The 72,089-nt window shown below is 33.9% G+C and overlaps 6 protein-coding genes and 1 long non-coding RNA gene across 13 annotated transcripts in view; 1 reads left to right on the top strand and 6 right to left on the bottom strand.

Moving 5' to 3' along the window:
• LOC124955128 (telomerase reverse transcriptase-like) overlaps positions 1–2,377 on the bottom strand; it is a 7,030-nt gene extending 4,653 nt beyond the window's left edge. For 2 of the 3 annotated variants that reach the window (XM_047509078.1, XM_047509076.1), the window contains exon 1: positions 2,109–2,376. Coding sequence is in view for 2 of the 3 variants with exons in the window: in XM_047509076.1 (XP_047365032.1) it covers positions 2,109–2,131 (23 nt within the window). In the remaining variant the exon portion in view is untranslated. Of the gene's footprint in view, positions 1–2,108 lie in introns of all 3 variants that reach the window. The other variant, XM_047509077.1, reaches the window with a different exon arrangement.
• A 933-nt stretch (positions 2,378–3,310) lies between these two features.
• Positions 3,311–6,424, bottom strand: LOC124955127. Of its 5 annotated transcripts, none has more exons than XR_007102769.1 (10): positions 6,347–6,424; positions 6,182–6,243; positions 5,991–6,075; positions 5,741–5,901; positions 5,446–5,655; positions 5,271–5,368; positions 5,058–5,153; positions 4,439–4,487; positions 4,218–4,362; positions 3,311–4,144 (listed from the first exon to the last, which is right to left on the bottom strand). It is a non-coding gene; the product is annotated as an uncharacterized LOC124955127 (long non-coding RNA). The 5 variants fall into 5 exon arrangements; XR_007102768.1 differs by having other exon boundaries at positions 6,330–6,421; XR_007102770.1 differs by having other exon boundaries at positions 4,218–4,289; positions 4,352–4,362; positions 6,182–6,364.
• Positions 6,425–16,262: 9,838 nt separating this feature from the next.
• On the top strand, positions 16,263–16,982 carry LOC124955256 (histone-lysine N-methyltransferase SETMAR-like). The gene is made up of 2 exons (XM_047509421.1): positions 16,263–16,759; positions 16,847–16,982. Exons 1-2 carry the CDS (start codon positions 16,263–16,265, stop codon positions 16,980–16,982), a joined length of 633 nt encoding a protein of 210 aa, XP_047365377.1.
• A 22,870-nt stretch (positions 16,983–39,852) lies between these two features.
• Positions 39,853–41,176, bottom strand: LOC124955255 (piggyBac transposable element-derived protein 4-like). The gene is made up of 2 exons (XM_047509420.1): positions 40,797–41,176; positions 39,853–40,666 (listed from the first exon to the last, which is right to left on the bottom strand). Exons 1-2 carry the CDS (start codon positions 41,174–41,176, stop codon positions 39,853–39,855), a joined length of 1,194 nt encoding a protein of 397 aa, XP_047365376.1.
• Positions 41,177–41,928: 752 nt separating this feature from the next.
• Positions 41,929–42,408, bottom strand: LOC124955254. Its single transcript, XM_047509418.1, has one exon. The coding sequence runs from the start codon at positions 42,406–42,408 to the stop codon at positions 41,929–41,931; it is 480 nt and encodes a 159-aa protein (XP_047365374.1).
• Positions 42,409–44,906: 2,498 nt separating this feature from the next.
• Positions 44,907–46,050, bottom strand: LOC124955253 (piggyBac transposable element-derived protein 4-like). The gene is made up of 2 exons (XM_047509417.1): positions 45,296–46,050; positions 44,907–45,105 (listed from the first exon to the last, which is right to left on the bottom strand). The coding sequence occupies exons 1-2, from the start codon at positions 46,048–46,050 to the stop codon at positions 44,907–44,909; spliced, it is 954 nt and encodes a 317-aa protein (XP_047365373.1).
• Positions 46,051–54,843: 8,793 nt separating this feature from the next.
• LOC124955252 lies at positions 54,844–55,314 on the bottom strand. Its single transcript, XM_047509416.1, has one exon. The coding sequence runs from the start codon at positions 55,312–55,314 to the stop codon at positions 54,844–54,846; it is 471 nt and encodes a 156-aa protein (XP_047365372.1).
• Positions 55,315–72,089: the final 16,775 nt, after the last annotated feature.

Here is a 72,089-nt window from a genome sequence, read left to right as displayed (position 1 = left end):
GTTAAAGATCGCAAAGCGAGATAATAATTATTGATGGAAAAACTTCGAAAATTTAGTTGAGAAAAAAAAAGAGTTAAGAAAAATTATAAAAATTTTTAACGATCGATTACATCGCAAAAATAATTTATATAAATATGAGTTTTTTAATCCTATTCGCGCTTTTTAAACTTTATCTACATTAAATTTGACAATTAAAAAAAAAAAAATTGATTTTGAATTTATATCAGCCATCGCTGATATGTCTTTGATAATATCAAATTTATTAAAGTAAAAACTCAATTATCAATTATTTCGAAGTTCAATGAAATTTCATATTCTGTTACGTTCTAAGAACATTCAACTTTTTAATGCCATATATATATTTTTCTTATTCAGATTAGTGATACAAGTGCTGTTTAAAATGTCAAACTAAATTTACTTAAATGTTTTTAAAATAGCACCTAATTAATTACAAGAATGTTTATATTAAAAATTAACGAAACATTTGAACTAATTTTATTAAAATTGAAACTTTTGCAGAATGTGAAAAATGTTTCTTTTTTTATAATTTCAAACTAATTATAAGTCACTTTCATAGTTGACATTCATTTTATTAAAAATATATAGTTAAAAATTAATCGAATAAACAAATCGATTCTATTAAAATTTTACAAAATAATTTTGTGAGAGGTGAAAATGTTTTTGATATTTTATTTCAAAGCTAACAGTAATATAAGACGATAATCATTATGTTGAAACTGAAAATATAATGTATAGGTTATCATAGGAAAATAAAGGTCATGAAACTTATTATAAAACATTATTTGATAATAGAACTTACATATTTATTATTTATTGTATTTAATTTTATTATCAAAAATTTTATTGTCTTATTATCTAAAACATAACAGAATGATTTAATATGAAAATTCTGTAAGATTAAAAATTGATTAATTGCTTTTTTATTATATTATATATATATTATATTATTATCATACATACTATGAAAAACGAGCCCATTTAGATAAATTTAAGAAATAAATAAGGTTTTGTTTAGAAGAGAAAAAAGTACTTGGTTATATTACAGAATGTATCTATACATAATTTTGTACATCTTTATATCTATAGCCATATTGATATCAGATATTGATTGAGATTAAGTTCATATTTAACCAATAGATTAAATATATATATCACATTTTTAAACAGTTAATTCTGATACATAGTATATAGTTATACTAACTGTCTGATGTACGTACTATTTCATTTTGAAAAAACTTATTTGACTACTAATTTATAAAAAATGCATTTTCATAATTTTTGAACTAAGTGTTTCTAATATGCCTATATGAATAGTATAATATAAATATAATCCATATAAAGTCCAATATAAATCCAATCCATAGAAATTATTTTGTTGCTTTCTGATTTATGTACTCATTCTATATTATTTACAATTGTTATGATTTCTAATATCATTAATAATTCAAGATTAACAATTTTATATGAAAAATTTTTGTATAGACTATATGTTTATACAAAAATTGTACTTTTACATAGACATTTTAATATAAAGTAAAAGTTATGAAACTTTCAGACATCGCATTGTATTTACTATTTCAAAATAAATTTGTTTGATATAATATAGCATATGAGATTATAATATAATTTTATTTTATCATAATTTAAATCTATTTTTGAATAACCTGCAATGACAAAATCAAGTTTCTAATTTACATGCTGCATTATATATATATATATATATATATATATATATATATATTCACATAATATAGGACTTAATCTAATTTCATCAAATATTTTTTTGTTATAGAAAATAATTTTAATATGCATACAAAATGATAGCTTTAATGTTAATTGAATTATGCTTAAAGATTTATCAATTTAAAAATAATAATGAAATGAACTATATATCATTTCTTACATAAACATAGAAAATACTAATCTTCTTATGCTAATGTTTACTTTTATAATATGAAAGTTCCAAAAATTATGTTTTTCGTAGATGATTTTTATGATCAGAGTTTTAATTTGATAGCTCATTATTATTATGTCCTATTAATTTTAAACGTTTATTTAATAGGAAAAAATTGTATAGAACTTCTTACCTTGTGTTTCTAATGATTGTCATTTGGCATTACTCAATAACTTCCACAGCAAATGAAAATAAATTTCGCGGAAAAAGCATGATCATGGAAATTAAAATTCCACAATCCGTCAAAAACGATAAGCACATCATCAACAAAAAACATGTGGCTAAATTATATGGAAGCATTTACCAATCGATTAGAAGAATAAACCACAATTACCAACTGTTATATGTTTAAGAAATCTCTTTACCGACAGGTGGTAAATATAGTAATAATGATAAATACCTGTTTTTACCACCGTAAATTTAATCAGAACCACACAAAATAATAAATTATAAAGAGAATTAACCAACGAAGATGTTATACGATAGAAATATATCAAATCGTTTACTAATATTTGTAATTAAATATATTGTAGAACTCCTATATTATCACTTTTAAATATAAGTTATTAAATATAAGGATTTTAGATATAAAGATTTTAAATATAAATTACAAAAAATTATTTTTTATTTATAAGATATAAACTGTATTTGCATTAAAAAAATATCAATGGATAATTTTTAATCTTTTTCATTTTATGAATTATGTAACTATACAATTGTATACGTACTAATACGTAACTATACAATAAGTAATACGTATATTACTTATTTTACATAATATAAAGTTTAAGGTCGATTTACTTTATTATATTTGAACCGTTCTGCTCTATTACCTTATTTCATTTCTCAGGAAATCTCATTATGCCCTCTTTCCAAAATTGTTGAGACTTACTTGCAAAATATTCATCGAGGTGCGTTTTTATTTCGTTCTCGGATTTGTGACATTTATTACAGAGAGAAGTTTTTAACGAGAGAAACAAGTAATAATCGGATGGAGCAAGATTTGAGGAGTACAGAGGATGAGATAGAACGTCCCTATCAAATTGTAAGAGTTTCTGTCTTACGGCCAATGCAACAAGCGGTCTTACGTTGAATATGCTACTTTATGTCATGATGAAAAACGACACCTCGTCGGTTCACCAATTCTGGCCGTTTTTCAACTATAGCGGCTTTCAATTTATCGAGTTGATTGCAATATTTTGAAAAATTGATCATTTCACTTTGTGGAAGGAGTTTGTAGTACACTGCACCTTTCTAGTCCTACCAAATACACAAAAGAACTTCGGATGAAGTCCTGGTTTCGTAACAATTGAAGATCGATTTTCTTTAGACCAAGTGCGTTTTCGATGCATATTTTGATATAAAATCCAAATCTCGTCTCCAGTGACAAGCCTCTTTAAAAAAGGTTTTTTTCATGTTGCTGAAGAAGCAAATTGCATGTAGAGACGCGATTCATAAGGTCGGTCTCCGTCAGTTGGCGTGGAATCCAGACTTCATACCGATTCACATATCCCATCTTGATTAAATGATTATGTACCGTTATTCTGGGAATGTTAATGGCATCCACTATCTCGCGCACACTATATCGCGAATTTTCAACAAGCATACTCTTGATGATACACTTTTAAATCAAAATTGCCAGCTCTATATTTCTTAAACCAATTGCGGACGGTTCTAATAATTGTAGTACCACTCCCATAAACGGTGCAAATCTCGTCTGCAGTATCCTTTGCAGGACCTTTTTTAAAGTAATGAAGCATAACATGCCGCAAATACTTTTGTTGGCTATTCATATTGAACGACGTAGAAAAAGATTTTAAAGGAGACTTTGTCACCAATGAAATGTACTTTGAAAAAGCTGTGAGATGACTAAAATTGATGTCATAAACGAACAATAGATAAACCTACATGTTTACTAACATAGCCGGCTCGAGGTCATACATAGTGTGGCGCAGAAAAAACTTATGGGACACCCTAATATTATAATAATATAAAAGATATAGCTTATTTTTAATTGTCCGATTCTAATTATTTATTTCCATTTTGAACAGTTTCACTAGAAATGATTTGTTTCATTCATACTTTCGCTAATGCCAAGAATTTAAGATTTGATCTTTGGGATTCGTTTTTCGGAAATACAAAGTCGAATATTTCTTCCCATCCATCATTCTGAAATGATAAAAAAGATTAATGTTGTTTTAATTTAAATTCCTCCAAAACTATTTAATATTAATCTACATACTCCATCTTTTCCAACAATTCATCTTCTTCATTTAACGTAATGCATCATACCCACGTTTAAAAATTCTACAAACTAAAGTAATATTATCAATATTATCTTCCGATGGAAAATTAGCTAATTCAAATTTAGCATACCCTATCCAAACCTGTAATATAATGTATTAAAATATTTATAAATCGTTAAGTTTAATATATATATTCATATCACAAAATCAAACTTACTTTGACATGAAGAGTTCGTTCTAATAATCTCTCAAATAGTAGCCTAGCACTAAATATATGAAATATATCAAAATTTATATAGGATTTTCATAAAAGTACAGGCACATCCAATTTAAATAATAATAAAAATAATAGAGATATTAAATATGTTTTTGATATAAAATAAAAATAAAAGAAAAACAATATACAATTTTAATTATATTTAATTGCAATTTTTAGAAATATAACTTATCTTGTATGAGATACAGCTAGTTCATAAATAGCTCTAGCATGGTTAATGTCTCTTAATAAAGTTTTTATTTTTTACACTGTATAGGCATTATAATAAGTAAATAAATATAAGTAAGATGAAAAATAAGATAAATGTAACTATAGGAAAAGTAGTTTACTTTTATCTATGTTATGCAGTTTTTAGATCTAAATTCAAGGAATTTATCATATGGAATCCTGCATCTATTAAATTTTCTAAGTTGTATCTCTAAATCAATGTAATCACAGTACAATTTATTTTTGGGAGAAACACCAGTGCCATACTCTAAATTAAATGAAATTAAATATTTAAAAATACAATAATGCAAAACTTATAAATAAGAAAAAAATTGTTATAATGATAGCATACCAATGTTTTTCTCGTTACAGTCAAATTTTTTTGTCGTATTTTGAAATATGTATAAAACAGCCATATCTTAGAAAATGTATTTATGTGGAATAAGTTCTAAACAGGTTTAAAAAAATAAAAAAATAGAAAGTTATATCTTTATATGTAACAATAAAATATTATAAATATTATATCTTATTATATAACAATAATTTTATATAAAATAAACTGTACCTGTAAATTTGACATCTATCTATACCTTCCGTGTCAAGTTTTTCGTATAAAGCATAATTTATCCACAGATAGATATATCGTCTCCAATATTGCTTCTCCTGTACAAAATTTATTTTATGAAAAAAACTTCAAAGTATAACTTTAAAATTGTTAAAATGTAAGTATTTTAACTTACTTAGGAGGAACATTTGTTATAGCTCGTTTATATATTTCTCTTACAGTATTAGGATTTCCTTTGGATTCTACTAATCTCACATAATCGAATCAAGCATTATGATTTATTTGTCTATTACGCATTTCCATTTTAATATACCTCAACCATAATAATATTATGTAATATATAATATTACTGTGATCAAGATTTAAGGCACATTCATATATAGATCTAAAATAAATTGGACATATAAAACCTTGAAATATTTTTAATATAACTAATACTATAAAATTTACTACTTTTGTATACAAAGTACCTTGCTCTCTGTATTTGTTTTTGACTTTCATCTTATTCGGCATATTTTATTTAATTCGTTATAACCATACGATTCTTATGTATATTATTTTTATACATCTTTTGTTTTCGATGTTGATAATCAACCAACTCATGGGGATCTGATATATTTTGCTTAGATGGCTAAAAGGAAGTACATATAAATGAATTATTTTCTATGTTAAATTATTGATAGGTTTAACATCATATAAAGATTTTATCATTATTTTTACAGGAGGTAATATTTTCAAATTTCTCTCCTTTGTTTAATAGCTGTTCTGTTGTGATTTGAATTTCCGCAAGTACTTTATTTTTCACCTAAAAATGATTTAAATTGCGAATAAGTATTACAATTATAAATGGAGCTTATGGTATAATTTATAATTATAAAATAAAATATACTAATGTATAAAAATTATTTTACCTTAGCTACTTTGGGCATTTTTTATGATTTATTTATGGTGATGGTTAATCGAATCTGTTTTTCTATGTAACAAATAAAATTACAACAATTATTTTACCCAAATAAATAAAACTTTCTAAAGTTATTCTTTGATCTTGACAATACACACCGGCTATGATCACTTACAATATATTTAATAGTTAGATGAACATAGAATAGATTTTAAGAACTTACACTTCTAAAACTCACAATTATTTCTTTTTCGAGCACTAGATGGCGAAATTAGATCAGTCAACGTACTTCTTTTTTCAATATTGCGATTACAGCGCCAAAGTGCACATAATTGGAGCATCATAGTAGTATTATAAAATAAAATAAATTACAAATTTACTACCTTTGTTATTACCAGTAATTGAACTATTTGTTGAATTTAATGTTTTATGGCTGCTCATTATCTTTCACTTGAAGCAAAGTCTTACTTCGACGATAGGTATGGACAAAAATGAACTACAAATACAAATGGGGAATGTTGTTTCATCATGCGTCTATTGTATCGATGTATAAGCTACTATTGGCTATTTCCCTTTCACACGTACATAACAATAAGTTAAATACGATATCGATACGCATTTACTTCACGATAAATGTATACAAAATAATAAATATAATAGATATATATAAGAATTAGTATATAAATCTGTGACAAAAAATAGTAATTCGTCGAATATTTTCTTACAAATAATTAGTGAATAGATATATATCATATTATTTTAACACTATGCCGTCCGGCGACACCACAGTGGTGTCGTGCGCGAAATAGCGGCCAACAGCTGACGACACCACAGTGGAGTGTGCATAATATCACTTAGTGGCCGGCGACAGCACTTTAGTATCTTTTGCATTCTGTTGGTGTTTTGTTTAGGTAACAATAAGTTACATACGCCAACAAGTTTTTTGTTTTTATAAATACTTGTGCCCTTTAATCATGGCAGACGAAAAAGACGATACGATTATTTACGATGAATGCGCGGACGTTTTGTCTGACGTTCCGGATGACTTGGTCGATTGGGAAGAAGACAATGGATATCAAAAAAATGAAAGTGAAGCAGAATCGTCGGAAGATAGTGAAATACCTATAAGAAGAATTCGGCGAACGCTACGGTTGCCAACCGAATTCGGATAAATCAAACGAAGAAGACAGTGCACAATGGTCAGACTTTGATATACCGAGGACCAATAATAAATTTGAAGGATCTCCGGATCCAAAAATATTTTCCAAAGATACACAGAGCGTCGAGGATATCGTAGAATTATATATTGGGAACAGTCTATTTGAATATATTAGCAATGAAACCAACAAGTACTACAGTCAAAATTGCAATAGAAGGAAACTGGATACAAAAAATGCCAAATTTGTGGATGTTACGGTACCTGAACTTAGAAAATGATTTGGGCTTGCTATACTTATGGGTATTGTAAAAAAAGCAAGGATCGATGATTATTGGTCAACGAATTCGTTGATAGAAACACCGATATTTCGCAAAACGATATCCCGCAATCGATTTAAACAAATATCATTTTTACATTTTTCCGACAACAATAATAAACCAAATAATACCGACCGGCTTTTCAAAGTGCAATTCGTAATTGATTATTTTTCCAAAAAGTTTAAAGAAAATTTTAATCTAAGTCAAAACATCTCAACTGATGAAGGAATGATACCGTGGCGTGGATGGTTAAATTTTAAAATTTACAATCCGTCGAAAATTACGAAATATGGCGTATTCATTCGGATGCTGTGTGATTCGATTACGGAATACATTTCCTCATTCAAGATATACTCCGGCGTTGGACAGCCTTTAGCTAAAACAGTGATGGAACTATTGGCACCTTTTTATGGAAAGTAGCATCACCCCTACATGGATAATTATTACAACAGTGTAGAACTTGCAGGGAATTTACTTGAAAAGAAAATTCGAGTATATGGAACAATACGACAAAATAGAGGATTTCCGAAAAAATTAAAGCGCGCAAATGTCAATGTATTTGAAGCTTGTCATCAACGGAAAGGTGAAGTACTTGCACAGGTATGGAGAGCTTCGAAAACTAAAACGATACGAATGATCTCTACAATACATAATGCCACTTTGACTAACACTCAAACAAAATGTAGAAAACCAATTACACAATAAAAAAACCTGAAAATGTTTTAGAATACAAAAAATACATGAAAGGAGTAGATTGGGGGGACCAATATTTGCGTTATTACTCTATATACAGAAAAACTATAAAATGGTAATTATATAACTATAAAAGGTTTGCATGTACCTCTTTAATTGCGCATTATTTAATGCATTCTGTACATGTCAATATTTCAATACAGAACACAAGAGTCTCCGATTTCACGACTTTTTATTGAAAGTGTCTGATTCGTGGATAAAATACCATGTACCTGCTTTTGAGCAAAACTTGAAGGTTGTCGCTACATCGTGTACGTCTCATCATAATCCGGTTGACAGACTTTCCGGCCACATAAAGCAACACCAACTAGTACTTATTTCCGAAACGAATTAACGAAAACGAAGAAACTGCCACGTATGTTCCAAAAACAAAAAAGAAGAATAACAAAATTAATGTGCAAGTCTTGTGGAGTTGCGTTACATCTTGGAGTATGTCCCCCTATGGGTAGTAGAATACTCCCACAGTACTCCCTGCTTGTCGTAAGAGGCTACTAAGAGGGACTGCGAGAATGGTGTGTGAATGTTCTTGTATGGCTATTCCTTTCTTTGTTCTTCTGTCATATCTTTTTCTATTCTTTCTCTCTCTATAGCTTCCTTCCGTTCCTTTTCTTTCCTTTGGGGAGCTTGCCTCCCTATAATATGGTACTTTTTATTATGGATAGTACAACTAAAGGAATAAGCATGCATGGAAGGGACACCCACGCCACGGCGGTGTCAGGTGGTGGTAGGGCAGGATACCCGCTGTCGTCAACCAGCAACTGCCAAGAGCTCGGGGTAGGCAATCTGGCCCCAGCTCTGAATACTACATCAGGAAGGGCTCCACAGGTAGGCGACCTGGCCTGCGGTGTATCTAATGCGCCAGGAAGGTTAGGAAGGGAAGAAAGCCACTTGGAGGAGTGGCAAAGGGCTGCCAGGGCCGTGGAGGGCATGCAGCGCTCCGGCATGAAGTCACCAATCTTGGAGAGAACGCTCAAACGTGCGAGGCCCTTGATCTATTCGTCGGAGGAAGAGGAGTCAAGGGTAGACTAGCACGTACTAAATAAGAAAGAACCGGCAAAGACCCCCTTATCTCTTGTGGAGACTGGTAGGCTGCTGGAAAACATCGGAGAGCTTACATTAGATGCCGAAGACTCTGGGAAGAGATCCAGCAATATTAAGAGGGATATTTCAGGGAAAATGAAACGTTCCCATAATAAAACGCTGGAAATAATTCAGGCCCTAACTGAGAGCCTCCAAATCGGAGCAGGTGATCCTCCCTCAGTCAAGGAGGCTATTGCGCAGCTAAAGGCAGAGCTTAGGTCCATGGAACTGCGGAATAGAGAGTTGACGGAAAAAATCGCCCGCCTCAAGAGGGAAAAGAAGAAGAAAAAACTCTCTTAAACCCCTTGGCTGAGAAAAGCCGAACAACGACTCCGGATACAACTAATGTAGCCGAGACGGTAAGAGTACTGGCGGAGGCTGTCTGCAGTATTCAGCAACAGCAGCAGCAGCAGCAGCAGCAGAAACAAACATGGAATAGAGCAGCGACTGGAGCTGGTGGGCCACACAAAGGCTCCACATTCCGTGCTGAGTCCACTCGATCCCCTGCGAAACAGATAAGTTTCGTACTAATCCCGCACTAGGATATAATAAGTAAGGCACTAATCCCGCAGGAGGATTTTGTAGAGGTACTTACCCGGAAAAGGAGACGGGTCCTGAGGAGGGAAACGGACGCACCCCTTTTGGGTACATCAAAGGAAGGAGTCAACGACCTTCAACCCTTGCGGGAGCAGGCGGCCCCCAGGAAAAGAGGGAAAAGGAGGAGTGGCGCGCAGGGAAGAAAGAAGAGGAGGCAAAGGGAAGGAAAAGTAGTTGCAATTTCCCTATCCTGTACCGAGGAGACGACGTACAGAGACGCACTCCTCCGGGCCAGGGAAAGCCTCAACCTCAAAGACCTGGGGATCGGCAGCATGTCATGCAGAAGAGGCCTCACGGATGCCTTTATATGGCAGATACGAGGCAAAGGGTCAAACGAGAAGACCGACCGGGTGGCGGAGGCCTTGAGGAATGCCGTCCCAGGAGCGAAAGTTACTCGCCCCCTGCGCACAAGCACCATAAGGTTAGTGGGACTGGATGCGGCCGCTAATGGGACCGTCATCAGGAATACACTGCTGGAGGTGCAATCCGGAACAGACCCCAACCTCATTAAGGTAGGAGAGATCAGGATTGGCAGGGGTAGACTAGGCGAGGCCACTGTCTCGGCTCCGGTGTCCGTCATTCGAGCGGCTCTGGAGAGGGGCAGGATAAACGTGGGGTGGACATCAGTGAGGGTGCATGGACTCAGGCAGTGGCCCCTCAGATGCAGCCGGTGCCTTGCGCGAAGACATGTTGCTGCAATGTGCCCGGCTACAAAGCCTAAGACAGATCTATGCTATGTCTATGGGAAGCCGGGCCATTTGACCAAGACATACACGGATAAAACAGCGTGTCCGGTTTATGCAGACGCTGGCAGGAAGCCGACCAATCATCGTGCCAGTTCTTGGGAGTGCCCGGTAGTGCTTCCTAGAAAATAGATAGACAAGGGGCACAGTATACACTGAAACAAGCGTGCGACATAGCTATGTCCCGGGTGAGGGAACAAAAGTACAAAAGTACGCGGTAATAAAAGTACTTACTGGTGGTCGGACGAACTAACGAACCTTAGGCCCGTTGCGACGGCCACAGTAAGGAAACTTTCCAGAGTCAGGAAAAGGAAGAACAGGGTGGAAATAGTGCGCTGTCTGGACGCCCGAAAGGACGCAAGGAGGGCACTGATTAGGGCTATTAAGGAAGCCAAGAAGAACTCTTGGAGGGACCTGCTGAACTCTATAGAGGATGATCCATGGGGTAGACCTTACAAATTTGTCTTGGGAAAACTCAGGCCTTATGCCCCACCAGTAACTGAAATCCTGGAGGATGAGGTACTGGAGAATATCCTCTCTGAACTATTCCCAGGAGGACCGGGAACTGATGAGCTGCAGGAACCTACACTCTCAGAGGTGACTATCTTTGCGGAGGAGGTTTTGGCTGCCGCTAGGAAAGGAAAAGGAAGGGAGGCTCCTAGACTGGATGGGATACCGGGTATCGTTGTGCGTGCTGCGTCGACACACTGTGTCGCAGTGCTTCTCCGCATGCTTGAGGACAGAGAGGTTCCCGACAACGTGGAAGATAGCGAGGCTCGTCCTGATCAAAAAGAAAAGGGACGCACCCCCGGACTCACCGGGATCATATAGACCCATATGTGTGATTGGCGAACTGGGGAAACTATTCGAGCGTATAGTTGTGGACCAGGTCAACGGCTTCCTAGAGGAAACGGACTTTGGCGCCATCGCAGTATGGATTTAGAACGGGCAGATCCACTGTGAATGTCGTCCTGGATATGAAAAAATTCGTCGACTGTAGATGCCATCCTCGATGTTAAAAAATTTGTGGAGGCATCGACGCGGGACAGGAAAGAGGTTATCCTGGTGAGTCTGGATATCTCTAACGCTTTCAACTCCTTGCCGTGGGCCGTCATCGTTAGGGCGTTGGAGCGAAAAAACTTTCTACGCTACTTGGTGAACATCATCAAGAGTTATCTTGACAATCGCGCCATAACATTTATAGAAAGCCATGGACGCACCGTGGAAAGACAGGTGTATTGTGAGATCCCACAGGGATCTGTTTAGGGCACAGACGAAAGAGGCTTGAAGTTAGAAGTCCTCATCCGGGCATCTGGGCTAAAAGTTATTAACGACGTATAGCAGCCACCCACATTCTGGACGACGAGAGTCCTTATATATCGACATAACCCTTTCGTCGCACTCCATGAGCCGACTTATTGGCCAATGGAAAGTAAGAACAGGGTGGACGTCCAGTGACCACAATTCAATAGACATCGTGATACATCACCCGAAGGCCGAGTCGGGTCGGTGGGACGATGCTCGGGGCGCGGGGAATAGGAGGTTCAATATCAGGAGAGCCAACTGGGACATGTTCGCTGAGCGTTTGCTCTCTCTTACCACGGTAAGGCTAGAGGGAAGCAGTTTAAGATCGGCTTCAGAAGTAGAGACACGAGCCAACATATTCACTAGTGTCCTACAAACTGCCTGCTCTGAATCTATGCCCCGGAAACAGGCTCACCGGAAGTCCAACCCATGGTGGACATCAGCGCTAACGAACAAGAAAAAAGCGGTAGCTAGGTTGAGACGCGTGCTCCAGCGAGAAAATGAATATTAGGCAGGCCTCGGGTTAATGCACGAGTTATCGTTCTACGCTGCGGGCATACAGCAAAGAAGTGCGACGTGCCAAATTAGTTAGTTGGAGGAAATTCGTCACGGAACAGGGCAACACGGAACCGTGGGAGTACGTTTATAAACAACAAACGCAGGCAAACTACGCGTCGAAAGATTAATTAATACTCTTAAACGAGACGGAGAGAAGACCACGAACGCCCAAGAAACGGCTAGAGTCCTCCTCAATATGCATGTCCTGGACGACAGCGTATCCGAAGACACACCAGAACAGCGAGCGGTACGGAATCTCTCAAGAAACGTTCCCGAAACGGCGGATGACCCTCTCTTCACGGAGGAAGAGGTCGCACGAGTCATAGGGTCCCTCAAAAACGGCAAAGACCCGGGGCCAGATTTTATCAAGGTGTGTGTGCTCAAAAGAGCATTCGCCGTCATCCCATCCCAATTCGTAGATCTTTTCAACGAATGCCATTCTGCCACTAGTTCTCAAGGCACTCCAAGATCGGGACTGCCCGAGGAACGTCTTTAAAGTGATGACAAGCTACTTCGCGGACCGTAAGGTCAAAATTGCCATAGGAGAACATGAGGTTTCAAAGCAGGCCTCGAGAGGATGTCCACAAGGATCGGTCCTCGGCCCCTCCTGCGGAACCTCATGTTCGACCAGCTCCTCAGAATCCTGGAGGAATCCTCAGAAGTCAACGCGATCGCGTACGCGGTCGACCTATTCATTATTGTAGATGGAGACTCCAGGAAAGAACTTGAAGAGAAAAGAAATCGCGTGGTTAACAGCATCATCGGATGGTGCACGTCGGCGAAATTGACAATCTCCGAGCGTAAGACGGAAGCGATCGTCATTAAGAGCGATTGGGTAAAAAGGAAACCCATCGGCAGAAGGGCAATTTCCGGATAGAAAGCGGAAAACTGCGAAAAAGACCGACCTAGCGAGTAGGCCTCCCACCATAAAGATAGTAAATAATAATATTAAATTTAGGAATTCCGTTAGATACTTCAAGGTATACTTTGATAAAGGGCTGGGAGTTATGAAACACTGCCGTTACCTCAACAACAAGGTCGGCCCATTGTTCGCAAAGCTAGGTAGGTCAGCAGCTAGGGAATGGGGACTCCGCCACTGCGCCCTCTGAGCGATCTATCGAGGCGTGATCACCCCCACGATCACGTATGCGGCAGCAGGATGGTCTGATCTTTGCACGGAAGGGGATATCAAAAAGTTAAGCGCGACCCAGCGATCGGCTCTCATCTTGGTTACATTCGCGTATCTCACAACTGCTATGGAATCCCTCTGCGTCGTAGCAGTGGAGCCCCTGATAGATCTCCAGTTATTGAAACGAAGGAGACTATACAATATTAAGAAAAATAGGTGCATCGAGACAGCTACGCGAAAACTGGAAGGCACGAAGATTAAGCCCGCGATAGCAAGACAGGTCGATGAGGAAATCTCTAGGGTTTGGCAGTCTAGGTGGGAGAACTCCTCCAAGGGAAGGACAACATACGCGTTTTTCCTGGACATCAAGAATAGGATGGGTGCCCGTTTCGTCTCTTCTAACCATTTCACAAGTCAATTTCCTACAGGACACGGAGCCTTCAAGGCCAAGCTGACGTTGCTGAACATCATCACGGAAGGAGCATGCGAGTGCAGCGAAGAGGACACGGTTTCACATCACATCATCGATTGTCCGGTTTTCGAATCACAGAGAGTGGATCTGGAAGAAATTCTCCGTGAAAGGAGTTGGCCGGAAGCAGCGAGACATCTTGTCTCCACGGCCGAGGCCTTCTCCATCTTCTCGGAGTTTTGCAAAGAAACCCTCATCATAAAGGGTCATTAGTTCATTAATCCAGTACAGGGATTGTCGGAGTTCCTGTGATGGGGGTGGGTGCCTGTAATCTCCTTGAGTTAGCCCACTCTCGAACAGGATAGGGTCGGAAATGCTCGCACTTCCTATTTTTTTTTTCCTACCACCAAACTCTTACCGCTAAACCTGCTATCCTACCATTCCCATTCTATCCTACGGAAGGAATGTCAAGGTTCGTGGCACTGTGAGTGGGCCTCCCCGTGGTTCCCTGTGGGCACGGCCGGCATCAACGTGGTGATCCGTTGCGGCGAGGATGTTGGTCGTGGCTAAATCGCTCACCCGGCTAAATGCTCCGCCGGCAGGAGTTTTGGGTTCTACCGAGTCCGGTCACTTGACCGTGGTGATTGCTGCTAGTAGATAGCTCCGTAGCGTATGCCCGAATGGGCGAGGTAGCATAGGTGAAGGCATCCCACGGGTGCCCACTTGTACAATATACTGTCCCGAGGGGATGGGCGGCCTTCCAGACCTTCGCAGGGCGGGTCATGCGAGAAAAGGAGGACGCTGAGAGGCGCAGGGAACGGACGCAAGAAGAAGGACGTAGAAGTGAGCGTGCGGGTGTGTATGCGGACAGAAGTGTGACCGATAGGCCGCATAGGAGAGTAGCTCCAGTGCGGCCTCCTCGGGCAAGACTCCGAACGGCTCAGGCGGCGCCTGGCTCACGCGTCTCTTCCCATTAGGTGTGAATGTATACAGTGTGTGTATACACTCTGTCGAGTGCGCCATAATTGTAAATAGTTGTGGTATGAGTATGGATGAATGAATGAGAGCAAGGCGAATGCCGGCCTGGCTCACCGAGGAGGGGTACTGAGCGAATATGTAATACGTTTATGCGCGATACCGTTCACCCCCTCTCTTCTCAGCGAGTTAGTATTAAGTATCGGGAGGTTTTTTAGTCGGTAGGCGATCCGAACCTGAGAGTATGCTCAGGCGGGTTGAATCCGACACTCCCCTGAATAACGGGCTCAGGGGGTCTATGAAGGTTTTTCCTCCTGACGAAACAAAAAAAAAATCTTGAAGACTGTTTTGCTACATACCATATAAAAGAGAAATACTAAGTACCAAAGAAAATGCAAATAAACAAATATATAAAACAAACAAATTTTGTATTTATTTACGTATGTATATTTTCGAAATTTCATGAAAATAGGGGAACAGGGTTGAGAATTTATGAGAACTAACGATGAGATTAGTAAAACTTAACAATTTATAATCTCCCGATAATGTCAAGAACGGCCGGCGACCATTCCGACAAGTAATCCGAATTAGCGCTGCCGGCGCCAAGCGAATAAATTTTTACGAGACGTGCGGACGGCAAAGTGTTAATACAAATTAAAACATGAGTTTATTTCTACACTAATCGAGATAGAACTCTTAACACTTCTTTTTACGTGGTTTCCTCTGTAGGGCTAGTCCACTCTAACTACTTCTATTATTACTATTACTACTAATATAATATTTATTAATATAATATAATATAATATAATATAATATAATATAATATAATATAATATAATATAATATATATAATATAATATAATATAATATAATATGATATAATATAATATAATATAATATTAGGTGGACCGGAAAGTAATGTCGTTTCTGTGCATGTCGATATTTGATTGTCATTTGTCAGCTCATTGTGTACTTCGAAGTCGTGTCAAAGACATTTTAAGGTTATTGTGACTTGTTCACTTCTAAATAATTAAATATTGGACTTATTTTTGCAATTTGGGGTGAAATGGCCAGCCAAATACCAAAAGACTATATCCCGCATTGTATGCTTTTTGAGTTTCGGAAGGCTAGTAACGCAACAGTTGCGATCAAAAACATTTGCGATGTTTATCCAAGTGCATTAGACGTTCGTAAATGCCAAAGATGGTTTTCTAAGTTCAGATCCGATAATTTTTATCTCTCTGACTCGTATCGACCAGGAAGACCAACAACATTAGACAACGACATGCTAAGGGCAGAAGTGGAAGCAAATCCATGTCAGACAATCGAGGAACTCTTAAACATCCTTAACCGACCTTGGTCGACCATCCAAGAACATTTGCAGCAGATTGGAAAAATAAGCAGAGCAGGTGTTTGGGTCCCCCATAATCTGTCCGAAGAGAACAAAGCCAACCCATCCATTACATGCAATGTATTACTTCAACGGTACCATACAGAATCGTTTTTTGATCGCTTGATCACTGGAGAAAAATGGGGCCTATATGATAATCCAAAACGCAAAAGGTAGTGGCTCTCTCCAAATGAATCACCACGAAGTACTGCGAAGCCGGGTTTACATTCCAAAAAGGCGCTTCTGTGTGTTTGGTGAAGTATACGCGGAATTGTTCATTTTGAAGTGTTGAAATCTGAACAAACTGTTAATGCAGATCTTTATTGTGAACAATTGGATCGAGTGAACCAATCTTTAATCGAAAAGTATCCGGCGATTGTCAACAGAAAACCCTGACGCAACACGACAATACAAGACCGCACTGTGCAAGATGAATCTTGGAAAAAATTAATGAATTGGGGTGGGAGGTACTGCCTCACCCATCATACTCACCCGATATCGCACCCTCGGATTTCCATTTATTCCGATCGCTATAACATTTTCTTAGTGGCAAAAAATTTGAAAATTTGGATGATGTTCAAAATGCCATCTCGAGATATTTTACTCAAAAACCAATTGATTTTTATCGGTCCGCCATTGAAAATTTGCACACTAGATAGCAAAAGGTTGTTGATAACGAAGGTGATTACATTATTGATTAAAAATAAAAACTTGTTAAAAATTTATTCGTTTGAATTTAATCTAAGAAAGCGACATTACTTTCCGGTCCCCCTAATATATGAGACAAATTGGTTTACAGAGCGTGCTTTGTATTTTACGAGGTGCATATGTATGAAAAGAAAAGAAGAAGCTGAGATATGTGACAGAATTTTAAGTGAAATAACGGACCAGCGAAACAACGAAAATGTCAAGTGAAACAGCAAGAGCAACCAGCGAGTGACACACCAACGAAACAACGAGAATATCCAGCGACTGGCGTACCAGCAAAACAGCAAAACCAATCAACGAATAACGTACCAGCGAAGCAACGGGAGCGATCAGCGAAGTAAAAATAGATGTATCAGCGAAACAGCGAGAAAGACCAGCAAAAAGCGCGTGATTTTGGTTTCTATAGTTTCATGTTTGTTAAATATAGTTTTACAATCAAGCTCAAGATTGTTTTCCTTAGCATTGCGCCTACCTATCAGTAGAGTAAAATTAAATGTGCCATCAATTCCATTATTTTAAAAATTTTTCTGACAATATTGCGATACCTTAAATGAAAAAGATGAGTTTACAAAAATTTTCTTTCTACTGCCTAATGTTATATTATTAATACAACCTATGAACCAAGATGTAATTGAGTATTTCAAGCGATATTATAAGAAACACTTAATGCGTAAATTTATTCAGAGATGTAATAACATTAAGAACGATTTATTAAATGCATATAAAAATTTAAATATGAAGGAATGTATATATCTTGTTGCTAAAGCGTAGGATATTATAAATTCTACATAAGTAATGAAGAAATTTTTAAAATGATTAAAGAAATCTTTAACGAAAGAAGTAGTAAAAAAGACGATATATCCAATAATCTTCTTACATATTCTGAAGAATTCGCAACATCATCAGAAAATGATCATCAGAAATAATCATCAATTAGTATGAAGCACAACAAGAAAGTAATCTCGTAGAATTATTAACTTAAAAGAAAAAGGCAATTTAACAGCACAGAAAGATTGAAAGAACGAAGATGATTAAAACAAATGTAATATGTAAACAATTATGATTTTTTATGTGAAATGTAATTATGTAAATCGTTCAATTATTCAAAAAGTTCGATTATCCGATCGTCATGAACACAATTAGTTTGGATAATTAAGGTTCTACTATATTAGGTATGTTGTGTGAGAAGTATTTCCCAGTTTTGAGATTTTTAACATTGGTAACATTTCTGACTTGATTTCCGTGCTGATGTGGATATCGAGTCACAATTTAACACAACAACAGCTTCAATAGCTTGTTAATATACGATTATACTTATCTGAAGCTGTAACTGTGTCTGTAAGCTTACTGGCGATATTTGTTTATAAACAACTCGTGAACGATACGAACGAACGTCTTGTCTGCAAAACTTTTTATAGAGGAAGTTTAGTATCGATCAGTGTAGAAAAATCGTAGGTATATTATTGAAATATTTAGTTTATTATTGAAACTATTAATTTATATGTATTTATCATAGCCCATAGGATCGATACAGATATTTTTAAACAGTTTCATCGCTTTCACCTTTATGCATATTTTAGACATTACTTTCCTATTTGGTTGGCAACTAAATGATTGCGGATTTTAAATAAGAAGGAAAATTCAAAATTTTTGCTTAAAAATATAACTTTATTCAATTAGGTATTGTCCCTTTTTATCGATGACATTTTGTCATCTTTCAGGCAGTGTCATAATTCCATGTTCATAAAACTTCTGATTTTTGGCAGCAAAAAACTGAATTAAATATGATTTTTCATCACTAGCGTCATTAAAAATTTTACCGTTTAAGGAATTCTGCATGAAACGAAATAAATGGTAATCTGAAGGCGCAAGGTCAGAGCTATATGATGGATGTAACAACACATTCCAACCTAGTTCCAATAATTTTTGGTGAGTGACCAAAGATGTGTGGAACTTTGCATTAACGTGGTGGAAAACAACACTTTTACGATTTGCCAATTCTGGCCGCTTTTCTTGAACTGCATCGCTCAGTTCGGCGAGTTGTTGAACGTACACGTTTGAATTAATCGTTTGGTTTTTTGATAAAAGTTCGAAGTGCAGAATTCCCTTATATTCCTACCAAACTGATAGCATAATCTTTTTATGGTGAATCTCAGCTTTTGATGTCGTTTAGACTGATTCATCTTGCATCACCCACAATCTTTTCCGATTAACATTGGTATAAACTATTCACTTTTCGTCGCTAGTTAGTCATATCAGAAATGAATCAATTTCGTTGCGTTTCAGATGCGAATCATAGATGCTAATGCGTTGCGACAAAAGAATTTCATTAAGCTGAAGAGAGATCCATAAATCGAGTTTTTTGACATAGCCAACTGTTGTAATTTTTTTCGAATGCATGTGTGCAATATATTTAGCTTCTCTGCAATTTCACGTGTTGTACTATGACGATTTGAATCGATAATGGTCTTGATATGGGTCTCATCAACTTCAACTGGACGACCAGATCGTTGCGCATTTTTCGGATAAAAATCACCAGAATGAAATTTGGTAAATCAATTTTGACACAGTCTTTCTTTCAAGGCTTCATTCCAATATACGGCACATAACTTCTTGTGTGCTTACAATGGGTTCTTGCCTTTTCGTAAATAATACAATAAAATATGTCTGAAATGTGCGTCTTATTCATTTTTAAATTGGGATAAAAACGAAACTAAATAGCTAATCGATACAATTTTTTTGTTAAATTAAAGGCAGAAGTCCCAACACAAGAAAACAATATAGGTTTGGTGCTTTAAGCACAAAATAAAAGAATGACAAAACAAAAAGCTGACGATACAAAAGAATGTGCTAAGACCATCTATTGACAAAATCTACAATCACTCAGTTACCAACCCAATATATTGAATTCAGACATGAAAACAAATTTCCTGAAACATACTAAAATAAAACCATACCAAAAGAAAATTCGTCTATACATTTTATACAAGAATTCACTTGAAATTTTTTAGTAGATTCACTTAGTTGTTTTCAGGTATATACGAAGAGCAATAAAATATAAAACATAACCTTCACTGTCTGTTGAGCTTTGATTTATAAAATATTATGTATTATAACCTGTAAAATGAAAAACATTTATTAATATAAAACATGCAAATGTAATATTGTACTTACAAAAATAATATGCTCGTAACTCGTATATATAGAGTATCGTATATATATATAGAGCTCTCGTAATTAAAAATATTTGTGGCAAAAGTTTTAATAATACCAATATTGTGATAAGAACTTAAAGTATACAGTTCCTGATACTGTCGACGTTACTTAAAATATAATAATAGAATAAAAACATATATTTAAAAATAAAATGAGTGAACACTATAATATTCTAAAACATACACTTCAGTGATATTCGATATTATTAGAATTTAAATTTTATTGCAAACCAAAGTTAGTTAATAGAACTTTTCTTATTACGTTGTTAAATATACATACAAAATCAATATTTATTTAATTAATAACAAATATAATTAAAAAAGTGACCATTAAACTTGCTACAACTATATATTATTTTTTACTTAGAGCCATTATTTCAAAGAAAATCTTTACAATCCTTATACACACGATCTAAATTCCATAGACTTATATAACAACTAAAATTAATATAGACATTATGTTAAGTACTTACGAAGATAATTACATTGCACAGATCTATTAAATATAATCCCTTAAACATATATCTCACTTATAATATTTTATACAGTGGAAGTTGACAGTGGAAGTGTATTCTCTGAAAAAAGAAAACAAATATTAAATTATATCACAAATACATTTGTAAAATATAACATTAAAATGATAAAACTAATTAATTAAATCATGTCAAAAGAGAAGTCAGAAAATTTAGCGATAATTTATATATTGCCAAATATTTCCAAGGGTAAAAGACTTTTCCAAGGGTAATAGAATAAAATTATTGTTGCGATAATTTTAATAATATATAGAAAATAAGAATAGATTATACCAAAAAAAAACATTACAATGAAATGAAAAAATAACGTTAAATAGAAGTATAGTATAAAAATACTTATTAGAATACTATTCTTTTTTCAATAATTATTTTCATCATTAAAAATACTTTCCTCTTTTATTCAATTATTACCAATACAATTATTACAAATATTCGACAGAATCAGAAACAATCAAAACGAGTTAATTATATTAAAAATATAAATATAAGCAACAGGTAAATATGCTATGGTAAAATATATTAAAATAATTAAATTTTTACATTCAATTTTTATATTTTGCAGTTATATTAACTTATTCTGTGACATAATTGAAGATGTTCAATTGGTTAGGCCGCGAAGCCTTTACCAAGGATTGATCTTAAAGAACGTGAATTCAAAGACAAACGATTACACAAGGAGGCAAGACGGATAAAATAGAAGAATATTTGATTGATTAAGAAAATGGGAAAAGAAAAACCCAGTAGATGCACTATTAGAATAGTAATTCCTATTTGCTTACCTTTCCTATTAATGTGGTATCAGAATGGCTTCCAGGTTCAATGAAGTAATTGAACAATGTTCTATCGGCGTTTTAAAAGAATACCGGATATTCTACTGATTGAAGACTCATCGATTTTTGGATGTAGTCTTATAAATTTATTAGACTCTCGATCAATTTCGAAATACAGACTTATTATAAGTCTTATGACATATTGACTTATGAATCGCTGAATACGGACTTATTACTTAATTTGCGATTTTAGAATGCAAATACTAAATTATTACTTAATTACTGATTTTGTAGATTCCAAAATACGAACTTATTACTTAATCGCCGGCTTCACCGAATACAGACTTAGAATTAATTACGGACTAACTAGCTAATTAGTGATCGGTTTTACAAAAAGACAAATACTAATTGCCTTCACAGTTTTCCTCTGACTGACTCCTTTTAATTTTCCCCTTCTGCAGATGCATTTAACTGACTTCTATAAAAGTTGCTTCTTATCGAATAATAATTTTATCATTAGGATTCTGATTTCATATTTTAACAGAAGATCTATTGCATTAAGAAGCGCGGTCTGGGTGGTCCCAAGATTCGTGGAAATCCTTGAAGTGCATATTTGGAAAAGAAGAAATTAAGCCGAGATCTAAACCGTTTATGTCTTTGGAACTGGTAGTGAGCGTACATGTGGCTTAAGATTTTAAGAATTAAGAAGAGTTAATTCATTTTGACCGGTATTTTTAATGTTTCTGTGTGATACTTTTTTATGTTTTGTGATTTTTTTTTATTTTCTTATTGATAATTGTTGTATACAGTTGAAATACCTACACTCATAGTATTCAGTCATTTTTTTATTGGCAGTTGTTGTATATCGTTGAAATACTTTCAATATTGTGGACAATTGTGCTGAATATATTTCTTTCAATTTATAGTTATTGTATAGTTATTAGTTATTGTCGTCATCTTCGGATGAGAATGACCGTCAACAAACTGAAATTGCTCCTGATGGAACTAGCTGGACAAAAATAAAAGCTGGATCCACTCCAGGAAGGAGATCAATAAATAGCATTTTCAAAGCAATAATTGGACCCACAGCATATGCAAAACGAAGCATAATGAAGGGCACTGTAAGTAGTGCTTTTTTTTTGATAATTAATCGACGAATGATGGATTATATTAGAACATGCACAAAACTAGAAGCTTTTAGAGTTCTTGGTGAAAAATGGGATCTATCTCAAGAAAAGTTTTACGCTTTTCTTGCAATTTTATATGCACGTGGTGCTTATGAAGCTAAGAATTTGAAATTATCTTATTTATGATCTAAAAAGTGGGGACCAGCGTTTTTTTCAAGAACTATGAGTAGAAAGGAGTTTACGAATATTTAAAAATTTATCCGCTTCGATAAAAGAAATGAATGGAGTGTACGATAGCAAATGGATAAATTTGCATTGATTTCAAATGTTTGGTATTCATTCATTGAAAATAGTCAGAATTGTTACGTACCAGGACAAAATATTACAACGACGAACAACTATTCCCAAGCAAAGCGAGATGCCGATTCACGCAGTATATGCCGAACAAACCCGATAAGTTCGGAATAAAATTTTGGTTGGCATTTGATCTCCAAAGTAAATTTATAATAAATGGGTTCCCGTATTTGGGAAAGGACGAAACAAGACAGTCATCAATTTTTTGTTTCAATTAGCAGAAGAACTTAGCACAGAGTATAAAGATCCATCTAAACTGGAAAACTTGAATGACCTCTTGAAGAGTCCCGAGAATTCTAATATACGAAAAACTTGCCAAATAGGTTTTTGTAATGAAAATAAAACTATGAAGATATGTGCTGGCTGCAAAAAAACATATTTGTGGTAAATGTATATTGAAAAAAATTTCTTTATGCAAAAATTGTGGTAATCCAAATAATAACTAAACCTAAATAAAAAACAAATAATAGTACTACCTTTTATGTAAATAGATGTATATATCATGTACTTGCAATATTAGAATAAAATATATTTTATTTTCTTTAAAACTTTTCTTTGACTTTTTATATTTTGCCAACTAAATATCAGACCGGTCAGAATGACCGATTTGGTAGAAATAGGTATATAACAACTGTTGATAGTTCTAGTGTTAAATGGGTCCCTAAGTTATACATTCTTAAACTTCAACAGGAAAAATATCGAGCGTAAGTAAATAAATAGTACGTAGGACGTAATAGTAGTTCTCATTTGAAGTAAACTTTTTTAAATTTCAACATTCTCATCACGTTGCGCGTAAAGTAATAATTTATTTCATTTTTCGCATCAACTTTTGAAAATCTATATCATAAAATTCTTTTTCATTATCGATTTGTAAATTTTTCTGTTTTCGTTTGTCCACAATGATTTTACGAAAAGCTTTAATTATGTCTTGATCCTGTTTCGTCTTCAAAAATTTTACTGTTTGGAAAAAGTATTGATAACCGTTAAAATGTATTGAAATTTATTCAAATATATTCAAATATCCTCTTATACATTATATCGGCTTGATAAAGGTAATATATAGGCTAAAGGTAATATAAAGGTCTATAAGGCTTGCATAATATTCCTTAGTAATTATGCATTTTAAGAAATTTTTTCTAGACGGAGCTTATAATTCTTTTACGAATTGCTTTTTTTCTTCACTCATTTTATACGCGACTTCAAATTATTTAGCGTCTTTTCCGCTTCTAGAAAGCTTTATTGCAAATTATTTATACTATTCTTTATATCGCACAAGTTATTTTTCAGTATTTTTTACGTTATTTCGTTGTCACGAATATTATTTATGACTTCGTTGTTATATTTCTTGTCCATACCACATTATTGCGAATTATTTCTCAAAATCTATTAAACATGTCGTGTCGTATTGCGTGTCGCATTCAAAGTATTTCTAATGAAATGTACCTGTTGTTGGTATTGTCGGTAGACATCTAATTTTTTTATAATACTTCAATTCAATTTCGAATTGATAATGCTTTTCCGATATTTCTCATGGCTCTTTGATCTGTTTGCTCGTTTGAATACTCAATACAGATAGTATCACCATATATATATTTGTTTTATGTTGTCTGTTTTTCTTTGATCGTATTACGACAGATTTTGGTTATGTAGACAGATTTGCATCTGTTACAAATCGTTTCGTGGAAAAAGTACATAACACGATAATTGTTACATATTCCATTAGATTTATTTTATGTATCTCGATATAATTAGTTCTTATTTCTCGGATTAGTCGCATCTTCGATATATTCTTCGTTTCTCTCTTTGACTCGGAAGCGTTTATTCTTATAGTTTGTATGAATTGTATTTATCGAATCTGACTCATTAGCTAGATTCGCTACTATTTGTAAGCTCGGATATATTATAATTATATGCGCTTTGAGTTAGTTAGTAACATCAGCAAAAGTCGCATCTTTGTTTTCCTTAATAACTCGTAAAGTTATCTATTGTAAGTGGAACGCGAGAATAGCGTCGTAGTATGTGTGGGTGCATAAGATGCGGCAAAGAATAAGGAATCGTATCAGCATGGCACGGTTCGGATATTTGTTTAAGATGCAATAAACGCATAGAGGCATTGTGTCTTCACAGCATCGTTAGGTCATTTATATTTTCTCAAGCGAGATTATTTTTTTTATATTTTCTTGAGAGCAATGTCTCGATACTCGACACTCAGTTAGGAGTAGTTTCTGGCCGAAAAGAGTCATCGTAGCCACGCCCGAATAAAAACCAACATTTTTTACACTACTATTTTCTGGAATATATATATATATATATATATATATATATATATATATATATATCAACTGTTTTATTTCAATTAATCTCGGCTACCTTTGAATAAATGCTAATATTATTTAAAGTTTTCATTGTCACTTGAATTATATAATAATGTTAATAAAAATACAATTTACAAATACAATTTATCCATTGTCCGTTGGAATTCTTATAGATGATGATTTATACAATATGAATACATATAGTATTTTTTAATAATTTAATATTTCGATTCGATGCTGGGTAATGGGTTTCTTATCATTGAATAAATTATTTCACTTTTTCATAATATCTACCTGTTTCACTGTGGTTAGATTTCTCAGAGTCATATGATCTGTTAGGTAATCGAATTTAACTTGGTCTAGCTTAAGTGATACTAATTGGGTTTGGATTTTTTTCGAGTATAATAGGGGAGTGGTCTGAAAAGTTTCCAACCTCAACATGAACATGCCAGTACTTATCAAAAGCTAGGGAATGTGTTTGCGTATCTTTTGAAAGGTACTTACCAAAATTTCAGCCATTTTGGACGCGCAATTGTTTGATAATCATTTGAGTGAGTCGATGTGAGTGTTTTTGTGAAAATGGAAAAAAATCGAGTATCGAACTGTCATTAAATATTTGTTTTTGAAAAGCAATTACATTAAAAAGCAAATACGACTACGCAAATCAAAAACAAGTTGGACGCTGTGTACAGGAATTCTGCACCATCATTTACCACCGTGAAATTTTGGGCAGCTGAATTTAAATGTGGCCTGAATTTAAAGCTTGGGATACGATTAACGTTCGGGGCGTGCAAAAACTGCAATTACTGACGATAACATCGCTCAAGTTCACCAAATGGTGCTAGATAATTGTCGAATTAAAGTGAGAAAGATAGTAGAGGCTATGAATATGACTAAAGAATGTGTTTGTCCTATATTGAATCAAGATTTAGGCATGAGAAAACTGTCCGCGCGTTGAGTGTAGCGTTTGCTCATATTAGATCAAAAATGTGTTTGAATGAACATTTCCAACGCTCTGTTGGCGCAGTTTAGGCGTAATAAATCAGAGTTTTAGAGCCAATTAATTATTGTAGATGAAACTTGGATACACCATTATATCCCAGAAACAAAAATACAGTCAAAACAGTGGACAGCGAAGAAGGAATCGATTCCAAAAGAAGCAAAAATTGTTTTTTCGGCTGGGAAAATGATGACAATTGTTTTTTGGTTTAATCATGGAATTATCTTAATCGATTATCTTCAAAAAGGTAAAACCATTACAAGAGCATATTATGCATTATTACTTGACAATCTGAAAGCAGAAATTGCGTAAAAATGGCCATATTTGCAGAAAAAAATATTTTGTTTTACCAAGACAATGCGCCTTCTCACATCTCAGTGTTTGCCATGAAGAAAATCCCGAATTATGGTTTGAACTGCTTAACCACCCTCCTTACTCACCAGATCTAGTCCCAAGCAACTTTTTTTGTTCCCTAAACTGAAAGTTCCGTTCGGAGGACAGAGATTTTCAAATGAGGAAACCATCATCTTCGTAAACAATTATTTTGTAGAGAAAGATGCCGAGTACTATTTGAACGGGTTAAAAAGATGAGAGCATTATTGGAAGAAATGTATAGACTTGTATAGACTACAAATGTATAGAAATGTATAGAAATGTATAGACTACAAGGAGACTATGTAGAAAAATAAAAATAAATTTGAAGAAAAAATGGCTTGTATCTTTGTTAGGTCGAAAACTTTTCAGATCACCCTCGTATTATTTCTTTATTAGTATCTTTGAACCTATTTCATGAACGATGGATTTCGGCTCCTCGATAGAGTTGTAGACGTATTTTTCTAATCGATTATCCAATCGATTGAGGAGTTCAGTAATTGATAATGTTATTGATTGTGCTACACTAAATGATAATGAACTTTGTTGACTAAGTTGTACTTGTAAAAATCATTTAGTTGCTGTATTTCGGAGCTCTCTTCCGTCATTTTGAATTTAAAATTTTATTTTCTTTTTTGATTGAAGCAATGCAATGTTTGAAAATAAACTTTTACTGTTGTTTGGTATTAAAATGACATTATTAAATAGATTCTTATCTATATTATATGTTTTCATAATAATGCACGATAAATTCATCTAACGCACTCGATGGAGAGAGATAGAGGAAAGTAAGAAATCTGAAAAATATCGCGCGATATGAGTGTATCTAACAATAACAAATACAATAGGATCGATTGTTTTCGTGTTTATAACATCTTTATTCTTTTTAAATATATCGTATTAAATCATAGCTGCAAATGTAGGAGTCAAGATTTTTTGTTGAAATCACAATGTAATGTATCTAATGATATCAAATAATGTGCCACATTTGAAATTCCATTTACCATTGAGTATACTATTCTTGTAATAGAAAGGAATACAATGAATAGTTTCGAGAGTATAAAAGTCGGAAAATTCGAGCTGTACAAACGCTTGGAAGAGATGTACAAATAGAAGAAATTTGCCAATATCAAAATAAATATTAAGAACAAGAAGATATTAATTAATAAATCGATATTTGTTTAAAGTCTTCCATTTGAGACGAATTAAAATGTTGTTAATACCAAAGATATCGATGGTACTGTATTTTACATTTTATTGAAATATCTTTATCTCAGCAAAATAAGTATTAGCAAAATAAATATTATCAAATCTATAAATGGTTCAAGGAAGCTTCTGTTTCCGGTGAGAAGAATGAGAAATTTATGATGTAAACGAGTGAGTTTCTTGGCGAGTGAAAAAGGGAAGAATAAGAGAGTGTGTAAGAGTGCGGAGATAATAAGAAAAAGAGGAAAAGAGAAAGAGAGAAGGGAAAGGGAGAGAAAAAAGGAGTTAAAAGGACCTAGAAACGATGAGATTTAGAAGTTAGTTTTGGAAAGCGAATTGGAGGAATAATACATGGGAAAAGAGTGGAAGAGTAACGGAGATATATAGAACTGGTAAAGAAAAGCAAAGAATATAAGAAGTCGGTGAATCAGTAAGAAATATTTTCAGGAAATAGAAGAGTTAAAGGAGCGAATATGAAGGTGAAGGAAATAAATAAGGGAGGCAAACCATCGAAAATGAAAAGTCTAGGTAAGAAAGGGGAAAAAGGGAAATAATTACGAGTTTTGGGAAGGTAAAGGAGATGTGAAATAAGAAAAAAGTGATTGCGAGAGAGGAAGGAGGAAATAAAAGAGAGGTTTGAGTGTTTAGAAAACCTAGGAAAATAAATAGGTCGCCTGAAGAAGAAGAGGGGGATAAATACATAAAGATTTAACAAAATATTGGGAAGCTTTATAAGAAAGGAAATGATCAAGAGTCTGAAAGAGGTCATGCAAGAGATAAAAGAAGAGATTGAAAAGCTGTAAGAGGAAATCAGGAAGAGGGAGGAAAATTGGAACAAGAAGAGAGAATAGAATGGAAAAGCTGGATAAAAAACTGATAAGGAAAAAAAATGATAAGGGAGTTGGAAGAAAGGAATGAAATAAAAGGGTGAAAAGTTCATGGAAATAGAAAGAAGGATGGAGACATGAAAGAAGAAAGAAAAGAAAAGGAATTTGGTTATAAGAGAAGTCAAAGTGTAGAGGGGAAGAAAGATAAAAACAAGATGAAAAAAATAATGAAAGAGACAGGAGCAAATAGGAAAATAGAAGAATGATGAGGTAAAAAAGATAAAAAGATGAGGTAAGAATGATAGTGACAAAATTAAGGTTAGTGAACCAGATGAGAGATAATGGAAAAAAAATGTTGAAAGGGAAGGAGAAATGGATAGAGCAGGATTTAACTTGAGAGGAAAAAAGAGGCAATGGAAGTAGAGGAGAATAGCAATGGCAGCAAAGGATAAAAGAAGGAAGTAAAAATTATGGTAGAATTTAGATACAGGAAAAACTAGGTAAATGGGATAAAAACGGGAAAATATTGAAGAATGGGTAAAGGAATATGTTGACGTATACGTGCGTCTCTCAATTGTTCATAGTACTTTCTTCTAAGGGTCATATATCACTATTAGAAATATTTGTCCTTGGAAACTCATTGGATACTTGCTAAGAAAACGTATAGATAAAAAATACATTGCTCACCTTTATCCGAGTTTAAGCATTTTTATTTAAGTACCTAGTCTTCAATAATACGTCTAATTGGACAATAAATAAGTAGTGAAAGTAGACGTCTAGCCTTGAAATATTCATTACCATCTTTCAGTCTACACGATTATTAGAACAAAGGACCACACATGGAATGTTTAAACGTTCCAACGAACTATCTAACAGATGTCCAATCCGACCTATGGGCACCTATTCTTTCCCTTTCCATGCTTAGATCATACTTCAACTATACCCTTTTTATTCCCTTTCCTAATTGCACTACAGTCTTCACGGATAGTTCTAAAGACGCTCAAAGATCAAGTTACATCTTTCAGACTCACAGCATCTAGACTCTCAAGTCTTATTAAACATTACTAGCTATCACTCCTTCAGAAATATCACTACAGAAAACACATCAACAATTCTTATTTCAACAATTAAACTGCCATAGCTTCAATTCGTGCAATATTTATTATCGCGCATCTACCTCGTAAGTTTCATGGGATTCTTTAAAAGAATGCGCGTTCTCCCATTAATTTACGGGAACAAAGCGAGCGGTAGTTTGCTAATGGCCTTCAACCATCCTAGCCTAACGTCTCTATTCATCGCGACCAATGGGTCTAAAACTGACGACAAGGAAGAAACAGAGGAAATTCTCCATGCAAACCAACTATCAACGCTGGTCTGGTGCGAGACGCATAACTATCTGGGAAGTGCAGTAGAAGCTGACTTAGCACAATATAATAACAAGTTCACATAAACATATGTCCTATTTGACCTTGTTTTTGAACTGTAGAGATTTTTATGTGGAGAATTGCTCCAAAATATTTTAGTAGAATATTGAGACAATTTTTGAATAAATGATTTCTATATAATAAAATGATTCTATATAATTGCTATTCTAATCTTATTTCTTTCCCTTTTTTACTATTCTTTTTCTTATCTTAAATCCATCATGCACAGAATAACTATTGACATTGACGAAATACTTTACTAGAAAATTGAACAATGCTTCCAGAAAATCTGAACAATAACTAGAGAAAGCAGAATGGTAAGATAATCAATGGTAAAACATTTTTAAGATTGTATTCAAATGCAAGGGAGTTATAAGTTTTCATATTATAACATATAACATATAATATTTAGTCGCTTCGATGTCAATTATATTTTGTGATACTGACGACTTTATTGATATTAATTGATATCATTGATACATTGATATTAATGGTGTAGATTCTGCAATGATTAACACATGCCAAGCTAAAGATGTTTGAAAAATATTATCTTGAAAAATTTACATAGCTTAAAACTACTTTCAAACTATTTCCTTTATTATGACTAGATATACATATAGTAAGAATTTTTATAATTAGTCGTATATTAGTCGTATAGTGAATCTTTCTGTTTAAAAATTTTTATTTTGGATAATTGGAAGAACAAAAGATATAAAACAACTGATTTGGACATTATAACAGTGGTAACTTGTACTCTCATTCAACGATGATTTTGTAGTTCTGTTGGGGATGCAGAATATTTCATTCATTTATTCTTTTCTTGATGTAAAATTACTTATCGACATTGAAGTGTTTGTAATATTTGGTTATATGGAATATTACAAAAATTACGTCAAACAATACTACACTTCGAAAAAATAAAAAATCTTACCTTTTTTTTTCAATTATGAAAAGTTCAATCCCGTTTAGCAATGATGTTTGAGCAATTTGATCGACTTATGAAAAATATTTTTTCCGGCTTTAAAATTAATAGAAACGCGTATATAGAAACGAGAATATTAATATTGACTTTATTTAAAGATAGTAAGTTAAAGTAACACTATATATATCTCTTTATAAAAAATGAAAAAATGATAATAAATATATTTTGGATCTAAAAATAAACAATTATGTATAGGGCGTCACAATTTAATGATATGTTTCTGAGCTATCGATTGGTAATTGGTCTATAGGTACAGACCAATAAGCTATCCGTTAGGATATTCATTTGAGAAGAGAGGATTATCAATACATTACGGACATTGATTTCATTTATTGTTGAGCTTTTGAAAAGAAAGGTTGTTCTGTTTGGAGAAAAGAGTTACATTGTGTTTTATCCTGTTCATTCACTTTATTCAATTGGGTAAGACCTTAAATATCTTATTTATATATTTTTGTTCTAATCTAAACATTTTTAAGAATTTCTTTAAAAATTTAATAATTTATCAGATTCTGATGAGTAGTTATAGCGAAAAATTTCTTTTATTCATATGTCTATTATGTTAACAGCAAATATAATGTTATCTATTATTGATTTGTATGTATGACTTCCAAATTATTATCATTTATTTAGTTGGTTTTTGGATCGATAATGTGTTATTATTTAACAATGTTTTTTCTGCATACTTTCTGATTTTATTTATTACGAGTAATATTCTTTTGTTACATATATCTTACAAATTTTCATTATTTTTAGAACAACACCTTTATTTTCGTAAGGATTGCTTTATTACTTTGTCCTTTACAAGCATTTGTTATTTGTATATTCCCATTATTGCTTGTCTGTAACTAGTTAAGAAAGTATATTAAGAAACAGATGAAATACGATTACAGAAATAACCAGTTCACATTTATAAAAATTTGTTTCATTCGTTACATGTTGGCGTAAAATTATTTCTAATTTTTGAAAATTTATCATAGAGTTATAATACTTCATAGTACATGTATATATTTTCTTTTTATAATAAAGACTATAAAACTCTACACATAAATATGTTATACAAATTTGGCACGGTATATAGAATATCGCAATTGAAAGATCTAGAACGATTTCTAAAAAAATTTGTTATCCTATGATGTTTATTACACGTGTTGAAATAATAACAAATCGGTGATTTTTGTCTAATGTTTACTTTTCTCATTTGGTTTCGATCGCTTCAATGAGCAAACCATTGTTCTTTTGTTTAATTTTCGACTTTCACAGAATCGCATTGTCTTGTATTGAATATGAGAGATGACTTTTTTGCTAATACATACATATTTACTTATTATTATTCACTTTCAATTACTGCAGAAGGTTAAACATTTTTTCTGTTGTTTATGTTTTAATTAAAACAAATTCATTTACTCGATTCAAGATAATAGAATTGACTTTTGTGTAATGTATGTTGTTTGCTAATACATACATATTTACTTATTATTATTCACTTTCAATTACTGCAGAAGGTTAAACATTTTTTTATGTTGTTTTGTTGTTAATTAAAACAAATTCATTTGCTCGATTCAAGATAATAGAATTGACTTTTGTGTAATGTATGTTGTTCTGATTCACTTCCGATCGCTTCAGCAAATTAACTATTTTCTCTCCTTCCGATTCGCAATTTACATTTGTTTATAGATTTGTTTAACTTTATACTCAATTAAATTTATCGATCGATAAATATATATACATGTACATCTTTTTTTATTGTGCTACTTGAATGTACACAACATTTATGTTTTGTGCATGTAATAAATAACCTAATACATTAATTTAGTGTAAAACATAAATCTTAGTTTAGTGATAAACAATAAATAAAAATGAAGGAGTTATGGAAATTTTGTAATAAATTAATAATTTAATGATATTTTTAATATAATTAACTCGTTTCGATTGTTTCTGATTCTGTCGAATATTTGTAATAATTGTATTGGTAATAATTGAATAAAAGAGGAAAGTATTTTTAATGATGAAAATAATTATTGAAAAAAGAATAGTATTCTAATAAGTATTTTTATACTATACTTCTATTTAACGTTATTTTTTCTTTCCATTGTAATGTTTTTTTTTTGGTGTAATCTATTCTTATTTTCTATATATTATTAAAATTATCGCAACAATAATTTTATTCTATTACCCTTGGAAAAGTCTTTTACCCTTGGAAATATTTGGCAATATATAAATTATCGCTAAATTTTCTGACTTCTCTTTTGACATGATTTAATTAATTAGTTTTATCATTTTAATGTTATATTTTACAAATGTATTTGTGATATAATTTAATATTTGTTTTCTTTTTTCAGAGAATATACTTCCACTGTCAACTTCCACTGTATAAAATATTATAAGTGAGATATATGTTTAAGGGATTATATTTAATAGATCTGTGCAATGTAATTGTCTTCGTAAGTACTTAACATAATGTCTATATTAATTTTAGTTGTTATATAAGTCTATGGAATTTAGATCGTGTGTATAAGGATTGTAAAGATTTTCTTTGAAATAATGGCTCTAAGTAAAAAATAATATATAGTTGTAGCAAGTTTAATGGTCACTTTTTTAATTATATTTGTTATTAATTAAATAAATATTGATTTTGTATGTATATTTAACAACGTAATAAGAAAAGTTCTATTAACTAACTTTGGTTTGCAATAAAATTTAAATTCTAATAATATCGAATATCACTGAAGTGTATGTTTTAGAATATTATAGTGTTCACTCATTTTATTTTTAAATATATGTCTTTATTCTATTATTATATTTTAAGTAACGTCGACAGTATCAGGAACTGTATACTTTAAGTTCTTATCACAATATTGGTATTATTAAAACTTTTGCCACAAATATTTTTAATTACGAGAGCTCTATATATATACGATACTCTATATATACGAGTTACGAGCATATTATTTTTGTAAGTACAATATTACATTTGCATGTTTTATATTAATAAATGTTTTTCATTTTACAGGTTATAATACATAATATTTTATAAATCAAAGCTCAACAGACAGTGAAGGTTATGTTTTATATTTTATTGCTCTTCGTATATACCTGAAAACAACTAAGTGAATCTACTAAAAAATTTCAAGTGAATTCTTGTATAAAATGTATAGACGAATTTTCTTTTGGCATGGTTTTATTTTAGTATGTTTCAGGAAATTTGTTTTCATGTCTGAATTCAATATATTGGGTTGGTAACTGAGTGATTGTAGATTTTGTCAATAGATGGTCTTAGCACATTCTTTTGTATCATCAGCTTTTTGTTTTGTCATTCTTTTGTTTTGTGCTTAAAGCACCTAACCTATATTGTTTTCTTGTTGTTTGGACTTCTGCCTTTAATTTAACAGAAAAATTGTATCGATTAGCTATTTAGTTTCGTTTTTATCCCAATTTAAAAATGAATAAGACGCACATTTCAGACATATTTTATTGTATTATTTACGAAAAGGCAAGAACCCATTGTAAGCACACAAGAAGTTATGTGCCGTATATTGGAATGAAGCCTTGAAAGAAAGACTGTGTCAAAATTGATTTACCAAATTTCATTCTGGTGATTTTTATCCGAAAAATGCGCAACGATCTGGTCGTCCAGTTGAAGTTGATGAGACCCATATCAAGACCATTATCGATTCAAATAGTCATAGTACAACACGTGAAATTGCAGAGAAGCTCAATATATTGCATACATGCATTCAAAAAAGATTAAAACAGTTTGGCTATGTCAAAAAACTCGATTTATGGATCCTCTCTTCAGCTTAAGGAAATTCTTTTGTCGCAACGCATTAGCATCAGCGATTCGCATCTGAAACGCAACGAAATTGATTCATTTCTGATAAGACTGATAACTAGCGACGAAAAGTGAATAGTTTATACTAATGTTAATCGGAAAAGATCGCGGGTGATGCAAGATGAATCAGTCTAAACGACATCAAAAACTGAGATTCACCAAAAAAAGATTATGTTATCAGTTTGGTAGGAATATAAGGGAATTCTGCACTTTGAACTTTTATCAAAAAACCAAACGATTAATTCAAACGTGTACGTTCAACAACTCGTCGAAGTGAGCGATGCAGTACAAGAAAAACGGCCAGAATTGACAAATCGTATGGGTGTTGTTTTTCAGCACGATAATGCAAAGTTCCACATATCTTTGGTCACTCGCCAAAAATTATGTAAAATCTGTCTTTACTTCAGAAAAATGAGATATTACAGGCTTATCGTAGTAGTTCTAAAAGAAAACCTTGCGGAGGTGTCCATTCAGTATTGTCTCTGCCGCTGTGTTCAAGTAGTTTTGTTGCTTGGCACTCCATATTTACACATAAGGGAGTGTTAATAAGTTTATCGTTCTTCTCCCTTTAGTTAATAGTTTATTAGTCTTTTCAAGTGCTAATCGGAGAAGGTATTCAATTTCTGAGTGTCAGTTGAAGATATGTACAGAATCTTCTTACCATTTCAGTTTGTTAGGAATATCTAAAATCTCTTTTGCTTGGTCCTTTTAAATAAAACGAAAATAAAATTAAATAAAAATATTAAAATCATAAATAGATTCATGCTTCTTAATTCGTCTGCTAGCCGAGAAATTTTGCCTCGTGTTCAGGGCTACATTCTTCTACAAGAGATGCACAAGCCTCATTGTAACCCATGAATTAATAATAAATTTTAATGGAATTATATAACTCTATTAGGGATGTGGCGATCAGCGTTTCTCGATCCGTAATGTTCAGTTTCGATCGTCTCTTTGAGCATAATACATTTGTATCTATCACAATCTGCATCGATTGTTCCATATTCTCATTGCAGGAGAGGCGATAACGTGCTATATTTCTGTATCTTTTTGCTTCATCCTTACACAATATCATTTTTTTGTGACGAACTGTAACATCACCCACAAAAGCCCCTTATGCAAGTTCTTTACTACCAGATTGGACAATAACAAAGACTTTTTGCTTGTTTAATCAAATCGGATTTGAAGTTCTCGCCAGAAGAAGCTTGTAATGTGATTTCCTTCGTTATTGGCCTTTCTGATAAAGTTCTTTATCTCGTCATGTTGACAGATATAGTCGGACTTGTTTTTAGTAGGTGTTATTTGTAGCGCATTGGTACATTATGAATCAGTGTTTCTAGCTGGATTTTTTGTTTTGTTTTAAAAGTAAGTTTATTTGACACAGCCCTATATTAGGTATACAAGTATAATCTTACTTAGAAGACTTTTTACATTATTTTAATAAAAATATAGCTATTAGTTATCATTAGATAAATCTCTATAGCAATCAATATATAGAATTTTATAATTAATATTGTAACTGGGTTATAGTGTTCATAAAACAATCGGTAATATATGAGAGCAAAATAAAAAATAGTGAATATAAAAAAAATTTTACCAACTATAGCAAATTATAATACTTAAGAATTAAAGGTAGGGGAATAGAATAAGGACTGGGTGATTTGAGGTAACTTAATCTACAGGGAGATCGTATTACAATGGGAGCATATATTATTCAAATGGGAACATTATGTACTCTATACGTTATAAGTCTCTATCACACTTTTATGTGGTTTTTTTTTTTTTTTTTTTTTTTAGAGTAGAAGATATCTCTTATCGATGTATTATGATTACTATTAATCTGTAATGAGTAATTATTACAATTGTTTAAATCTTTTTCTTCGGCGTAGGTGTGTATTTTGCATCTTCTCGTAGCCAGAAGTATTTTTCACATAATCTATCAGTATCATTTAAATCTCTATTCGATAGTGTTTTCGAGAAAACGTAGTTCTCCTGATTATCTTCATCATGGATACTATTAATTTGTTTTCTTGCTGTTTTTCTTGCTGAATTTAATTTACTCAGAATTGAGTCTTCTTCTTGTGAAATAAGGTCTGTAATTAAGCTATTGTTTGTATGATCAATGTTATTAAAATATTTTCTGGTTATTTTGAGAGAAAAACAGTCAATTCTATTGATGTTGGCATTGTTGTAAATGGTCTCGTTTTTTATTCTCCTTTTATAATCTGATTCAGCGGTTCTGTGCGTTCTTAGGCATGATCTCAAGCAAGATCTTTAAAATCTTATTTTTTCAATAATAGTTGGACCTGTATTCCATAATATAGGAGCTGCATAAGTTAAAATAGATCTCACCATAGTCCATAGCATATTATTTTGGCTTTAGTAGCAAGATTTTTATTGTAAAAAATTTTCGAATTCTGCTTGAAAGCTTTTTTTGCTTTATCTAATTGAACCGAGTAGTGTTTATTCAGTTTTAACAGATGATCTAGATGAACTCCCAAATATTTCACGATGCATTTCTTCGATATCTCAGTTAATTCGTTGGTGTGGATATCAATAGTTGTTAATTTTAAACTATCTATTTTTTTAACTGCAGAGTATTTGATATGTTTAACTGGTCTGATTAATTCGTTATTAATTCGTTAATTCTGAAATTAATTCGTTTTTACTTGGGTTGATTTTTAAATTCGTTTTTGTATGTACTATTTATATCGTTGATTACTGCCTGTAATGTGTATCTGATATTATCTATGTCCTTGTCCTAATCCCTATCAGATGTGTATCTGATATTATCTATGTCTTTGACTTATAAATTATTAAATCGTCTGCGTAAGCAACTGAGTGTAATTTATCAAAGTTGTTCATGCCAAACTTGTTGATTAGTTCACTGTTGAAAATGTTGAATAGGATTAGTGACGGTTCCTTGCTGTAACCCCTCTATTTTGAAGGACTTCGATGAGAAATTGGTGCCATCCCACGTGCGAAATATTTTTCCTTCAATCATGTTAGCAATCAGTAGAATTAAAATTACAGGAAATTTATAGTTGTCTAGTTTATGTATAAGTCCGTTTTTCCATATAGAGTCGAACGCTTTTTCTAAGTCCAACAGTACAGCATCAATGGCGTATTCATTATATAAATAGTTATTCAGATCGGAAGTTAGCGTGAGTAGTGGATAAATTAGATTTAAATCAAAATTGATTATTTGGAATGATGTTATGAACATTAATGTGATCCATAATGTTTTTCTTGATAATTTTTTCCAATATTTTACTTATGTTCATAGTAAGACTAATAGATCTGTAACTTTGTGGTTCTTCTGGATTTTTCCCTTTTTTTAAAATCGGTAGGACTTTTGCTTGTTTCCATTTATTTGGATAGTATGCGTGATTTATGGCGTTGTTGAAAATAATTGTGTACTCGGTAATTATTGATAGTGGTAAATTTTTGATGACTATTGATGGGATTTTGTCAAGACCATAAGAAATTTTATTTTTTAAATTCCTGATAATTGTTTCGACTTCGGTGAACGAGATGAAATATTTTATTTCATTCTTGTTTTGTAGTGGATTATGTGCTGGAAAATGATCAGAAAAAGTCATGAAGGTAAATTTGGTATTCCTCATTTTTCGTAAAATATCATGGTACTTTTGTGCGGTATCATCTGCTTTATTTTTATTGATGGTATTTTCATTAGTGTATCTTGGCGAATTGATTCTCTTTAGCTACGTGCCCATGACCTTTAATTTTATCATTGGATCAGTGATATCTATTTCATTTTCATAAACTAATTGCGGCATTTTTCTACCAATCTCTTGATTGAATTCGTTTTTGTTTAAATCAAGTCGGAAATTTTCAATACTGGTGTGTTTTTGTGATGTTAAATATTTGTTGATGGTCGGAAAAAATTCGTTTGTTTCTTTGTAGTTTATGTTTTTGACTATTGATGACCAATATGATGTAACAGATTTTTATATCTTTATTTGTAGTCGTTTATTAATACTATGCCGTCCGCAAGTCTAATCTAGATTTTTTCATGTCGCGCCAGTAGAACTGACTTACATAATTTCGCTTATCGCCGGCGGTTTTTCGAAATTCTTGTTTATTAATCTTATCGTCAGTTCCCATGTCTCAATCCTGTCTCTCGATTTTCTCGAAATTGTGAGGGTATACATATGCAAATAAGTACAAGATTTTTTATATTTTGTTGAAAACTTAGTATTTATTTTTTAAATGCAACGAAGCAAATCAATCTCCGAGATGAAGCGCAACTCCACAAGATTTACAGATTAAATTAGTTCTTTTAATTTTTTTGTTTTTATAACACACATGACACCTTCTGCGTTTTCGGTTGTTGGTTTCTGAAATACGTATCAGCTGGTGTTTACGAGGCCGGAAAGTCTGTTGATTGATTCACGACTGGAAGCACGCCATGTACTCGGGACCTCCAAGTTTTCTTCACCAACAGGTGAATGATCTTTTATCCAAGATTCGCATATTTTCAATAAAAAATCATGAAAATGGGGTTTCTTGGAATCTGTATAATGTTATTGCAGTACGAACGCGTTGTATAAAGCGCAATTGAAAAGATATAATGCCACTTTCTTTTACCATTTTATGTTTTTCCGGTATATAGAATAATAGCTCAAAAATTGATCAACTCGATCTACACCCTTCATATATTTATTATAATCCAAAATAGATGCGAGTTTTTTAATCGTACTATTGGTTTTTCTGCATTTTTTTGCTGTGTCAACTAAACCGCCATTGTGTATGGTAGAAATTGTTCTTATTATTTTCATCTTCGTTGCTTTCCATACTTGCACCAGTACTGCTCCTCTTCGTTGATATTTGGTTTCAAATGTATTTAGTTTGCAATTTTTCAACTTTGCCCGTAATCCTCTATTCTTACGTAGCGTTCCACAAACATGGATTTTTTTCATAAGCAAATCTTCCGCAAGTTCCACACTGTTATAGTAGTTGTCCATATACAAGTGATGCCATTTTCCAGTAACATTTTTCAATAGTTTTATCACTATATCCTTTAAAAGTTTTTTAATGCCAGAATATATTTTGTAACGCGAAATATATCCCGTAACGGAATCACACAGCATCCGGACAAGTATATCGTACTTTGTAATTTTTGAGGGGTTATAAACTTCAAAATTCAATCGCCCACGCCACGGTATCATTCCTTCATCTATTGTAATATTTTGACCAAGATTGAAGTTTTCTTGAAACTTTTTTGTAAAATAATTAATTATACCTTGTACTTTGAACAGTCGGTCGGCATTGGCAGGTATTTTACTATTATCCGAGAAATTTAAAAACGATAATATTTGCCGAAATCTATTGCGGGACATCGTTTTACCAAATATTCGTGTTTCCAAAAGTGGATTTGTCGACCAATAATCTTCAATCCTTGGTTTTTTAACGATTTTCATAAGAATAATCAGTCCAAACCATTTTTTTTTAGTTCAGCTGCCGTAACATTGAAAAATTTTGCACTTTTTTATCGGGCTTCCTCCTAGTGGAATTTTGATCGTAGTACCTGTTCGTTTCGGTACTAATAAATTCAAACAAGTCGTTCCCTATAAATAGTTCCATGACATCTTCGATATTGTTTGTATCTTTGGGAAGTACGTTAGGACCAGAAAATCCTTCGAAAGCATTATTGTTTCTTGGTAAATCAAAATCTGACCACTGTCTACTGTTATCTTCGTCTAATTCTTCTGTATCACTTGGTAACGGTAGTGTTTGCCGAATTCTCTGTCTACCTATTTTAGATTCATCCGAAGATATTGCCTCATTTTCCTTTTCTGAAGACGTAATGTCTTCTAGTTCCTCACAATCTTGAAATTCTGATGGAACATCAGACAAGATGTCCACACACTCATCACGTATAATTGTATCTTCTTTTTCGTTTGCCATTGTCAAAGAGCTCAGGTTTTTGTGAAAACACAAAGTTCCTACGTTTGTAATTTACTGTTAGTTACAGAACACGCAATATTCTTTCGTTCTCCAGTTTTGAATTTGAATTGAATTCTCTACAATGCAGCCATTGGTGCTTGAGCAATAATTTACGAATGGCACCAAGGTGGAGCCACCGGCACTTACCCGATATTTTTCGCATGGCACCAAGGTGGAGCCACCAGACGTCATAGTGTTAATTGCTTTAATTGTTCTTTTAATACGATATGTTTCCTGTTTGCTGTGGTCATATGGGCTTCGGTATCTAATGAAGTGTATTCTCGTTATTAACAGGTTGAATGCCACGGGGGTCACCGGTGACCGGCACTTGACTATGACGCCATGGGGTCCACCGGTGACCGGCGTGTCCAGATTGGAAAAAAAAATAAAAAATTTAGACAAATGACAATACTTATAATTTTGTATTATTATCATCGTCGATGTAGTGTGTGAAGAAATGAATGCAGTATAAAACATCTGAAAGTAGTTTTATTTATACATGTAATATAGTTTTATTATGCGCGCACGTTACGATGTGTCGTATTGAAACATTTTAAACAAAGAAAGTGTGAACCAGCACAGTCTTTACAATATGTCACGACTTTTTTGCTACAGTTTTTTGCAATTATTTTTCCTAGCTTTTTTGAATTTTTTTGGTAACAAATTTTGCAAAATCTTCGCACCGTTCGAGCTTTTCTCGGCATTGCTTTTAATTAATTTAATAATATCATTGAATTTACCATACATGTATTCAATAACAGTTCTATTGATAATTTTCTATACCACTTTAAAGTTTTGCGTAGTGGTGAATTATAAGCTATCATTTGGTCTGATAAATCAACTGATGATTTTCCTAGATTATATTCCACAACCATTTTTGGTTTTTCACACGAATAAAAGTTCTTATATACAGTAGTCATTTCTGTCGAATGTTTCGTTGAAAGCATCAACACGTCTCTCTTGTCTTTCCATTGTAAAATTGTTATTCCGGATTTATTTTCGCGAGCAATGAGTTTTCCATGTTTTAATGTTTTGGGTACTACTTCCATTGAATTTCTACGTCGTTTTTGTAGTAGTGTACCCATTAAATATGTATTTTTTGCTATTAACTTTTCTGTCAGATCAACATTCGTATACCAGTTGTCTGTGCAGACAGTATGCCCTTTACCCAATATATCTTTGCAAAGAGACATTACAATCTCGGACGATACGGTTCCTGCTGTTTTATCTCTATTTTTTTCTTTTCCTGAGTATACTTGAAAAGAATAAGTATATCCTGGACCACAGCATAATTTAAAAACTTTAATTCCATATCAATGCCGTTTCAGTTTCAAATATTGTCGAAATATTATGCGGCCTTAGAAGGGGATCAATGATTCATCTACGCATAATATTTCATCTGGATTGTAATATTCTTTAAAACTTCTGTTTAATATGTCGATAATGTGAATAATTTTGGATAATCTATTACTAGGATCGTTTTCTTCATTGTTACTAAAATGAATGAACCGTAAAAGTAATTCAAATCGATTTCTCGGCATCATTGTACTTGGGAATGTCTGGTAATATTCTTCATTTCTACTCCAATATAGATGAATTTTGGGTAATCGCACTAATCCCATCCATATAATTAAGCCGAAAAATCTTTTTATTTCATTCGGATTTGTTTCATCAATTCAATGGAAGTAGTTGGGTACTACTTCCAATTCTTCTATTGAGAGATTTCTATTTGTGGGCAGCTGGTTATTATTCTGTAATTTCGAGTCAATATGTTTAGCAAACTTACGCCAATTCGCTCTTTTGAAATTGTAGGTGGATGATCTGGGTGGTGCCAGTGATATGCCTTGGAAAAGCGTATCAGTATCTATTTTAAAGGTTAATGCGTTGTGGTTACTGTCATATGAATTAGTTTTTATTTTGTTATTTATTAAATTCAGGATTTCTATTCTGCTGTCAGCAATGTAGTAGTCAAAATAGGAGTTGCTTCTAATGTATGTGGAATTGGCTGCCGAATAGATTGTTGTTTTGAATTGAATACCGTTATCTTGTTCCCATTGATGTAGGCGTCTGCCTCTATCGTTTGTAGTCTTATCTCCTCAATATGTGTTTTTTGCATTTAAGTCTCCTGAAATGATGAAGTATAGGTCGTTATCATCTAATCTGAAGTCTTTAAATAATTGATCTAGTTCCGTTATAAATGTATTTTTTGGTGATTGTGTTGCATATATGCTGAACATGAGTAGTGATTTATTTGGGTTTACCATTATTCTCACAGCTGAGTATTCTATTATCTTGTATTTCTTTGGCTGCGTGATGTTTACATATTTGATATTATTGTTTATTATTATTGCTGTACTACCTCCTTTGGAATTTATTGCTCTATCCGATCTGATTATGTCATAATTGTTAAATTTTAGTTTGTGTTTATTATTTAGTTTAGTTTTTGATATCATTATCTATATTTATCTAATATTATATCTATACTTATCTAAGTATTTTTGTAAATCTAATCTCTTTTTTAACGAGCAAAGTGAGTTCACATTTATAGCGGACATTTTCAGTATGTTATTTACTTTAATATTTACCCTTATTCTACCTGTCATTGTGACATGTAGTCGATTCTCATTGTGTTTTGAATAATTTTGTTATTCAATTCAATAAGTTGCTCTTTTATTTCCTTCAAACTATCTTTATACATAGCTAGTATTTGGTTTATGCTATTGTAATTGTTTTCGTTATTAACATTAGTTTCTTGAGGCTGAATTGTAATATATTGACTATTATGGTGCGTTGACTGAGATATGTTATTAACTGCTATCTGACTATTGTGTTCTGTTATTCTTTTTTCTTTATTTTTCATTATGTTTGTGTATGATGTATTTGTGTCGATGAATTTATTTATTTTATTAAGTTTGTCCACTACTATTTTATCTTTTTTTTTCTTTTTATTTCTTTTTCAGGTCAGATATCATTTTCATGTATGGGCATCCTAGGTACGATGCTGGATGTTCATTTTGACCGCAATTTGCGCATTTCAGCTTCTCTTTCTTTACAGGATTAACTAAGTTGCACTTTCTCGGTTGTCTCCAACTGGTTACTACCTTTATCAATCATTGTCTTCGTACTATGTAATATTATTTTGTTTGTTGTAGTAATAGTTTATTGTGGTAGTATCTTGAGAGCTGTAATAAATCTGCATGGTTTTAACCTCTTGACCTACGCGCTAGCTCCCGATTGCGCGGGCCACAGTAAACAAAAAGATCGGTCGCGCGCCGAGCCATTCAACTATTCAGCCGTGTGCTTGAACTTGCGCAAAATGTATACTTCTTATGATATGTATATTTTAGCGCAACAAAAGGAATTGTAAAATAATAAACAACGTTTGGACGCAACTAGTACTTTTAAGCCATCTTGGGCGTAATCATGATCAATTCGTCAATGAACAAAAATAATTTATTTTTTCAAAGCAGTTAATGAATCAATAACAATTTTTAAATTAATACTTAGGTATTTTAACATAAGTAATATAGTTCACATAATATAACCTGGTTAACGAAATATACTTAATTATGTTTTGAAAAAACTCGTAGAAAATTAATAGTCTTCAACTGTGTGATATTTTTCAAAACAATGAGGTACATGTAATGCAACTCGACAATTTTTACATTCTCATGTCGTTTCACTTTTTTTCTTATGTTTCGAACATACTTTGCAAGCTCTCGTTCGGTTTTTTTTCAATGGCGTGGGATTTATATGTTTCGGAAAGTAACCCCAATAGTTGCGCCTGTAGTCTCATTGGTATATTTCCGTTCGATAATGGTCCTCGTCTGTTATAATCTTGCGATGGCACGGTTTGTAATAATCCTTCAGCTATTCGAAGTCTATACTTGCTGTAATTCGAGTTTCGTAGCCATATTATTTTTGTTGTACAAAATATATGAATTAAAAAGTACCATATCACATATGTAGAAAAAGATTTTTTGGTATCATTTCACGAATTTTCTCATAATATGGAAACTCGCTAGTACTTGATCCTGGCGATCAATATCAATTATTCCCTTGTTGTAATCAACAATACACCTTGGTTTGAAAGTAGGACTTAGGTGACTTTGGTTTTGAGCAATCATTTCTGCACTTTCGTGTTTTGTAGAAATAATATAGACGTCTCGCTTGTCCTTCCACCTCAACGCTAGTATGCCATTACAGCTTCTTATTATGTATTCCCCTTTTTTTAATTTTGCTTTAACAAAATCTCTCGACATATTTTTTCTATTGCAACGTACTGTCCCAAGAACATTTATTCCATTTTTAACCAAAGTAAAAAACAGTTTCGACGAAGAATACCAGTTGTCTACATATAAAATATGTCCTTTATTTGGTATTGATCTTAATAACTCCATTATAACAGTTTCAGATGCACTGTAATCATGATTTATTTTGTCGTTTCCTGTATATTTCTTAAAATTATAGCAGTAACCCGATGCTAATTCGCACAGTTTATAAAATTGAATCCTAAATCTCGCCCTTTTCGAGAGATTAAATTGTTTACAAGACATGCATCCTTTAAATTTCATCAACGATTCATCGATCGTGATATTCTCTTCCATTACATATACTTCTTTGAATTTTTCATTTAAATAGTTTATTACAGGTCTCACTTTACGTAATTTATCCCTGTTGTCAGTCTCTTCATTATTTGCAAAGTGGAGAAATTTAGTGATTTGCAAAAACCTTTTCAGTGGAATACTTTTTCTGAATATGGGTGTTTCTATAATGGCTCTTTTAGACCAGTTCATCTGGATTTTTGGTTTTTTACTTGAGCCATTATTATGCATAATGCAAAGTATATTTTATTTTCATTGTTATCTACTGGGATCCAAGTTTCATCAATTCTCTTTCTTTTATGTTTATAGCTTATTGTTTTTTCTGTGTACCGATTTGTTTTCTGGACAATAATATCCCAAAAAACATTATCAAACATTAGATTAAAAAAGTCTAATTCTATTATTTTTATCTCACTGGTCTAAAATTGCTGTTCTGCATATACTCCCAGATTTTTGGCTCGTTATTTTTTTCTTCCCTAAACTATGGCTCCGACAATTGCTGATAAATGCTATCTTATTTGTCGGAGTCATTTTCAGTAATTAATTTTCATGAACGTTTTCTTACAGGAAGCACAATATCACTATCCTCACTATCATTATCAAAATGATCTATCGAACCATAATCCGTAATAATAACACACTTCTCTCCACCACTATCAACATTACATTTTTTTTTGCTGACATGGTGGGTATAAGGGATGTTTTATTTCTTATAGAGAATATATTCGGAAACCTCTTAACGCAATGAAGATTTAAACTTAACTAAAGTAAGAAATTATCAAGAGCAGTTGAACTACCTGTAGGATTCATTTGTTTTTGTTTGCTCCAAAAATACACCATGAGCAAGGCTTGACTTATTTACATTTGATCCGAACGCACTACGACAACAAAGTATTACGACTTCGACTCCTGCGTATTGCTAATAACACAAATTCTTCACCACAAATTTGACTCGTGATTTTCGCTTATGGCACAAATTCCTTATAATGAGTTTGACTCGTGGTTTTCGCTTATGGCACAAGTTCCTTACCACGAGTCTGACTCGTGGTTGTAGGGCAAAGGGTTAAGAGTATTGACTTATATAACCATACATTGGAAATTTTATCATCAATAAGGGACTTCATCGATTTGTCTGTATACGGACCTAGATCCAAGATGGAAACTTTTTCCCTCTTGCTCTATATCTATTGATTTCGTTCGCATCAATAATAGATCAGTTTATGCGAACAATATCAGTGTCTAAGAGTTGTTATATCATTTTCGTAAAGTAATTGGTCATTTTCTAGTCCATCGGGGCCAGTTGCTGGTTCCAATTTTATTTGAATGAGTCTTTTCCTTATCTCATTTACTGTTATTTAGATAAGGACTTTTTTGATGTTAATTACTTACTTCCGTTGGTCTAAATTGAGGAATGTAACTTAAATTTTATGCTTCATAATTTTTAATACAACTCATGAACATTGTCGGTTTTAACATTCGCATTCCCATATTTGTACGAGGCGCCATTCTCTTTATCATACTTTTCCAGTGGGTCTGGATTTTCTTTAAATAATTTTCATGAGTGTATATTAATATTATTTTCTTTAAGTTTTCATCTTTTTACTTTTTTTATTCGATGCACACCTTATCCTCTTTCGCTTTTTCACCTTTCATTCTGAAGATATTCGACGATTCATTTCTATGAACATGAACATCATCCATTTGTAAGAATATCTTTGAAAGCTCTTCTTTGAGAAACTAGATTGGAACTAGTCTATCGTCTGGAATTCGCTTTTCGAGCATGCTGCCCATCAGAGCAGTCTTAACAATTTCTTTCCATTCGTCTATTTTTGGAGATGTTGGTGCGATTCTTGCACTATAGGTAGGAAAATCTCTCCGGATTTTATGTGCATTTCGATTTATTCCACGGCCTTTTTAGCCTTTTGGCCTTTTTAGCTTTTCTAGCCTTTCTGGCATTTCTGGCCTTTCTGACCTTTCTTATCTAGGTTGTTCTCGCTCCGATCCGTTCCTATTTCGGCTACATTCATTGGAAGAGGATGAAGTATTTGTCTCTCATTTTTTTATCTATAATTCAGTATAAACTCGATGTTTATACTGAAATATATGTTTAAATAAACATGTCCAGCTTTTAATTTTCGTAGGACTTCGGTTTCGGTATTTGTCATTCTTTCGTTCTGTTTATCCCGATTTATCTTTCAGGATTACTCGACATTCTATTGTCGACGTTCTTGTCCTTTGTGCTGCTCTTTTTTGTTTAATACTTTGATTGCCATGTTACCTGTATAAAGATGATGATTATTATGTCTAATCACGAATTACCTAAATAGGAATTTTGAAGGATTGTCAACAAAAAATTAATAAATTATTATAAAGAAAAAAATTATTAAAATTAATAAATTATTATAAAGAAAATATAATAGTAGAACTACAATAACGCTCAAAAGTCTTTTTACAAATAGCTTTTATTCATAACATTACTTATATTAACGCTACACATATATTAATCATTAAAGAACGAGCGCATTTTTTTAGAACAATGACAAGTAGATCGACGGATTTTTAAGAAATTAAGTGCTTTATTTCCAGAGCGAGAAAAAGTGCATAATTAATATCGCTTTATTGGATTTTATGGAAATTTTCAGTAACAATAGGTAGTATATGAACAGATATATCTATACGAAAGGACACTGAAGTGAAAATTACAGAAGAATAATGGGAGGAGAAATGAACGAATAGATGTATGTACATAATGTATAGATTTGTATACATTTATATATTTATTTTGTATAGATTACCAATGTATTTATACAAAATTACTTATATTTTTTAGGGTGTGGTACTTCTCCCAACAGTCCCCTATACGGATATCAAATTTTTTAATACAAGTATCGCTATAATTACATGTTTTTCGCCTTCCTCCCGGCGTTTTTCTGTCCGAGCAAACAGTTCAATCTTTTTTCGTACCTGTACGAATAACATGAAATTTTTCGTCTAATCTGTCTTCTGTTTATAAGTTCGACGCCCGTCGTTGGGGTTGCGCTGGTGTTTTAAAGTCACCCCTTGTTCTATCAATATTTTTCTAAATTTCAAATGTGAAACTGGTTTCAAATTCACCTGTTGTCTTTGTTGTCGGTATATTATATATGAATTGACGCAGAAAATTTCTAATCCCCAGAAGAACATCTTTCTTCACCATTTTAAAGATTTTCTTAGAAAACAATATGACACTGCATAATAATCTGCGCGGTCAACTCCTCCCATAGATTTAGTGTAATTTGTTGCAATATCTGGCTTGTCAATCTATACTGTTTCACCGTCCCATATTTTTCTATTTACTTGGGTATTTTTTGCTGTATCCCAAATACTCAGTAAGATGATAACCCTTTTGTCTTTCCATGCTAACACCAATGTGTTACGTTTTCTCAGAGCAATTCTATTTTTTATAGTAAATTTCGGTTTTTTAATTCCTTGAGGTAATTCTTTTCGATTTGGTTTTATTGTGCCCGTAAGATGGCATTTTAGTTTTAGTAATTCGATAGCTAAAGATAAACTTGTGAAATAGCGATCTGTAAACATATGGTATCTTCCAGCTGATGAAATTTTTTCTAATAATTTTTGATACAAATATAATGGTATTCTGGTAGTTATTGGAAGTTCCGGATTTGGAAGATTTTCCGTTGTTATCGAACCGTAGTACCGGCAGAATAGAATAAACATATCCAGATTTTGAATCGACTAAAACATAAATTCTTATACCCATTTAGTTGGTTTTATGAGATTATATGTAATGAAGCCAATTTTGCTCTTAAATTTAACTATTGGTTCATCTACCGAAATACATTGTTCTGGTATAAAGTGTTGTGAAAACTTGGAATCTATGTATTTCAAAAAATGACTAGCTCTTTGAATTCGCGTCTTCAAAGATGAATAACCGGGCGGAATTTTCTTTAAGTGCAGCATCCAGAATATTTTATTAAAACGATCTCTTGTAAATGTATCCCAATAAAATGGAATTCTGCTAATATTGCTTGTTGACCAATATTCAAATTTATTTTCTAACAGCATTGTGCCCATATTGAAAATTATAGAAAGAAAAGCCCAAAATTCTCCCTTTTCTACATTCTTCCAATTATTCCAAATTGATCGGTTTGCCAATCTCTTTCCACTTATTTTGTTATTTGCATAATTATTAGTTTTTTTCATTATATTATCTACTAATTCATCTGTAAAGTATAACTTAAATATATCAATAGCCTCAACAATATTAGGGGAAATTTGTGGCTCTGTTACTTTTGGAGATATTGTAAATTTTATTTGCTGAAAAATATCATTTCGTTCAGTAACATTTTCCCATTCTCTTAAGTCATCACTATCACTGTTTATATTTTCGTTCTGGATGAGTTCATCATCAGTATCACTATCCGTAATAGGTACAACACGTTTTTTTTTAGGAAGTAAGTCACTATCAGAACTATCGTAATTATCACTTTCATCTTCATCTACTACATTTCTTCAATTTTTTTTTTCAAACATATAAAATTCATCTTCGCTACTAGAAAATTCCAGGTTCCTACTGGTGTTTGGTTTTTCAACACTCCTTTTCTTTGCCATATTTTATAAGGCTTAAATTTTAGATAGAAAAAATAGCATGCAGGATTCTGTCTTTCCTTTTTCTGTGCAGATAGTGCTCGTCCAGAAATGACGATAACGAACTTTATTGAACGTATAGAAAACGGTGTATTTTCGTTCAATGCTCGGAAAGAAATGCACCAGAGCGCGTCAAGAAACAGTTGCTGATCGCCTTTAATTGTAGCGTACATAATTAAGGCCGAATCTAACAGATTTCCTAAAATATTACATCATGCCGCCTGTATCGCGTCATCCGATTTTTTTAGAATATTTATAATGTCGCGAGTATGGCAGCATTCGTTCGTTAAGGGTTAAACATTATAATGTATAATTTGCATGTAGTAATATATATTTATAATAAAAATATTGTATTGAATCTAAATGAATATTACATAAATTGATGAAAATTTATTTCATCACAGCTCATAAGTCATTTGACATTACCATGTTTAACGATTTTATTATAATTTTATGAAGAAAATAGATCACAATTTTTTTATAAGTTAGTGGAACATTAATATTTGCTTATTTCTTTAACGATAATATAACCTCACATCTTGCATGGATTCGATAAGTTTCTCTATTTGATCCTGTGGAATTTTTACCCTTTTTAACATATTGGATACGGCGCTCTACGCGCTCCCAAGGTCCCCATATTTTTGAACGCTCCAGAAACATGCTTGGTAAGCAATAGGATGCGTATGTCCACATTTTTAATTTGCATTTGATATTATATATTTACATAAATTATTCTTAATTATAATTATATATTTTATACTTCTATTTATTATATAAGATTTTTTACATTTTAACTATTATTTATTTCACATACTTGAATAATGCTTTAGAGTGTGATATCTGCAGAGTGTAAAGTATATTTCGTCGTGCAATAGTCATCGACACTTTTTTTTTTGTACGACAAATTGCATTCGACACGATTTGCAACAGTATCTTGTTTCACTGGCTTTTTCATTGGACGAACAAACTTTACATTGTTTGATTGGGAAATTCTTCTTTCCTTTACTCGTTACTGGTTTAAATATATGCCGTTTCATATTACCAGAAAGCCTATATGGTATGTCGATACGTAGATGATTTGTTACATTTGAAATACTTCGTTCTATATCCATAACTGTATCCGTTGATTTTTCTTCCGTCGTCCATAATTTCATCACAGCAAGTAGAAAATTTGTGTATTTCCTTTTTTACGAATTATACTTCATGTTTAAATTATAGTCTGCAATGCATTTCGGTTTCTGCATGGTTTTATATTTTCCAGTATATTTAACTATTTCAAATTTATGAATTGTTGAAATCATTCGTACCTCTCTTTTATCTTTCCAAATTTGCAACAAAATATCATGTTTTCGTTTGAAAATACTCTCTCCTTTTTTTAGATTTAACGACTTTATTTTTAAACATCTTGGCAATCTATTGGCGCGTATTGTGCCACATATTCGAATTTTATTTTGTAATAAGAATTCAGCAATATTCAAAGTATTATAATAGTTATCCATATAAAGATGGTGCCAATATCCGAAATACGGTGGAAGAATTGTTGTTGCAGTGTCTGGAGTTTTTTGCCTTGTACATAATAAATTTCTATATTACATATATATCCAGTTTGACTTTCCGATAATATTCGTACAAGTATTCCATATTTGTGAGCTTTCGTGGATTATATATCTTAAATTTTAATTTTCTACGCCAAGGGATCATGACTTCATCTAGCGACAGATTCTGATGAGGAGTATAAACGGTTTAAAATTTTTTTATCAGATAATAGTAAACAGGTTCTATTTTGTAGAGTCTATCACTATTTTCATTCATTTTCATGTTATCGTTAAAATGTGAATATCTTATAATCTGTTCAAACCTGTTCCTACTCATTAATTTTGAAAAGGTGTAGTCAAATATGGATCCACGAACCAGTATTATTTTATGTTTTCCTTTCGTATTTGTCCCATCAAAATAAATACTCCGAATAAATTTTTTATTTCTGAACATGAGATATTCCTCTATTTTCATTGTTTAGAATTAACCTTATATTTATGTCCATTTTGTAAATGATAACGATTTGTTTCTTCAGAAATAATTTGGAAAAATCCATTGCCAAATATACAATCAACAGCTTCCTTCACACTGTAGTTTCTTTTTTGTAATGACGTATCACAAATTCCTTTAAAAGGTTCCAGATTTGGAAAAATATCCTCATCGGTCTATTCTTTAATTATTCTCATCAGCCTCCATCTTCGAATCTTCACTTTCGCTTGAAACATTATATTTTTTACTCAGTCTTCTTCTATGTCTAATCATATCATTTAATTCAAGAATGTTGCTGCTATCACTGAATTCATTTTCGTCGCAAGTGTTGTTTGGTACATCGGATAAATCATCAAACAACAATTCACTTTGACTTTCATTTTCATTACATGTGTGTCATTTTGCTACTTTTATAAAATTAGAGCCTATTTCATAAAATAATTTTTGTTATAAATTATCAATAACAAATTGAAAATATAAATGATTTTCAAAAAACTGTTTTCTTATAAATTACAACACGAATTTTGAAATTCCAAAATGTACAATAATAAAACACTTCATAAGCTACGATACGTATGATGATCGGTATAGATCTACTGATGCTATATTGACTAATTATTTTTGCATTTTCGGAATGTCAACATTCAGTTATTTCGCCAGTCATTTGTCATAAGAACGCGCAAGGCTTCATTACCCTGGTAACGTAACAAAAACATTTGTTTCTGGTTGCTTCAGTCATCGATTCAGTCGAAAATATATGAAAACGAGATATCTCGTGGCCGCACATTTCGGAAAAAGAGTTGCGCTTGCCGCCGGTACATTTTGTCAGCTTTGTGACAAATTGGCAGGCTTTTGAGGAAGGTATGCTGGCGATATACTGTCACATAATTCATCGATTAACAGTATTTAATAACTAAAATGTATCATATAACAGTGATATAATAAACTAAAATATAATAATAATGTACTATACTATATAAATATACAAAATATGATAACTAAATATAAAAATAAAAAAAATAAAAATGTAATCATATAATAATTACTCGGCGTACTGGTTTTTAAACAATTAGTTTAGTATTTTGATTATTAGCGAAGTATTTGTATGATATTTTTCAAAGCACAGTCCAACGTGCAGCGGAACACTACATGAGGAGCACGTAAATGCAGTTGAGCTTCTTTTTTTTGATGCGGAGCATATTCTGCATGGTCTTCGCGGGTTTTTTATTTTCCTTCTTCCTACGATGCGGACAAGCTTATGGTTCCACATTTCCGGACACAATCTGTCTACTGGATTGCACTTTGCAGCTCTTGGGGTATACATTGAAGAGGGTCCTAGACCAAAAGAATAGCTAGTGCCATACGTGCAAATTATATAATTATTAGTTATACCTGATTCTGGTTCCTCCATTTCAATCTTTGTGTTTAACCATATGTTCACAACATGTAACAGAAATTTTTTGAATCTAATCTGACTTTTTGAACTTTTTACATAAATTTGGTATGCATTAAACAAGACTGGATTTATAAAATATAGCATAGCTTTCTTCGTCCACTTCTTTGTTTCTAATAAAATTGAGTAATACGATAAGTATTGGTCTGCACGGTCTACGCCCTTCATGTACTTATTATATTCGACAACACAGGTTGGTTTTTTCACGATCTTGTTTGTTCTTGGGCTTGTGACTTCAACCATATTTACCGTGTGTATACTTGAAATCATATATAATGTCGTTTTTTAGTTCGAAATGTCTGCACAAGAATATTACCTTTCCTGCAAAAGTCCGTGCCGGAGTCCTTTAAATTTATATTTTTTAAACAGTGTGGTACATTCTTTTGTAATGTTCTGCACACATTTGTTTCTTTTTGTAGCAGCTCTTCTGTGATTGCTACACTATTGTAGTAATTATTTATACAGATATCATGCTACAAGTAAAGGTACAGCGACAGTACCGACAATATGGTTTCTTTTAGTTTTATTCCCCGGGCACAATATATATCAAAGTTACAAATGTAACCAGATAGTGCTTCGCATAACATGCGTACTAATATTCCGTACTTGACAATCTTGTTAGGATTATAAGTGTGGAAACAAAGCTTTCCGCTCCATGGTATAACGGCTTCGTCTAATGATAATTCTTTTGTTGGTTTATAGATGGTTCGAAATTTATGTTTGAAATGGTCTGTCATGGGTTTAATCTTGTCCAATCTTGAGATTTTTCGTTATCGTTGAAATGCCAGTATTTCCAAATTTGGAGAAATCTAATTCTTGGCATGACTCTTCCGAAAATTGGTGTGCGAATTAATGGACTTGTTGACCAGTATTCATCTTTTTCTGATTCATATTTTTTACTAATAAATTGTATTCATCTTTTTTACTAATCCCATCAGAACTATTAAAGCGAGAAATTTTTTCATTTCCTCTGCGTCTGTATCCGTCTGTTTCCTATCTTTACTTTCTTCGACATCAATTTGTTGTCGTTCGTGATATAGATTCGTTTCAGTTACGAATAATTTTATTAAATCTTCACCAAAGAAAAGGTCTACAGTTGACTGTATGCTCCATTCATCAAGCGATATTTGCACTCCTTGTTCCTTACAGTTTTGCATATTACCGGTGCCTTTTGTTCGGGTCCATTCCATTTCCTCTTCGTCGGAAGTACTACTATCCTCCTCATCGGAATCTCTTACTGGCCTCATCAAGTTTTTCAGTTTTCTAATAAGAATTTCGTTTCCACTGTCTGAATCTTCGCTGTCATTTGATTCTGGCGCACTAACATTTGACAGGTTATCAGCGTATATCTCGTCGTCACTTTTACTCATTTTTGAGGATTGGATATTTATATGAATATAAATAGGTAGGTAGATAGATGGACATAAACAGATAGATATATTATAGTAGATATAGTAATCGATACTCCGTAGTCCTAACCGATACCCAGTAGACAAACAATTGATAAACAATAGATAAACATTGGATGAACAATAAGCAACTGACGCTTTGCAAATATTTGTATACATGAACCCAGCCGGTAACTGACGATTGCGCGAAATCACGTACACGTGACTTCGGCCGTGAACTCACGAAAGCTTTGAAATGATTATCCTGATTCGAGTAATTCTATGTTCTAATACATTTATTCAACTTTTCATACAAGTGCTCTGTAGGATTTAAGTCTGGACTTTGACTTGGCTACTATAAAATGTTGATCTTTCTTTTTGTAAAATATTCTATTAGCTTAGATCGATGTTTTGAAACGTTTTTCTGTTGGAATATTCAGTTCTGCGGTAAGATATTATCTGTTTTTCTAGAAAATAAATAAAGCATTTCATTGTATCTTTCTACACAGTGCCCTTAGCAGAAAAACACCTTCAAACCATAACATGTCCCCTGCCACATGTTTTACAGTGGGAATTTTATATCGTGGATTATATCTCATTTTTAGGACGATGAACATACTGTATACTATTAGAAGATATCTCTAAAAGTAAATTATATTTACTTTTGTCACTCCATAATACTTTAGACCATTCTTTGATCGTCCAGTTGCGATAGGCTTTTATAAAATCAATCCTAGCCTTCCTATTTTTTGCACTGATGGAATGTTTTTTGCTAAAGCGGTGACCTAATAATTTTGGATCCTTAATATGACGTTTTGTAGTGGAAATATTCTACTGTACTCCATAATTCTATTGTATTTCTCGAATAATTTGGCTTGCAGACTTGCGGGGATCAACGATTGAGATCCTTTTGATAATTTTTGGGACTTCCTTGACGGGGTTTACGATTAACATTGCCTTGAACTTTTTGTCAATGATTCCAAACACTGACCAGTTGTCGAGATATACTGAAACAGCGGGCAACTTTTGATTGACTACTGTATAAATAGTTTTATTTAGAAAATTATCTTAAATGTAAAATTATAAAACTTACACAATTGAGGTTGGTTAGGGCAATTAGGACAAAAAGTTGTTGTCTTTTTACATTTTAAACATTTATTCGCCTGGCGCCGGCAGTGCTAATTCGGATTACTTGGCTCGTCGCCGGTCGTTCTTGACATTATTGGGAGATTATAAATTGTTAAGTTTTACTAACCTCATCGTTAGTTTTCATAAGTTCTCAACCCTGTTCCTCTACTTTCATGAAATTTCGAAGATATACATACGTAAATAAATACAAAATTCGTTTGTTTTATATATTTGTTTATTTGCATTTTCTTTGGTACTTAGTATTTCTCTTTCATATGGTATGCAGCAAAACAGTCTCCAATATGTTTTTTTTTGTTTCGTCAGGAGGAAAAATCTTCATAGGCCCCCTGAGCCCAATACTCAGGGGAGTGTCGGATTCAACCCGCCTGAACATACTCTCAGGTTCGGATCGCCTACCGACTAAAAAACCTCCCGATACTTATTACTAACTCGCTGAGGAGAGAGGGGGTGGACGGTATCGCGCATAAGCGTATTACAAATTCGCCCAGTACCCCTCCTCGGTGAGGCAGGCCGGTATTCGCCTTGTTCTCATTCATTCATCTACATTTATACCAAAAATAAATACGGCGCATTCGACAGGGGCCAACGAGCCAGCGGAGACGCAATTACTCCCTACTTGTGTACATACATATTGGCCCGATTCCCACCCCCTGGTGCTCTGACCAGGCCCATTCACGCCCGTATATACACACTGTATGTATACACACACTCACACCAGAGGGAAGCAACGTGTGAGCCAGGCGCCGCCTGAGCCGCTCGGAGCCTTGCCCGATAGGAGCTACTCTCCTATGCGGCCTATCGTTCACACTCCTGTTCACATACACACCCGCACGTTCACTCTTCTTTCGTCCGTTCCCTGCACCTCTCAGCGTCCTCCTTTGCAACCATGACCCGCCCTACGAAGGTCTGGAATGCCGCCCATCCTCCCGGGACAGTCAGGGAGGTTCTGACTATCATGGGAAGGGTTAGCTGCCCTCCTCCCATCGCATCGATCAGCTTATTCCTGGCATCCGTCCACGCCGGGCAGTCGATCAGAGTGTGCTCCGTCGTATCCTCACTCCCTCCGCAGTAGAAACAACGTGGGGAGGGAATCTTTCTTATCTTATTTAAGTACGCCGAGAAACAGCCATGACATGTGTGGTGTGAAATGTCGTTCCGATAGAGAACGGCCTCCCAATCCACTCGGCTAACCATTCGGCAATAGCCGCTTTCGCACTCACCCCCGTTGCTGTTGATAATTCTACGAGTCCAAGTTCTTCAGTTTTCCACGCTTCTATTGCCCTCCTTCTGGCAAGAGCACCCAATACAGCCTTAGTACACGGGGGAACAGGTTCCTCCGCGTCCCTAACAGCCGCATACGTCTCCGCAAGCTAGGATGCAAGATGAACGAGAAGAATAATCCTCGCAATTATCATAGCTGCGTGGAAGGAGACCGTTTTATTTAGGCACAACACATCCGGATCGCCACCTTCCTCTGGAGGCTCCAAATAGCCCGCCCGATCCTCATGTCCTCCACGACGGCGTGCCACCACACCGGCGCCCTATAAAGGATCACCGAGTGGATCACGCAGCCGTAGAGGCGTCGCTTCTTCTCCCCCGGTCCGTGAAGGTTCGGAATGAGCCTTTTATGGGACCGAAGAATACCCTCCGCTTTAGGAATCAGGGCCTCGAAATGGGACCTGACCGACATTCTGGAATCTAATACTATGCCCAGGTACTTAACGCTGGTTTTAATTTCTACGCGAACCCCTCTAAGGCAGATCTTAGGGGGCGGAGCATTCCTGCGTCTGCAGAAGGCAGAGACAGTGAAGGCCATGGCCTCCGTCTTTTTCGGCGCCACTTTAAGACCCTCAGTCTCATTTACCAAAACGTCCAAGTCCCGTTTGGTGTTCATGATAGCCTTAGACAGGTCCCATCCCGATAACAGGAGGGCCGTGTCATCCGCATAGCCGATAACACGGGAGCCACCTGGCATCGGGGTTCGCAGGTCACTGTCATAGGCAATGTTCCACAACGTAGGGCCCTAAACAGACCCTGTGGGATCTCACAATACATCTGTCTTTCCACGGTGCGTCCATGACTGTCTATAAATGTTATGGCGCGATTGTCTAGATAAGTCTTGATGATGTTCACCAAGTAGCGTGGAAAGTTTTTTTGCTTCATCGCCCTGACTATAATGGCTTACGACAAGGAGTTGAAAGCGTTAGAGATATCCAAACTCACCAGGATAACCACTTTCCTGGCCCGCGTCGACGAATTTTTTCATATCCAGGACGACATTCACAGTGGATCTGCCCGTTCTAAATCCATACTGCGATGGCGCCAAAGTCCGTTTCCTTTAGGAAGCCGTTGACCTGGTCCACTACACGCTCGAATAGTTCCCCTAGTTCACCAATCACGCATATTGGTCTATATGATCCCGGTAAGTCCGGGGGCGCGTCCTTTTTCTTTTTGATCAGGACGAGCCTCGCTATCTTCCACGTTGTCGGGAACCTTCCTGTCCTCAAGTATGCGGAGAAGCACTGCGCCAACCCTTTCCCACAGTGTGTCGACGCAGCACGCACAACAATACCCGGTATCCCATCCAATCCGGGAGCCTTCCTTCCTTTTCCTTTCCTGGCGGCAGCCAAGAGCTTTTCCGCAGAGATAGTCACCTCTGAGAGTGTAGGTTTCTGCAGCTCATCAGTTTCCGTTCCTCCTGGGAATAGTTCAGAGAGGATATTCTCCAGTACCTCATCCTCCAGGGTTTCAGTTACTGGTGGGGCATAAAGCCTAAGTTTTCCCAAGACCAATTTGTAAGGTCTGCCCCATGGATCATCCTCTATGGAATCCAACAGGTTCTTCAAGGAGTTCTTCTTGGCTTTCTTAATGGCCCGAGTCAGTACCCTCCTTGCATCCCTTCGGGCGTCCAGGCACCACACTACTGCCTCCCTGTTCTTCCTTTTCCTGACTCTGGAAAGTTTCCTTACTGTGGCCGTCGCAATGGCCCTAAGGTTCGTTAATTCGTCCGACCACAATAAGTACTTTTACTACCGCGGGTTTGTATCATAACCCGCGACGTGGTAATGTCGCACGCTTGTTTCAATGTAAACTGTGCCTACTTCACAAGTTTGTCTGCACAGCCCGCACTGGCCGTATTCTCCCCGCACATAGTTCCACCCGTCCATTCTCCTGAAATGAGAGCCGCAAACAAATAGTTTTCATTTAGGGAGTTAACCTTCCAACGAGGGGGCTTTTTGTGTTGTGGGCGAGAATTTCGGACCCCTGTGGCTTTGTGACTATAGCTAAATCTAACATAGAAATGGTCCGAGAGGGACTCAGTCTCATTCACCCTCCAGTCCGAGAGGTGGACGCCAGCTGCCGGCGTGCCTCACGTTAGATCTATAACGCTCGACCTCTGTGGTCGAACGCACGTGGGACAGCCAACGCAGCTCAACAGACACACGTTCATTCTGTTGGCCCAGAGACAGAGCAACTCACCTCTACGGTTACTCCTGCCTTCCGAGTCCCATCTGCTGAACCGGGCATTAAAGTCGCCAGCTACCAGCGCTGGGAGAGCGGGGAATGTTCCTAAGAGCTCTTCGAGCTCGTCAAGGAGTCTACAAAACATGTTAATGTTCTCGTTGTGAGGAAAGTAGACCGGGGAAAGGAAAGAAAAGGAACGGAAGGAAGCTATAGAGAGAGAAAGAATAGAAAAAGATATGACAGAAGATCAAAGAAAGGAATAGCCATACAAGAACATTCACACACCATTTTCGCAGTCCCTTTTAGTCGTCTCTTACGACAAGCAGGGAGTACTGTGGGAGTATTCTACTACCCCCTACCCACAGAGGGACATACTCCAAGATGTAACTCAACTCCACAAGACTTGCACATTAAGTTTGTTATTCTTCTTTTTTGTTTTTGGAACATACGTGGCAGTTTCTTCGTTTTCGTTAATTCGTTTCGAAAATAAGTACTAGTTGGTGTTGTTTTATGTGGCCGGAAAGTCTGTCAACCGGATTATGATGAGACATACGCGATGTAGCGGCAACCTCCAAGTTTTGCTCAAAAGCAGGTACATGGTATTTTATCCACGAATCAGACACTTTCAATAAAAAGTCGTGAAATCGGAGACTCTTGTGTTCTGTATTGAAATATTGACATGTATGGAATGCATTAAATAATGCGCAATTAAAGAGGTACATGCAAATCTTTTATAGTTATATAATTTATAATAGTTAAAACTATAAAATGGTAGTTTTTCTGTATATAGAGTAATAACGCAAATATTGGTCCCCCCAATCTACTCCTTTCATGTATTTTTTGTAGTCTAAAACATTTTCAGATTTTTTTATTGTGTAATTGGTTTTTCTACATTTTGTTTGAGTGTTAGTCAAAGTGGCATTATGTATTGTAGAGATCATTCGTATCGTTTTAGTTTTCGAAGCTCTCCATACCTATGTGAGTACTTCACCTTTCCGTTGATGACAAGCTTCAAATACATTGACATTTGCGCGCTTTAATTTTTTCGGAAATCCTCTATTTTGTCGTATTGTTTCACATACTCGAATTTTCTTTTCAAGTAAATTCCCTGCAAGTTCTACACTGTTGTAATAATTATCCATGTAGAGGGGATGCCACTTTCCATAAGAAGGTGCCAATAGTTCCATCACTGTTTTAGCTAAACGCTGTCCAACGCCGGAGTATATCTTGAATGAGGAAATGTATTCCGTAATCGAATCACACAGCATCCGAATGAATACGCCATATTTCGTAATTTTCGACGGATTGTAAATTTTAAAATTTAACCATCCACGCCACGGTATCATTCCTTCATCAGTTGAGATGTTTTGACTTAGATTAAAATTTTCTTTAAACTTTTTGGAAAAATAATCAATTACGAATTGCATTTTGAAAAGCCGGTCGGTATTATTTGGTTTATTGTTGTTGTCGGAAAAATGTAAAAATGATAATATTTGTCTGAATCGATTGCGGGACATCGTTTTGCGAAATATCGGTGTTTCTATCAACGAATTCGTTGACCAATAATCATCGATCCTTGCTTTTTTTACAATACCCATAAGTATAGCAACCCCAAATCATTTTCTAAGTTCAGGTACCGTAACGTCTACAAATTTAGCATTTTTTGTATCCAATTTCCTTCTATTGCAATTTTGATTGTAGTACTTGTTGGTTTCATTGCTAATATATTCAAATAGATTGTTCCCAATATATAATTCTACGATATCCTCGACGCTCTGTGTATCTTTGGAAAATATTTTTGGATCCGGAGATCCTTCAAATTTATTATCGGTCCTCGGTATATCAAAGTCTGACCACTGTGCACTGTTTTCTTCGTTTGATTCATCCGAATCAGTTGGGAACCGTAGCGTTCGCTGAATTCTTCTTGTAGGTATTTCACTATCTTCTGACGATTCTGCTTCACTTTCATTTTTTTGATATCCATTGTCTTCTTCCCAATTGGCCAAGTCGTCCGGAACGTTAGATAAGACGTCCGCGCATTTATCGTAAATAATCGTATCGTCTCTTTCGTCTGCTATGATGAAAAGGCACAAGTATTTATAAAAACAAAAAACTCGTTGACGTATGTAAATTATTGTTATCTAAACAAAACACCAACAGAATGCAAAATTCGGCCAGTGTCGCCGGTCGTTGGCTGCTATTTCGCGCACGACACCACTGTGGTGTCGCCGGACGGCATAGTGTTAATAATGTGTAATGCCACTTTTATTTTTTATTGCCTCCATTAAACATTGCGGAATCGATTTATATAATTTTTAAATTTGTTCTTAACTAAATTTGATACAATACTTTCTAACACAGTTTTCAATTTCTCCACAATGAGAAACTGTTTTGCGTTTCCATATACAGCACGAACTAGCAATCTCAAGAAGTTTTCTATTATAGTAAGTCTTGTAAGCTATGGTAAAATTAGTATATTATGATTTTGGAAAGATTATTTTACGTGTTTTGCTGCATGTATAATGGCATTATTATATTGAAAAATATAATTTTTGCAACCAATGCTATTTGCATGTCGAGTTAACTGCTTTTCTAATATGTCTATATATTTTGCAGCATTCATACTATTTGTAACAAATTTTATTTTGTTTTTTCCGTTATAGTCTATTGCCATCAATACCATGATATTTCCGCTCATTTGCCTTCTTGATAAATGCAATTCTTCTTTGTGTAAATTATGAAAATAGTACAAAAGACCATCCGAACTATTCCAATTAACCTTATAAAAATAAGAACATATCAACAATTTTTTGTTCATAGAAACTGTAGCTGAAGATTTACTGAAGATAAAGCATTGTAGTTGGATATATTGTGTTGCTAGGTAGTTCTTACCGGTGGGAATTATTAAGGATGAATAATCGGAAAGATTGAAGGGATCGTAATGACTAAGTCAAATTTTTCTCCATTCAACATCAACAAAAGATTTTATTGAAATGTTTCTCTTTTTCACCGTCACACCAATTCTAGATTTGCAAATAAAATAAAACAAATATATATAATTTCTAGATTACTATTGCGGAGATTTGTCTTCGATAAATTCGTTTGTTTTCTTCCTAATTGTAATTAACAAAATATTTGTTATAACTATGATTGGTAATTACTACTTTACTTCAATACAAACGCGCGCGTATAAAGAACTTGTAAACATTCCAAGCCGATTTACACGAACTTCTCAACTCGATCTTCCATATTTGAGCAATGTAAAGAAAACCATCGCTCGTACAAAGGTTTATATCCGTGCTTCTATTGGCTTACCAATCTCGATCCAATTTCATTGACTTTTCATATCAATTCTCATGCAAGTTGATGTATTCCAATAGGGTGTCGCCATCATCTAATGCTCCAGTGTTATTCTGATTGTTAATCGCCACCAGGGTTTCCCCAGGAGACATTTATCTTTCAGTCGCAATATCGACTGCAGAGCAAAAACGATTCTTTTCGCTTAAGCGATGAATTCTGCGATCTATTTTCAGTGTTGTTTTGCGTGGTTTACCACTTTTTGACCAATCAGAATATATGTCAATCTTTAAAAATTTATATCAACTTTGTTTGCAAGCAGTTTCTGATTTATTAATAATAGAAGATATTTCAGAAAATGTTTTATTTTGTTTTCGTAGCATCATAATTTGTTCCTTTTCGAAATTTGGGAGCAAATTTTGAGATTTACTTATACTTTAATAAGCCGTAAATAAATTTAGAACAACAAAAAACGCACTATTGTCACTTATATTGACTGCCGCTTATTTGAGTACTTACGAGGTAAGTTAGAAGGTATTTAGAAATATATTTCACAGGATGTAATAAAATTATTAAATAAAACTATTGTTATAAAAGTAATGTAGAAACATGGTTTATTAAAAAAATTATTTACAATGTAATGTTTTGAAACATTCTATACAAAATTGGAATTGGTCAGGTCAATCTGGACAAAACATTGTTATTTTTTTACATTTTCTCATCCCTTTGATCCGCCCGTATAAAGTCTTTTATTTGAGTAGCATAATTTACAAGCACGTCTAATGCTAAATGCTCCAGTCGCATTTTTCGAATAGCAATATATAGTTAGCCCTATTAATTTCATAGCTAATAATTCTCTAAATTTTCTGATATTCAGCATATTTATTTATTTCTAATACCAGCAAGCATAAAACAATTTCGTCATCAACGAATAAAGCAAGCATATTGTAGAGATTTATATTGCCAGGTAATTCCCTAATAAGGTCGACTGTGTCGGTGAAAGAAAATGATGATTGCCGACAACTAAATTCATTCTATTCACTAAACTGGATTGTACTTTCTTCAGTATCAACTTTTCTTTCTTCCTGAACAACTAATTCTTGTAAAATATGATCAATAATATCTATATCACATTCACTATCACTGCATTTATCAGTATCCGAATCAGAATCTGACGATGTAATTCTATTTATGTCTCTTTTTGAAATATCTCATCACTACTATTCGAATTTTTGTAAGCCTCGTAACAGGTTTTTTCTTCACTTCTATATGATTCATTAAGAAATAACTTCTCCATTTTTCTTTTTGACATTCCAAAAAATTAGGATAAAAATTTTAACAATTCGTCATTACAGAAGAAATATTTGAAAAAGAAAAAATAATTTTTAAATCTCACACGCTTTCTTAGATGTTTCATTCTTGAGGAAAGATTTTCAATTGAATGGATATCCTAAAATGTTTTGTTTTAAACATGCTTATCTTCTGTTACGATACAATAGGCTCAATACGATTCTCCAATATAGATTTTCAACTCAATGGAAATTCTTAGACATTTTGTTCTTAGAAACAATAGACCCAATATGTTAACACATCTGCATCAATCTTAGAAGAACATAGTTTGACGGAGATTTTCTTGTAAGCTCGCGTGGCAATCAACGTGATATATTGATTTTAACACGTTGCCGCAAATGACGGCTATAACTGTCCGATTTTTAATAAATCTTTCTTATACTGTTGAAAGATATGACTACAAATTACTTGTTCGATTGATTGTCTTAAACAAATGACCGTTCCTCTCAGGAGATCGAAAGAAGTGAATATGGAAAAAGTCGTATTTTGTTTACAATCGATACCCGAAAAATCAATATTAAAAAGGTCAAACATGTATCTCACTTATTACGAAATAACAAATTGAATAGAAAGATGTATGTATTAAATTACATATATATACATTATAATCGAAATAAAAATTTGTCGTCTTAAATTTATGAATGTTCTTGTAGCTACTGTTTCCAGTTGAAGTTCAAGAATTGCGTCCAGAAGAAAATGAAGGGGCTCGACGAGAGTTTTCAATTTTTGGAAATTTTTCCTTGACGAGTAATTCTATAAAATATCTTTCGAGTATCAACTTTCTCCTTGACAAGTAATTCTATGAAATATCTTTCGTTTAATTACTTTTACTCTCTTCAATGTTACATTTGTTATTGAAGATAACTTTTCGTTATCCTCTAGTTATTTCGTACTTATGTCTATGGGTGTTCCAATTGTTGTTAAAAAATACGCGCGGTGTACGTTATGAATGATTATACAGTCTCTAATTTCTAAAATTTGACTCTATATTAGCGTACGGTATTTCTTTGAGGTCTGTTTCGTCTTTGTCGTTTTTGTTATCTCTATTATCTATAGTTTCATTTGCATTCGCAATTGAAATTGATATTCTCGGAATTGTTTTCAGAATTATTTCCTACGTGTATGTTATTGCGTTCATCATTTGGTTTATTAAATAGCTTTTTATTTTCCGCGTTTATTTAGGGGAGTAGAATTCGTCATCGACTATCAGAAGTATTTGTATACGCATATTTATGGGATTTCTCGATAGCGTGTCCGTTTATGTTTTTTCTCTTACTGGCATTGTAAACAATCTTATATTCGTACTTGGCGATTTTAGACCTCAACGAATCAATCTAGAAGTTGAATCTTTTACTGAATTTAACCAGATTAACAGTTTGTGATCTGCCACTAAATTAAATTGATTTTCGTACAAGTATGGTCGAAAATAATTTATATTATAAATACCTAAAAATACCTAAAAATAGTTTAAATTATGATGAATAGTTCTTTTTCACTCATTGAATACTTTTGTTTTGCTTGGTTTAAGAGTCTTAAAGTATATGCGATATTTGCTGATTTCGACTTAGTTCAGAATTCCTTCTATTGCGTAGTTCGAAGCATCTGTAGTAACAATAAAGGGCTTAAAAAATCTGGTATTGTAAAAAAGGTTCTTGACATAAAAGTTTTCTTAAGGTAAGAATTTATAATGAAGGTTTCGTAAATGGACGTAGAGTATTAATTGATTGATTCAGATATATATTCAATAAGTCTCCGGTCTGACACATACATGACAACATTGCTGACAGACCCATATGATCCTTCAAACGATACATGTAAAAATTTCATGATATTCTGATAATTAGTTTACAGGTTACAGTGGTTTTAGTGACCCCAGTTTTGTAATTTTCAAAACAATAAATAAAAAAGAATTTCGTGTGTTGATTAAATATTATTTTTTGATGGGGAAAAATACTGTTAAAGCCAAACAGTGACTTGATAAGCATTTTAGAGACTCTGCACTAGGGAAATCAACTATTATTAACTGGTATGCTGAATTTAAACGCGGTCGTACAAACACCGATGATTCTGAATGCTCTGGTCGCCCAAAATCGGAAGTTGTTCCGGAAAACATAAAAAAAGTCCACAAAATAGTTTTGAAAGACTGTAAAGTGAAGTTGTGAAGTTGTGAAGTGAGATAGCTGACACCTTAAAGATATCAGAAAGTAGTGTGTTTACAATTTTACACGAAAATTTGAGCATGCATAAGTTACTTTCGAAGTGGGTGCCGAGTTTGTTTATCCATCGGACCAAAAAAAACAACGCATCGACGATTCAGAATGCTGTTTAGAGTTGTTCAAACGAGATAAAAAGAATTTCTTGCGTCGATATGTGACAATGGATGAAACATGGATACTACTACACAACTAAATCAAAAAGATTGCCAGCTGAGTTGACAGCAGCCGGTAAAAGTTGTTCAAAACGACCAAAAACTCAAAAGTCAGCTGGCAAGGTTATGGCATTCGTATTTTGAGACGTGCATGGTACTTTGTTCATCGACTATCTTGAGAAAAATAAAATTATCAATAGCGAATATTACATGGCATTATCGGATCGATTGAGCGTAAAAATCAAGAAAAAACGGCCTCACATGCAAAATAAAAAAGTGCTGTTTCACCAAGACAATGCCCCGTGTTACAAGTCGATGAAAACAATGGTTAAATTGAATAATTTACGCTTCGAATTGCTTTTCCATCCACTGTGCTCTTCAGATCTGGCCCCCAGCGACTATTGGCTTTTTGCAGACATCAAAAAGATGCTCCAGGGAAAGAAATTTGGCTCAAACGAAAAAGTGATTGCCGAAATTGAGGCTTATTTTGAGAGCAAAGACAAATCGTTCTACAAAAAAGGCATCGAAAAGTTAGAGAAGCGTTGAAATGAATGTATCACTCTTGAAGAAGAGTATGTTGACGAATAAAATCGAATTTCTAAAAAAAATTTGTTCTTCCTAGCTAGACCGGAGACTTATTGAGTGATGTCAACATATGTGGAGTTAGCTTGATTTTCCCTTATCTTCGTACATTGTTGCCTTTTCTAATGCTGTTGTTGGCGTTCCTTAGTGTTTTGGTCCTTTTGCAAAATGAAGAAGAAGTTATGTAAGAAAATTCTATAGAGCTTTGATGATGTGTAGGCTGCATAGATACTATAGAGTGTGTAACCATGAATTAAAGTATCAACAATATATTTTATCAAGTGGAATATTATAAAAATTGCTACTGTTCTAGCGCTCGCTGATCCGAACATTACGAGTGCTCTCCATAACCGTTGTAAAGTTTTGGTTGCTATTTTTTCTAATGGATCCTCATTCATTAGATTGTATAATAATATTTTGTTTGGAGTAATTTGTTTCCCTCTGGCGAGAGTGTGAATAATGACTGGTTTTTTTATAGGCTTCATAATGTGAATGTAAAGTTCGTTTAGATCATCGCTCAAATAAATTACACTGATCCCTAAATGTTCCGGGTCGATGTATTTCTAAGTACGTTTGGTTAATGGATGTATCGGTGGAGGTACTGAGTCTACTAGTCTAGGAATTATTCTATACCAGGTTCTATGAAGATTGGGGAATATCTTATTGCAGTTTTTCGATGAGGCTTCCTTTAATATTATGCATGCTTTTGCTGCCAAAAAGAATGATTTATTGTGATACGTCACGGTGATAAGTCCTTATTCTTGTTGTCTATACCATACTTTCAACAGTATAACGGGCATTCGTTGATTGATTTTATTTTCATTTCTACTGGTATGCATTTAAAAGGTTAATGATTTCTGCTATTATAATTATGTATTTTGGTTGTTCCATTTTGATCTGAAAATCCATCTTGTTCCATGTGATGGTACCTAATAAAAGTGCATTTTTAATACTTGTTTTTCAGAGCATATTTCTATTTTGTAATGTGGACGTATAAAGTTGTTAATTGAGTTTCGGAGTGGCTTTTTCACGTAGATGAATTTAGAATTTAATCTTCATCACGAAGAGTTGTGGATGTTCTGTCCGAATGAATCTGAAGAACAAACTCATTGATCTGTGTCAATGAAAATGTTACGTCTCTCGTTGTGACCATATAGAGAACGGGGCCTTGGTTCAAACGGTGTTAATTTTGTTCCGGGGCCCTGAATTCAGACAGGATTTTTTATTCAGTGGACAAATCATTCCTGTTTTGAGATGATCCTGGTTGGTTTATATTTTCGTAGGTGTACAATAGTTGCGCAAAGTGATTCTGATCGATGCGTGAACTACAACATCGGTCCATGTTCCGAAGAGATCACTATATTGCAATTCTTTGCATGTTCCATCGGCCGTAAAAGTGTCCCTAAGGATAAGATTTCTTGTCGTTGGGACCTAAAGAAAGATCCCGTGGAGTATAATTGCTAGTACAACTGATGAGTAAGCATGAATAAGTGTATATCCTGTTTCCGTTATGGATGAATGCGTGTAAATGCATGCAACAATGAAATATTTTTTATCTATTTCAACACTATCATGTAATACCTTTACTGTTTGATACTCTGATGATTGTAACAATTGAACATATATGATATTGCTGGTAGATTGGAGGTTCAGTATCTTGAAATAGGCTGTATCTAAGAGCGAGAACATAGATATATTGAATGTAGTACCTGCATAGTCATATTCAATTAGTGCAGTTGGCACTCTCACTAGTTTAATAATATTATAACATAATAAATGTTTGCATGAATAGTTACAGATAAAAAATATATATTGTGCATAATTAGTTTATTTTATAATAATACGGGACAAAAAATTTGTAATATCTCAGGCCCTTTAAAAATTAAATCCGCCACTGATCGTATTCTATCACATATATGTAAGATTTCCTACAATAAAATATTTTAAGATCAATTAATTGCTTGATCTCGTCGTTGACACGGCATCAATCAAAACTTTCATTATCCTTATTTAAGACGATAGCATGTCTTGTCATATTTTTCTGTATCCTGCCTATTTTCGCTTTTTTTTATATTTCTACTTTGTTTTTCGAAAAAGTTTTGATATATTATTCTTTCTTTTTATTTTTTCTTAATTCTTATTAATTTTTCAGAAGATATGTTTTATAATTTAAGTGTTATGGTTTAACATCTTTATTATAGAATGCATTGAATCGATTTGACTTTATTTGTAATCGATAATACAGTGTTTTGTATTTCATATCTTTTGGAAATTTTAAATATTGTAAGTGATTACGCTTCATTATTTATTGTGTTAGTTTATAATAGAATAATGTACGAAAATTTATTTATTACTTATTGCCTATTATTAGCGGTTCCCTTTCTCTTAAATTTCCATCCTTGACTCCCCGTCTATCACGACTAACAGGTCGTCCGCGTACGCGATCACATTGACTTCTGCAGAGTCCTCGAGAATCCTAAGAAGCTCGAACATAAGGTTCCAACAGGAAGGGCCAAGAACTGATCCTTGGGGATATTCTTACGAGACCTGCTTTGAAATATCATGTTCTTCCAGAGTGATTTTGATCTTATGATCGTCGAAGTAACTGGTCATAACATCAAATACATTCCTCGGATAGTCTCGTTCCTCAAGTGTCTTGAGGACTAAAGGCCACCATACGTTATCGAAAACTCTCGAAATGTCGAACAACGCGATGACATATTTCTGTGAGGAGGCAGGAACGATTCGACGCATCTCAACTATCGCATCTTCCCATAGAGAGTCCCAGGACGAAGCCAAACTGTTTATCCGAGATTTTATCCGGCGTGAGGGAGGTTTTGGTGAGGCGTGGTTTCAACAGCCTTTCCAATACTTTCCTTATCACAGAGAGAAGACATACCGGTCGATAGGACGTCCTTATCCTCTCCCTTCAGAAGTACTCTTAAGGAGTCCTCTTTCCAGATAGTAGGGAAGATGCCCCAACGAAAGTATCCGTCAACACGTTGACTGCTGTGAGGGTCACCGGTAACCGGTAACCGGTACTCAACATGACTACAGCGCCGTGGAGGCCATCGGTGACCGGCGAAGCGACGAATAGTGAAAGTACATAATTAGGGTAAATATCGATCCAATAAATTTTTCAAATAATATCATTGATTCCGCAGTGGTTTAAAGAAATTAATGCTGTACAGAACATATAATTGTAATGTTATTAATACAAGGAAAATATACATATTATTTGTGCACATAACGATGAGTCACATTGAAACACGGTAGGCAAAGAAAAGATGAACTAGGATAGTCGACACAATATGTCGCCCACTTTTTTAGTGCAATTCTTTGCTCTCATTCTTCCTAGCTGTTTTGAATTTTTTTCGTAGCACTCTTTGCAAAATCGCCTTACATTTCGCATACTTTTCGGTTCCCTTTTAAGTTCATGACGACGTTTTTTCTATACGCAATTTCTTGGTGAAATGGAATTCATCATCAAATGAACTTCCTCATCAAAACATTTCACTAAATACATCGCTAACTTCATCCTAAAGTCGGTGACTGAAATATTTTTTCGAGTTGCTTGTTTGTATAATACCATTGAATTTACAACACAAGTATTCAGCAAAAGTTCTATTGCCAATTTTCTGTACCATTTTATAGTTTTTCGCAATGGTGAACTATAAGCAGTCATTTGATCAGATAAATCAACTGAAGATTTCCCTAAATTATAATCTACTATCATTTTTGGCTTCTCATATGAGCAAAATGGTCTACAGCGCCTTGGGGGGACCGGTGACTCCCATCACGAAATTGCATAAGACACGTTTATACAACTTACCTTATTTGCTGTAAATAATATTTGAACATAATATGCATCGCATACTAAAAAATTTATGTTGGCGCCTTGTGCAAGTCACGTAAAATTCACGCGGTAGTCAACGTGTTAAAAGGATTCACAAAATGATTTGGGATAGCTGTAAAGGCTCTTTTGAGCATACATACTTTAATTAGGTCCGATCCCGAAGCTTTACTGTTCTTAAGGAATCTTATTACACGAATCACTTCATCCGTGAAAAGGAGAATATCCGTTGTTTCGGGAGCGGTTCTCAACATATTCCTCACAGCCCTTTGTTCCCGTATGTCTTCAAATACGCAGTCTTCTGGTACATGCGTATTCAGGAGTTCTGTAGCTGTGTCTTCCAAGTTCACTGTTTCAGTACCGTCCCGTTTATGACTCTTTTGACTCGGAGTTTGTTCGCTTGTTGTTTATATATAAAGACCTAATGCTCCGAGTTATCTTACGTTGAATTGAAGTTTCTCCATTGAAACTCCTTGCTGTAGACCCTCAAGGAATAACAATATTTCTGTAATAAGCAGAGGCATGCTTAAACATCTTTTTTCCCGTTGATATGCGCGTCTTAACCTAGCTACAGCGTTTTCCCGATTCGTTAACGCGATTGCCCACCAAGGATTGGATTTTCATGTGTGTGCCTTTTTATGAGGAATTGATTCTGAACACGTTGTCTGAATAAACCTTGTGAGCGTTTTAGCC

The sequence above is a fragment of the Vespa velutina genome, chromosome 17, assembly GCF_912470025.1.
Source record: "Vespa velutina chromosome 17, iVesVel2.1, whole genome shotgun sequence".
Lineage (NCBI taxonomy): Eukaryota > Metazoa > Arthropoda > Insecta > Hymenoptera > Vespidae > Vespa > Vespa velutina.
The sequence above is the reverse complement of the archived record's forward strand: the minus strand, read 5'-3'. Positions and strand labels throughout refer to the sequence as shown.

Excerpts from the sequence above, each read along its gene's own strand:
- LOC124955255 (XM_047509420.1), bottom strand. The coding sequence starts at position 41,176 with ATGGCAAACGAAAAAGAAGATACAATTATACGTGATGAGTGTGTGGAC. Across the intron at positions 40,667-40,796 it reads ATTAGTACCGAAACGAACAG|GATTGAAGATTATTGGTCGA; the intron begins GTACTACGATCA and ends TAAAAAACCAAG.
- LOC124955256 (XM_047509421.1), top strand. The coding sequence starts at position 16,263 with ATGGCCAGCCAAATACCAAAAGACTATATCCCGCATTGTATGCTTTTT. Across the intron at positions 16,760-16,846 it reads GATAATCCAAAACGCAAAAG|TATACGCGGAATTGTTCATT; the intron begins GTAGTGGCTCTC and ends TGTTTGGTGAAG.
- LOC124955252 (XM_047509416.1), bottom strand. The coding sequence starts at position 55,314 with ATGAGTAAAAGTGACGACGAGATATACGCTGATAACCTGTCAAATGTT.
- LOC124955253 (XM_047509417.1), bottom strand. The coding sequence starts at position 46,050 with ATGCATAATAATGGCTCAAGTAAAAAACCAAAAATCCAGATGAACTGG. Across the intron at positions 45,106-45,295 it reads AGTCCTACTTTCAAACCAAG|CAAGTATAGACTTCGAATAG; the intron begins GTGTATTGTTGA and ends CTCGAATTACAG.
- LOC124955254 (XM_047509418.1), bottom strand. The coding sequence starts at position 42,408 with ATGTCTCTTTGCAAAGATATATTGGGTAAAGGGCATACTGTCTGCACA.